General features: G+C 35.8%; 2 protein-coding genes and 1 long non-coding RNA gene across 3 annotated transcripts; 2 read left to right on the top strand and 1 right to left on the bottom strand.

Annotated features, from left to right (window-relative positions):
* Window positions 1-2823: 2823 nt before the first annotated feature.
* Window positions 2824-22359, bottom strand: LOC129259569 (uncharacterized). Its single transcript, XM_064098361.1, has 5 exons — window positions 22090-22359; window positions 19416-19488; window positions 16477-16533; window positions 11997-12143; window positions 2824-6751 (listed from the first exon to the last, which is right to left on the bottom strand). The coding sequence occupies exons 1-5, from the start codon at window positions 22116-22118 to the stop codon at window positions 5612-5614; spliced, it is 1446 nt and encodes a 481-aa protein (XP_063954431.1). The 5' UTR covers window positions 22119-22359; the 3' UTR covers window positions 2824-5611.
* A 6576-nt stretch (window positions 22360-28935) lies between these two features.
* Window positions 28936-34864, top strand: LOC129258457 (uncharacterized). Its single transcript, XR_008584285.2, has 4 exons — window positions 28936-29026; window positions 29316-29446; window positions 32662-32745; window positions 34151-34864. It is a non-coding gene; the product is annotated as an uncharacterized LOC129258457 (long non-coding RNA).
* A 16143-nt stretch (window positions 34865-51007) lies between these two features.
* LOC135153972 (moesin-like) lies at window positions 51008-54951 on the top strand. The gene is made up of 4 exons (XM_064098965.1): window positions 51008-51037; window positions 52723-52827; window positions 54234-54400; window positions 54855-54951. The coding sequence occupies exons 1-4, from the start codon at window positions 51008-51010 to the stop codon at window positions 54940-54942; spliced, it is 390 nt and encodes a 129-aa protein (XP_063955035.1). The 3' UTR covers window positions 54943-54951.
* Window positions 54952-60948: the final 5997 nt, after the last annotated feature.

Here is a 60948-nt window from a genome sequence, read left to right as displayed (position 1 = left end):
ACATAATGTATATTGTCCATGCAGAAGTGGGTGCATTCACATTCTAAGAGTATGTTTGCTTTTAGTCTTGAACAATAGGAAATAAAATAAAAACATCAGAAAGAGATGAAATACCCATCAGCAAACTGACCAGGGCAACATTCATATTGAAAGAAAATAATGACTGATGTTGACATTTAACAATAATATTGTGGAGTTTGCCAAGATGGATCAACTTTGTACAAGCAAAAGTGGGTGTGTTCATATTCAAAGACCTGTTTGCGTAAAGCTGAACTGGGCTCCGTAACACAAAGGTTTGCGATGAATTGCAAATATAAAAGAACCGCACTGATTGGTTCCCGGTCAGTATTTTAAACAAAGTATGCATGCAACGATGATCTTGATTGGTCACTGGTATTTAGCATTGGTTGCAAACGTTTGTGTTACGGAGCCGTGGTCCCTGTGACAAAAACCTATAAAGAGTTTGATCTTGGGCCTGGTTTCTGTGATTGATTTTATTGATTACTGTGTAAGATTGATTGTAAAAACCAGTCCCACAATCAATTGCTAAGTTTTATGACCCAGGGTGTGCATTCATTCTCAAAAGAAAAGTTATTGCTGTAATTAGAAATTGTAGAGTTTCTTATTATTGATGGCCCATCTACAAACTGAAGAGAATGGGCAATTCCAAGCAAAAGTGGACATTTTCCAAAAATTTATATTGGCTCTATGTCAAATCTGGATCAATTTTTTCTATCAAAACTCATATTGAATTCTATTGCTTGTTTTGTAAAATTTTCTTTTGGATAATCTGAAGGTCATCATTTTACATCATATCAAATGAAAATTTTAAAATATAAGTTAATTTTACATTGCCTGTGTGTGGATATTTCTGATGTCACTCTGTAACCGTCACTCAGTAACCGGGTATGGGTTTACATTTTAAGTCATAATTAATGAAATAATACACCAATTTTTTAATGTAATGCAGCATATTAAAGCTAGAAAAACATAGAATCCAATCAATAAATCAAAGTTGTGATAGCAATTTAAAGTTAACAGAGTTTAAGCAATATGTTTTCTCCTCAAATATGCATGTCCATTTTGCGTCACTCCGTAACCATGTTTATGAATATTCATATCTCATTAATTCAGTGGATCAAAATAACAAATGTTATTTTTTTGAAAAGTTGGTTTCAGCAACTACTGTCAGGTACCATTTATTTGCAAGTAACTATTCAAATATGGGTGATATCTTTGTTGAATGAAAAAAATTGTTTCTAAATGTCACTCCGTTATCTTGGAACTGCCCGAATGTATTCATATTCAAATAGAATGTGATTGATCAGATATTCCTCCAATGGTACAAGCACATTTGAATTCTGATATTCACATTTGTATGTTAAGCCATAACAAACTTATGTTATTTGAATTTTCCCAATCTTTAATTTTGATTTTTGTTTATATTCTACTTTTATAACATGATAATTGTTCATATTTAAAGTGGGTCCCCTATTAAACTTCATTGAAAGTTTAGAACTGTAGTGGAATAAGTGCAATATTTTCTTTGGAATATATTTACCAACAAAACTTTGTTTATATCATTTTGAAAAAATGCACCCAGATGACAAGGTAATTCTGGACAAGGAGATTATAAAAAATGATTGAAATTTACAAACAGCTGTATGAAACACCACCCATGATTTTTAATCAATTTATTTTCTGGTTTTCTACTGACAAATAATCTCACTCAGTGGACTGGGCTTTTTATCTTAAATAATTAACATTAGTTAGATTTTTTTTCAGATTTATATTATGATCTTTAGATTTAAAAATGTGCATAACACTTGCTTGTTTAAGCACAAATGTAGGTTTAAACACTCGGGTAGTCATTTGTTGAAGTCTGTTCAAAGTTAATTGGTGAAGGTAAACACAAATGGAATTCATGTCTATTTAAGTTTTCTTATATTGGTGTAAATAATGTTAACCAATTTTCCCTCACAATTATTATGAGGTTTGCAAAGCTCAAATATGAAAATGAAACTAAAAGTTCATGTTGGCCTTGGGATACTATGAGACTCAGTTTATATTGTTGTAAGCATGATATATACATTTTAATCTCAATAAGCCAAATAACCAGATTTAAAGTGCAAGCAATTTTTTTTCAGACCAGGGCCTGGACCATCACTCAAAATTTAGCGATTAGTTGTTGAACCAGTTTTCACAAATGATTGCATCAACCACAATATAAAATCAATTGTACGATCAGTTATTTAGCTTTGTGGCCAGAACATGCAAAGTATGTATTCTGAAGTAGTCTTCCAAGTCAAATTTTCATCTAACTCGAAAAGGTTTCTATGATCTCCAAAGAGATTGGATTTAAATACCGATAGACAGATTCACATGTTTGTTCTTTGAATACATAAGGGAGTTCTTGCAACTGCAAAGGAGATGGACTTAAGAGCACAGTAACTGTATTGAAAATGGCCGTCAAATGACAAAGAACAGCTGGGAGGTCTTTGTTGAAAATTGGTGAACCGGAACAGCAATTTCGTCCTAAGTTTCGTTTGTCCAGAGTCCAGGATGAAACTGCCGTTTTGATTCACCAATTTTTATGACAAGAATTCTAGGTTGTTGTTCTTTATCATGAAGGGCATTTGACAATACATTTTCTATGTTCTTGAATCCGCTGTCCGTCGCGGAAGCGAAAACTCTCAAGTTTCATGTGCATCAGAAATAGTGATATGATTACGAGTGAGCGGAGATGGTATGCTTTACTCCTGATTTCTCCCTTTTCAATCTTGGTATGAAACTATTAAACAACCTTGAAGATAAAACAATGAATCCAGAGTACAAATGTTCAATTTTATTGAGTTAAGTTTTCCATTTGATCTTTTCATAATACTCTGTGTATACATAAATTCTAGCTTATGATGCCAATAGATCTATTTAATAACATTCAAATGTTATATACTTTCATAAACAAGTTCTTCTTGACAACCTGAAAGCTTGACTTGGCTTGCGTTACACAGCACCAAGTAATATACGCAAATTGGATTCCAAGTACATGTATTATCCTGTATTTATTACGACATGTTATATGATGGCCTTGTTACAAGGTACCTCGGCATAGAATAATCCTTGAATTTAATTCAAGTTATAACAGGTCTTTTAATAAGTTATTAAATATGATATACAAAATAAATATACAGACATGTAAATTGCCCTTGCTTGCAGTGTACAATATTAAAAATCTAACATCAAAGCACAGTGGAAATTGTAATTACTGTGTCATTCACACACATAAAAATGTTAGTAACAGCGGAAGAAGTACATGAAGATTATTTTCATTTTTTTCAGTTAAAATCATGAATATAGATTTTTGGTGGGTTCTTCAGTCATAGCACTTTTGATTAGGCAACTGGATTTCTTGGATCAGATAAGAAACTTGATAAAGACAACTGAAGTTAATGATAAGGATATTTTGTTTCTATTTGCAATTACAATGACATACATGTAGATGAGCTTATAGCATAAATTTTAAAAAATGGTACAAAAATAAGTATGTCTTAACTATTAAACAGATTATATAAATTACTGGCCCTGGTGTTCTAGTTTAAGATAGATAAGATATTTCCATGTCTGGTACGTAATTTTTGAGCAGTACTCCTAGACTTATAACTTGAGATGAAGTTTTGGCACTTCTTTAGGCCTAGCCATCGTACCAAGAACTCTTGGATGTTGTCAATGTACAAAATTGATGTCTTCTCTTTAAGTTTCACTTATTCATATTGTATACACTTATCTCGATTTTTCAATCCTACATATAATATGGATATATCTGCTTTACAAACATGATATTGCTCTTGGTTACTTTAATTTTTCTATTTGATTAATTTGCACAAAGTGCAAAACAAATTGATATAAAAATATAAAACAAATTGCATAAACATAAAGTGGTATAAAGAGAACCCATAACTTAAAAAGGAAACAAGTAATATTGCCATTCATAAGGACCAACATTTCTATATTTCGATGCATTTTATCATACATAACTAATAAAGCAGTCATCGATAAATAGAAACATTACTGATATGGTTAGCATACTGTTTGATTCATGTAATATCGATTGCCAGACATGTCTTATGAATGGTGGTCCCCATCAATACGGTGGTCATTGGGAATGATAAGGCTGTATCAAAAATAGTTCCCTACAAAATTCTTCTCACATATAATGTGATGTGTCAGTGTTAGATCAAAGAAGTACAAACAATTCCCTGGTTAGATGAACTGTTACATATATATACCATCTGAGAATTATAAATATATTCTTAGTATCATTTATTCACATTAAGACTTTATACAACAACATTGTCATTTAAAAAGGCAACATTTTAAGAATTTTATAAAGTTCTAGTAAAACTTCGCATGTGATAGAAATTAATTCACCCCTCCTGTTATTATATTTTTTTATTTTCTGGGGATATATTTATAAAATTCCAGACTGAGTTTGTTATTATATTGAATCTGCCGTTTTCAGATTCATCATAAATCCTTGCCTCATACTACCACTGTACAATAATGTATGAAAGATGAGTGCATACATTATATTGACATTTTAGGTTCGCACTTCTGGGATCCATTTCATAAAACATGTTGTAGTAACACATATACAAGTACAGTTTAAAGCTACTGATTTCTTTCAGTTGATTGGCTTAAAGTGAACTTGTTATAGAAATTGACCATTTTTCATTATAGCAAGTCTTAATGAAATGGGATCCAGTCACTCAGTTGTGTTATTGATGTATCAAACACACTCAATTCAGACCACTCTAAGAATGTTGTAAAAACCTTCAAATGATTTGAAAACCTTTTTGAATGTTCTGAAATTATTTACTATTTGCTGAGTTACAGAATAACTTGCATGTTTTCCTGGTTTATTTTACTTCCTCATATCAGAGCACACAAAACTTAAAAAGGTGGGCTTCAGACACAAATAAAAAAATATATTACACATATAAAATGATAATTGCACCTTTGTTATAGTACACAGCTGGTGACATTAATCAAGTTAATTTTCTGAACAAAATACAGTCAAGCTATTAAATAAACATGAATAAAAATCTAACATAGGATATTTTGCCAATGGTATATTGGACATGTACTCGGACTCAAGATTCAAAATATTCCTAGGGTCTAGAAAAATCTGTTTGGAATTTTTTAATTAGCCACATTATTACTTTTTCATAGTTTGGATTGAAAAAATAATATATGGATAATAATACAAGTCAAATTAAGAGACAAAGCCACAGGGGCAGGGGGGTGACCCCCTCCCCACCTTCCCCATTATTTTTAAAGAGAAAAATGGAGGAAAAAGGGGGGAGAAGAAGAAGAGTATAAATGAAGCAAACTCATGTGCAACTCTTTGCAAAACGTAATAAAGTACCCCCCTGGTTACTAATAATACTTTTGTGTGGAAAGAAGCAATCAAAGGTTCATGCCTCGATAAATGACACTACTTAAGCCGCTGCAAGATTTGAACCATGGACCTCATCAACATTGCAGGAACGCAACCACTAGACATTCATGAAGATGTATACAGTACTGAGATGATTTGTTAATTTCATGATTATTATAGGTCAACCTCATCAGGACCACTTGAAGTATCTGAATCACAAGCTTTCCCTAAATGGTCCGAGATTTCTTGATCTTTTTCGCTTTTTACGGACTGATCATCCTCTGAGCTGTCTTGACAATCTATGCTCTGGACGTCCAAAGAAGAATGTCCTTGGTTAATCTCATTGGGACCAGGAACGGTATCTGAAACTAATGAGTTCCCTTGTTGGTTCAAGTTATCTTTGTCAGTGTCTACATCTGCTGAGTAGCCTTGATCTTCAATGCTTTGTTTATCCACTAATGAAGGTTCAAGGTTGGTCAATTTGGGATCATCCAAAGTATCTGATGCAGGTGAGTTCCGAAGGTGGTCCGAGTTATCTTGGTCCTGGTTAGTGTGTTCATCAACTGAGTTGTCTTCCTCTTTGTTGTGGACATCCACCGAACAATGTCCAAGGTTTATCTCATCAAGAACATTCACAGTATCTGACTCTGGAGGTGTTTCTTGGTGCATGTGGTTCAAGGTGTCTTTGTCATCACTCTGTTCGTTGACCGAGCTTTCTTGGTCTTCTTTGCAGTGTACATCAGCAAAAGAACACTCAATAGTGTCATCGGAACATTCTATAGTATCCAAACTGGGAGAGTTTCCTTGATTGCCTTGAGCCCCTTTGCAGTGGACGTCCAATTCAATCTCCTCAACGAAACCTTCACTGTCATGGATGCTGCCCTCATCCATATCATAGAAGTATCCATTGTTGTCCAATCCTACGTCGCATCCACTGTCCTTACTGATCAACGACTTCTTGCTGATCCTCTTCAGTTGATACTCTTTACCTTGGGTCTTGTCAATGTCCTGTGTGCCCTCTGGTTTTCCCCCATCCTTTTGCTGACAGATGCCTTTGGACTTTGCCTGACCCTTCTTCATGTACATGTCCCTTCGTCTCCTCCGTGCTGCTTGCTTCAGGTCTTCCTTCTGGCGTCTTCGATTGAAAGGGGATGGGGTGTAGTTGCCCTCCCTAAGGTAATCTCCAAAGTTTTCCCGGATGTAGATCTCGTCGTCGTCGTGATCGCATGTCTGTGGTGTGCACGTGTTGCAGCAGTGGTGGCAACAGTAGCAGAAGCAACAGCAAGTGGCTGTAAAGCAGAATGTCCATAGACCCTGCAGGAATTTAAAAAAAAATGTTTGGGCGATCATTAATCCTTGAGGATTGTCGACTTAAATTAATCTATTTCACTATTCCAGGAGTACTGAATTTATCTATATAGTCATTGTATGTCATTCTTGTTGAGCTGTTTTAGTGGCATTACAGAATTTAAGATCATAGTTTCGACGATCAAGATGAAAAGGCTGTTATTGACTTATTCACATTTGCATAAAAAGAAAATAACCTTGTGACAGAATTACCCACGTGATCAGTGGTTAGATCAGATGGGCAAATGCAATAATCAAAGAAATGAGAACAAAAGTAATTTCATATCGCGTGAGAATATGTTTTCACAATGATATTTTCACAACAATAGATGAGAATACTTTTGATAAATCATTTGAATGGACACACATAAAGTTGAAGTCAAAACTTGGCATGCCGACACAAACAATTCATTGGCTAAAATAGTAAATCCATACCTTTAAAAATATTTGTCATTATCATAATAATTTTGGCATCAAACGTAAGAATTTATCATGTTCTTTTGCCTGAAGTATGTACATCTCAATTTTATTTTCTCCATTTTGAATTTTTATTTCAGCAAATTTGTATATCAAACCCTTGGTCCCAGCTTGCCAAAATATCGTTAATCGCAATGCACATTTTCTCTCCAACCCATGTTACAATTTAATTTTTGGATGTAAATTTAGATCATAGATCAATGACTAATAAGATGGTGACACTTTTTTTTTCCAAGGGACAATTAATCAGCAAAAAATGAGCAAAAATTAGAGAAAATGGTGATTACTTTCTACAACAAGAATGGCATATTTAATGCTGTTATTCTCCCCCCCCCCAAAAAAAAATGTTTTGAACAAAACTCATATTTCAATAAATTCAATGATTATTGCATGCCAGTTGATGTTAAGCGCGGGATAATTTTTTTATACGATACTAAAATTGTAATGGAAGCACAAATATATCCGAAGATCATAGATTTTGTGAGCTTTGTTCAAGAGTGGACTCTTTCTTTTTTCTTTTATTAGGGTTTATGAAAAAAATTTATCCCAAAGAATGTTTTGAGTATCTGTGCTATTCATCAAAATATACAGCACTGGCATACAGATGGATGGGAGGGGGCTTGGGTCGCCCCCCCCCCCCGAAGTTTCCATATACCGCAAACAAAAGAAAGGAATGCCGGATATATAAACTAGTATGAATGAGAGTTCGAGAAGGGGTTTTCCCCTAATGAAGTGGAGTCGGGGACATTATGCAACTATAACCGTTGATGCGCTTGAAACACTATTGATCAATTCGAACTGAGGTTATTCATATGTCACATTTAACATTACATTAATAAATCTATCACCCAAACGTGAAAACGTAATTATAACGTCATACTTTAGATAAAATATTTTAACAACGATTCGCGGTAAATAGGAGAGAGAGAGAGATAGACTGCAACAACCAAAAAAATAAAAGAGATAAAATGTTAGCAGAAAGTTGGCTGATGAAAAATGAAAACCAAAAGTGCGTTTGCTGAAAACGAAATAACTATAAAGCCAAAAGGAGATACTGGCGAGAGAGAGGGAGCGTGGACCTATCATGGAGGGGGAGAGGGGTACGTGCAGGCCTGGGTACGTGGAGGGTTGAGAGAGAGAAAGAGAGAGAGATTATGGAAGAATGAGGAGGGGGAATTCCCATTCGTTCCTTTCCAGACAATGAAAAGTTTGTTTAACACATAATAGGCGGAATTAGATTGCATCTATAATAACGGTTTGAAATTACCAAACAGTGAATCATTTCTTGCTATATGACACGTATGGCACGCGTGATACGGGATTCGTTTTATAGATCAATCAACATACCATTGTCCCATTGCTGTTTAGTCCAGAAATGCATGAGTGAATCTCAAATAGCGGAATTAGAAGTAAAGGGGAAAAGATTCCTCAATAGGAAATGGATTACACAATAATGAATAATCAATTATCATTCGCTTCTCTTGCATTTCTGCATGCAGACATGATTATTGTGAAACGCAAAGCGATTCTGTGAAGTATGTCATTGACATTCATGACTTGTGTTTGAATTTTCGATATTCATTTGTTCATCGCTTACTCAATCTATTTATTAGGGCATGCGTTCATGCAAACTTTCACATTGCAATTGGAAACGAATACAATTGTAAATTGATCAAGATTTCTTTCTTCTCAATCATTTTCCACACGTAATCCTATATAAACTTGGAAGGGAAGTTGTCCTTAGCGTCGAATATGTTTATTAAAAAACGGAAATTTCAAATACAAATATCATAAATTAGTGCAGTGATGGATCTATTCATGGTATTCGTATACTCGGCACAACCTGATATTTATTTATTTCTACTGAGTATAATCAGTCAATCGTACTGTTCTGAGGCAATGACCTCAATAAATATGCATAACTCGTAGTTATTGTATCATGAAGTCAAAGAAATATTGCCCTTGAATTTCGATCTGTTAATTCTCACTCATTTTCAAACCAACTAGTTCACTTAGAATAAAAGAACATATAATAAGGGAGGTATAGCATGGCCCAAACTGGAAAGGAATGCAAGCTTCTTATGCGTATGTTGAAATACACGCTAAGAGAAATCATAGAAAAGTTTTAAGAGGCTATATGAGGAATTGCTTGAATAGATATAGGCATACAGAGAAAGGGGTCAGTCAACTCGCATAAGAATGGGATCGAATAAAAATGGACAGAGAAGAAATAATGCAAACAGACAGTGAAAAGTCAATAAAGAGAAGACAAGAAGGCAGTGGCGTAACAGGCGGGGGGGCAGGGGGGGCAAGTTGCCCCCCCTGGCGGATTTCACCGGGAAAATAAAAGAAAAACGGGAAAAGGAAAAAAAAGAGGGAGAAAGAAAGGGAAAGGAAAGGGGAAAAGGAAAGGAGGAAAGGGAAAAGAAAACGAAGAGTTTTATTTTTTATTGAAAAGGAAGGAAAACGGGAAAATGTACGAAAGAAGAACATTTGAGAAAGAACAAATCCGGCACTCCGAAATAGGCCTATGTAATGAAATAGCACGGTGGGAATTAAATTAAAAGATGACAAAATGGCAAATAATAGCGGGGAACGAAGGTAGAATGTAATTAGTCAAAAGCTAAATTGGAAAACAAAGAAAAGGAACAAGAAAAATAACAATAACACGACCGGGCTGCCGATGATTGGAATTAAAGAGCGGGAAAAAAGATGGATTGCATACAACATTGTGCTATATTGTATAAGCTTGCTAAATTTTATGCAAATAAGCTACCGGGGCTTTGCCCCAGACCCCACGCAGTCGGGGCTTTTCATTTATAACCTTCAAATGGCTCTATAAGCCCCGTTCATTCACGTTCAATCACTGGCATACATACAGGCGCGGAGGGGGTCTTGGTCCCACACCCATGCAAAAAAAGGTCAAAATTTTTGCTCGCTCGCTTCGCTCGCTCGTAACTTTTTTTTAAAAGATAAATTCTGCCCGATACACAATATCTGGCCTTCTCAAAATAGTCGCCTCATTACACCATTATACGCTTGTTCATAGTACCATGATATGACCGGGAAATTTTTGGCTCTTGCCCCCCCTGGCCACCGACCCCTGTTACGCCGCTGCAAGAAGGAAAGTGGTCAACAACTCCGGTGAAGAAAAGGAATATAGGCCTATACAGTGCGTACACTGTAAAAGCTGTGGTGTTAAAACTGCACCAGTTGGTGTTAAAAGAGGACCACACCATGAGGTGTAAAAATTGAACCCTTTAGATTGAACATAACACCAAAGAGTGCAAATATAACAACCAAAGGTATTGTATAACACCTATAGGTGTTAAGCTAACACTGTCAATTTAACTCCGGTGTAAATAACTGGTGTAGTCCTCTATGAACACCAGTTTTTGCTGTGTATTAATATCAAATTTGAAAAGTCAAGGGAATTGAAAAAATATATCTTATGGGGATATTTTTTTCACATAATATTCTTGGGTTTGGGTCTCATCTATCATTATAAAAGTAAACAATATGACAGAATGTTACACTTGAGTGAGCACTGTCCATTTTTGTAAAGCTCGCAGAACTCGGTTTGCGCAGAGATGACCGAGCGGAACATTTCTTATGTATTTCAGCCACTTAAAATGATACATTAAAACATTTTTGTAACAACTTTGCCACCAAAATTTTGTGCCAAATGGATATGAGGACATAACTGAATGGAAACAAAACTTTATTTCAGATATCTCCAGCATTTTTTCACTAAGTTTTTATCATGTAAAGGAAGTTTACATTTCACATTTCATTTAATATTTGTTTCTCTACACCTTTCGAAGATTGACAATGATTAACGTAACGAAAATCAAGCCGGAGCCATTTCATGTAAATCAGCACGATGGCCGTGGTGCGTGGGGAGAGGGGGGGGGGGCAATGACACTCTATGATTTTTTTTAGCAAGAAAACAAGTTAAAAGGTTAACAATCCTCAAATCAATATTCCTATATCTAAAGTCCATATTTTTTTCATGATGAACGTCTACTTTTATCCATTTATCAATTTCCAAGTTCTGCTCAGATCATTTTTCACGAACTTTTCAATAGTAAGTGGTGCTTTCTCAAGCGGAAAGATTTTTCGACAGTCTTATCTTCATTCGCTTAAAGAGATCTGTACCAATGTTTGAATGTGCATGGAAAAAGCTTCAAGATATTAAAAAATATATAATTTTACAGGATTATTTCTAAGTGTTAACTGTTTTTGATACGCACTGTATAGGTAGGATAGGAATCGGGGATGACGAGTTTATTGTGTATATGACGGGAATCAAAGCGAAAAGGGGGTAGATCAAGAGGAGATATGGAAGAAGAACAAGAAGATGAAGGAGGAGAAGGGGAGGAGAATAATAAGAAGAAGGAATAGAAAAGAAGAAGAACAAGTCAAGAAGAACAAGAAGAAGATCAAGAAGAAAAGGAAGGAGAAGAAGAAGGGGAAAAAAGGAGAACGGAATTTTAAACATCGAAACAACACCAGTTTGGAATCGAACCGATGCTGTTTTAGTGTTTTAATACTAATTGGTGTTGTATAAACACCTATCCGGTGTTTGACCAAAACCAACTGGTGTTGTTTAACACTTCTCTGGGTGTGGACATATAATGCATATATTCCGGGCTGGTGGTAAATCAACACCGGAGTTTTTGTAGTGTAACAAAAAAAAAATGACATTGAACTAATAACGATTGACATTACTTACTTTTACGGCTGAGCTACGTTTATCGAGAGATTCTGGGGAAAATGAATGCCGAATCTTTGCCCACCATTTCACCGTTCCATGTTTGTCGTAAATCGCTCGCTTCGACGGATCGCCCAGAATGCAATAAGCCTTCTCAATCTCCTTCAACTATAACAATAATATTTTTAAAAAATACAAAAGAAAAGATAAATAATATCAAACTGATAATACAGTTTAATTTTCATAGGTTGCATTGAGCAGATAATACAATAATTGAGTTTCTGCCGATGTAGGATTATGTTGACAACTGCAGATGAGCAGATAAATGTTTCCCATAAAAAAATATGTAGTAGGTCAATTGATATGGACAGTGTCAAGGTATAATAGGTGAGAGAGGGACAGAGGGGAAGGGGCCAGGCAACCTAAAAAAATCACTGAATTAGAGGGATTATTATAGAAATTATAGACTCTTGTTGGAATGCTCCCCAGTGAGTGGAGAAGGTCCATGCATTGTATGCGGGCATGCAAGGATCCGATGACCGGGGTAATTATGTCTGTAAATTAATCGTTCCAATGTTTTAAGCGCTATATAAATGCGGAATATTATCATTATTATAGAGTTACACGACATAAGTACCTCCCTTTCTTCTCTTCCCCTTTTCCCCCATTTCTTTTAATTTTCTTATTTTTTTCACATACTTAAAAAATAATAGGTGGCACCCCTTTTGCCCCCCCCCCCCTCTCTCTCTCTCTAGTAGTGCCCTACCTGAGCTTCGGTACTTTGGTAACACGATAGGAGATGCTAATTATATCTCTTTGGATTTGTGTTTTCACATTTACAGGTAGTTTGGAAGGAATGGCTAATATACGGACCTGGGAATGATTTTTGAAGAGGGGTTGCTGGTTTTGAAAAAGAAAGTTAAAAAAAGGCTTTCACTCCAAAATGAAGGTGATTTTGGTCTAAACTTTTACATTTCAGCATACCAACATGATTTCCAGTGGTGCTTCCTATGTTATGCGCAGCACCCCAGAAAAATCTTGAGGCCATTGCTTCAGTGCATCAATATCCCATCAATATAATTATGAATGCATTTAATAGATACATGAAATTGGCATTGATTACTTATCATCCAATTCTTTATTCATACAATTTCCCGCCTACCCCCCCCCCCTATTCTGTTATATTTCAAATCCTCCCCTACAGTTTGATGTGAATTAAAAGAAAAAAAAAGCCAAACATCAAATATAAAGTAAAAACTTGAGCCACAACGTTATAGCTTGCTACATTAACATTGCACAATATACAGAAGAGCGAGTCAATGACATCACACACTTATTATTTTTTGTAGTTTATTACTTTCAATATGAAATATGCTCCTAAATATGTGAAATATGTCACCTTTTAATGTAAGCAGTCGTGAAAAAATTAAAGTAAGAGCTTTATTCATTATAAGATATACGAATATTTAGGATTAATTCAATATGATAAAATACAAAAGAAAGTGTATGTCGTCATCGACTCTCATTTTCAAATCACGTATGTACTTAAAGGACAAGTCCACCCCAACAAAAAGTTGATTTGAATAAAAAGAGAAAAATCCAACAAGCATAACACTGAAAATTTCATCAAAATCGGATGTAAAATAAGAAAGTTATGACATTTTAAAGTTTCGCTTAATTGCACAAAACGGTTATATGCACATCCTGTTTGGTATGCAAATGAAGAGACTGATGACATCACTCACTCACTATTTTTTTTTATTATATGAAATATGAAATATTCTAATTTTCTCCTCATCGTCAAGTGAAACAATGATTAATTCCTCCCTGAACATGTAGAACTAACATTGTTTAATACTATATGGTTCAGTCAAGTTGGTCCTTATTGTCAAATCTGTAAAAAATGAAATTTTGTATGATTAAAACAATAAAAAACAAAAAAAATAGTGAGTGATGGACATCATCGACTGTCTCATTTGCATGTCACTGAGTTGTACATATCACTATTTTGTGAAAAATAAGCGAAACTTTAAAATGTCATAACTTTCTTATTTTACATCCGATTTTGATGAAATTTTCAGCGTTATGCTAGTTTGATTTCTCTCTATTTATTCAAATCAACAGTTTTCCAGGGTGGACTTGACCTTTAAACGTTATAACTTTCTGATTTTATATCCAACTTATTGATGAAGTTTACCCGATTTACTTATCAGATTTTTCGCGGTATGAACTATCTATAGGGGTGGATATGAACCATCGTACTTGCGATATCCGGTGTTACATCGTGTACATACACTCTACATAGAGCCCATAGGTCAAGCTATTGACAGTGTAGGAAATTGGAAGGTCAATTTTTCGAATCCGCGTAGATTTTTATTATTTCTCTATTTCATTTTTTTAATTTCGTAAGGCTTATTTTTTTTCTTTATATTAAAAACATCGAGGTCTTCCTCTGTCCAACGGCGTAATGGATTAAAATAATGAGAAAGTTGGCAAATTTTCACTCTGCTTGACGTGTGGAATTGAGAGAAGGCGAAGCGCACGAGAAAATAATTGGATATTTTGAAAGAGGTTGTTAATTCTTTCATAGATTCGGCATTATATCATTTGATTTTAATGTATATACCAATACTTTTCCCAAAGAAAAAAAAAGTACGGTTGTCCCTCAACCAACCGAGTAACAAAATATAATGAACTCCAATAGGCAAAGGGAAACTCCATGCATTAATGATGAATAGTATAGGTTATTAAGCAGAAATCATGACTCCCCCCCTCGGCCCACCAAAAAATACGCGAATACATCTCTTGGAACAATTAAGAATTGTAATAGTTTTTTTCTTGCGAGAAATAGACCGTCACCTTGCAATATAACTTTCCCATCAAAGACACGTCACAATTCTTGTACTTTTTCAAAAACCAGCTAAAGTTGGTCAAGTGCAAATCAGACGCAGATTATTTCCGGTAATCCGGTTCGAACATTCTCATTTCCTACAATCATCTGACCAGGATCTTTCAATCGTTATAAAATCTGTCAAAAATGTGGCCAGGTATAAAGAAGGGGACTGAATTCTTTATTCGATTGGTTTTGATTAATGATATCATCCCAAATCCTGGTCCTGGATTCTGACTGAATTCAGAGGCGGTGCAAGAGGCGTCCACATCTCCCCCCCCTTCCCCTTTTGTTTGTTCCCAAGTGATTACGAAGATCGAAGAGGGGTTAGGTGGCCTAAAAAAGAAGAGTTAAAAATAGTTTGCTATATCGCGAAACTAAACTATTATGACACACCTATATTTTATACTCCGAGAAATTTGAGCTCAAATTCTTCCCCCCCCCCATACACATTGGCGCCATGCACCCCTGATTAAAACAATGAATCTTGGCTAAAGTTACCGTGGTAAGCCTCTCTCTTCCCAGGCCCCTGGAAAGGCGAAGTGGGGGGGGGGCTATTCTGCGCTTATAAGAGCAACCACGCCCCCATCCCCCACAACGCATTTATATTTAAAAAAATCCCTTTGAGTGTTTTTGTAAATGTTATCCCTATACAAGAATTTAAAGTATAATCCAGTGAATGATTACAGAGAGAAATAATAAAAAATACGAAAGAAAGAAAGGAAGAAAGAAGGGAGGGAGGGAGGGAGGGAAAGAAAGAAAGAAAGAAAGAGTAGATAGCGAAACAGAGTAAAATATGTTGAAAAATAATGACTGTGTAAAACATAATACACGCCGATGAATCAACCAATATTTCCATTATTATTTCGTAATATTAAAAAGTTAATTTGTGCTTCAAAGTAAAGAAAAATGAAAGAAAATAAATTTCGACTAGACACTCATTCTGATGATTATTGCCGGAGGCTTTTCTCTGTCTGAGAGGATATATTTCTTCAGCTTCGTTGTGTCTTGCCATTGTATTGCATTCATTCGAAAGAAATTAAACGATTAGGGGGTCCGGAAATAATTTTGGAGATACAATAGCGCCAAGCAAAGGGGAATTCCACCCAAATGGCCAATGAACGTTCTATGACGTAGGAACTATTAAAAGACAGTTTGTAATAAATGACTACGCTTTGCAAATAATTCAGAAGTTAGACACCCCCCCCCCCCAAAAAAAAAAAAGAGAGATGATTTTCTTTAAAAATGTAGATTTATTTATATAGCATATATGTATGTACTCTCACGTAAAAAGGAGTTAGAATTATTCGACATCACCTCTCCACCCCACCCCAAGGTGGTACAAATAGGCCGAGTTATTCGAATGCAGCTCTCACCCTTTACCCCTCCCCCCCCCCCCAATATCTCTCTCATTCCGTCTCTCCTATAACTATCTGTGGTTCTAAAATATATTTTTTACAACTTCTTATTCCCACGAAAGATTGCAAAATAACGATCTATTTCACAAAATAATGATCTATTTCACAAAATAATGATCTCTTTGCGTGATCAAAGAGGGTTTGTGATCAGAATTTAAAAAAAAACACGAATTCGTAGAAAACCAGAACATACCTTTCCTTTAGATCCTGCCTTTCCTTCATTTACATCCTGTTTGTATTTCTTGTGAAGCTGAGAAGAAAATAAAGGGAATTATTAAGTATATAAGAGCATCTATTTTTTAAAGATATAAAACATTTATAAAGTCATTATCAGCAAGTAGGTCATAAAATAATGTCCTCATAAAAAGATAATTTTGTCCAACATTTGTATGCCATGTGTTGTTTCTTTTGCTATTCAGCACTGATGTCGCTTATAATTTATTAATGGAATAGTATTATCATATCCGGTTTGCCAAGTTCGTTTAATATGATTGTCATTCATCAAACCTAAAGCAAGAAAATAAAGGAATCTCTTAAGTATATAAAAACATAGAATTCTATTTTTGTAAGGCATAATGCATTTATACAGTCATTATCAGCAAGTAGGTCATAATTATGTCCTAATAGAAAGATAATTTTGTCCAACATTTGTATGCCATTTGTTGCTTTCTATTGCTATTCAGCACGGATGTCGCTTATAATTTATAAGTGGAAAAGTATTATCATATTCGGTTTGCCAAATTCGTTTAACATGATTGTCATTCATCAAACCTGAAGCATACAAAATAAAAATATCCTTAATGTATTAATGTATTAATATAATTAATGTATTAATATATTTAAATATCACATTCATTTTCGATACATGATTTAAATATATCAGTATTTTCGACCTGCTAATATTTCTTTGTATACATTTCGTTGTATTCAGTTTGCCCAGTTAATGCACTTTTGCATAACCGCAGTGGCGTAATGAGCCAAAAATAATGAAGTGGCCAGATATGCCGTATCGGGCAAAATTTATAAAACGCTGCGAGAAACGAAGCGAGCGAGCAAAATTTGACACTTTTTAATACAATAATCCAATTTCGTGACAGATTTTGATATACAATATTCAGAAAATAACATCATTTTTCGCCCCTCCCTCTTTACCCCTTTCTATTATTTTCTCTTCTATTTGTTCTTGGTCTGGCGTATTTTTTTTTTTGGGGGGGGAGGGGGAACAAGCGCCCCAGCCCCCCCCCCCCCCATCTGTACGCCACTGTATAACTGACTTGAGAGTTGCTACCTCCATTGTATTGTTAAATTTTTGAAATTGTATTAATGCTTTTATCTTTGGAAATAAAATAATGTTGAATTGAAATTGATTTATATAGCTATTGGGCAATGCCTATACTGTGTTTGTGTTGTTACACACGGGTTACGCAAAATATCATGATTGATTAACCACGTACAATATTCACACCTGTTTGTCTTTATTTTGTTTGAGAATAAAAGAAAAATAAAGAAAACAACCATATATTATACCAGTGATGAAATAAAAAAGAAGTCCAAATCAAATTACTCATTCATTGGAGTAAGTCAATAAAATCTTCTTTTTACAAAACCGAATACATTCCGGAAAGAATTTCCTTTCGGCCTAATTCATTTCTGAAAACCGCACGAATCCTTAATCTAAGCATTAAAAATCCAATTGTTTCCTTCAATGCGATTTTGTGGCTTCTTGTTATCCTTGTTCAAATCCTACAGGGAGACCTTTCTCAACGTATTCCGCCAGAAATAAAGGAAAATGCGCGGGGAATTAATGAGATCATATATTTTTTTTATTTGCGAGTATTCATTCATCAGTGACGTCATAATAGTAAGTGAGAACGTGCACGTATCAGAGATTTATCATGATCAGTGATCACGCCAATGGATAATAATGGAAAACAAGGACATATATTTTCTTGAATGAATTGAATTATATATAGTGAATGCTTGAAACATGTTGATCTGGTTCGATAATTTGAAGGGGTATTATACTCCAGACTGGACTTATGATAAATTGGTACAATAATATTTAACTCGGCGTGCAACACTTAAAAACAAATTAAGACAATTTCAGTTTTCATACATACTTATGCAACAAATAAGTTAAATGACATTTTATTCATTAACTATCGAGTCGGTCTTGTATATATTCTTGGATAGAAAACATGACCAATGATTGTAATTTCGTGTCATTAAACAAAATAAAATTAATTCGCTTTTCACACTGCATTTTCTTAACCTCGTATGATCCCAGAGTATCCTTAACACAATACCAACTCCTTATTTTCAGACTGTCTTTCTCAGTGGCGGATTCAGGGGGGGGGGGCACAGTCGGCCCGTGCCCTCGCCCCCTTTGAGAGGCACAATTAAAACTTGTAATGTAAAAATTCCGTTAAAACAGAAGCGTGCCCCAATTTGACAAGCAAAATAAATAAAGAAAAGGGTCTTCACTTCCCTGGTCTTTCTTAACCTGGGTTGATGATCGCGTTCCACACTGTACCCTGGACTATCGCAAATCTCTTGAATATTTATGACTTTACCAATTATTTTCCCCGATACATTCATGACCTCTGTTTAACTGCATTAATTTTCATAGCCTGATTGACGAAAATATGGCTGATGATAAGTAACACATGTGTGAATTATAACTTCCATAATTATGTTTTCAATTTTTAACAATTCATTTCTTTATCTTACTGATTTTTTAATAATCACCTTTGCGTCGCAAAATTCCCTGCTTTTTACCAGGGCCACCGTACTATTTACCGTGCTGGCCCACCTTGGTGAAGCCGAAGTGGGCTGAATGAAATTGGTGGGGCTAAGACCCACCCCCCCCCCCTTAACCCCATTTCAGTGTGAAAAAAGGTATATTGCGTCTTATCGTCTAAACCTTACGGTGACACACTCGGAAAATAAAATCATGTGAACTTTGCCAAAACTTCTTCATTTTCAGCTGATTTTGAGGAAGAAATAAAATATTATTTTCAAGTAAACCAAAAAAAAAAGTCAGAATCGGTAGAATGACTGACAGTGGAGGGTAAATACAATAAAAAATGTTTAATCCAAATAAATTATTGATATTGAAGTCAAGCAACTTACCAATATGTATGCCCTTTCTATGTCATCTTGGCTTGCATTTTGTGTTACGCCTAGCGGCACGTACAAAGATACACTTGGAAAAAAATAGAAATGAATATAATTATATTCATAACAATTCGGGAAAAGAAACAACTAGAGCCGATGAAATTCATTCAATATCAGTGTTATTATGGTTAAACTATGTGATAAACTTCCATTCTACATACATTATGAACATGGATAAATTGCGATTTTATTCGTTATATAGTTTTAAATGTGCTGCATGTACTCTATTTTCCCCCCAGGCATGGGGAATCTAGCAACAATTCGATGTCAGATGGGGTATTTTGAGATTGTTGGAAACTAGTGATTATTTATAATTATAAGTAATTAAACTTGGAATGACATACACTATGATTCCTCATTCGGGTTGGTGTTGGTAGGCAAGAATTGACAATAATACAAGCAAGAGAGTGAAGCAGTCGAACTGTTATATTACGCAATTATTGCATGCTAGAAAATTGAAAGAACTTACGCATATACTTTGGTGGTGCATTTTTATTTTCATTCACACATATAAATTTTACGTTTCTGTGGTGCGCCCTCGCCCCCCCCCCCCGTTTCCTCTCCAACAGGGAAATTCACCCTCACAAAATTTTTATTGTAATAGCAGAAAAAAAAACTAAAAAGTAAATTAATAGTTCAAAAGATTATTAAAGGTTTGAGAGAGAATTTAGAATTTAATTAGAATCGTGGAATTTAAAAAAAATCAATGAAATGTCATTTTCTTAAAAAAAATATGTATCAACAGGCAAATTATTTAGCACCCGCTCTTGAAACGAGAAAGTTATTAATCATCTTCAACCACTAATAAATTGAAATTTACATAATTACATAGCATGTGGGGCAGCTGCTCGTATAATTCATGACGTCACAAAAATACAAAAAGAAATTATAATAACTTTCTTAATCTTTAATGGATTTTCCTAACACGTAAATTCACCGTTATTTTTTTCTTGTTTTACAACAAACCTTTTGTCGCGGTGAACTTACACTTTAATAAGCCCCAATGCGGGTAAAATATACTCTCTTACATAGGCGGCGGAAGCGGGGGGCGGGGGCCATGTCCCCTCCCCCCTAAATTTGAGGTGGGGGACGGACCCCTCTAAAATTATTTTGGTCGATAACCTTTTTTTTTTTTTTTTTTGCTTGTCCAATTTTATACCTGTGTCCATCCCAAAATTTCAGGTGGACGGTCGACCCCCCCCCCCCCAATTTTTCTTTGGCTTCCGCCGCCAATGCTCTCTTATCTTATCCAAACGACTTTCACTTTTCAAGTCGGAAATGCTGGTGAAGGAAGTTGTTTAGTGTGATCGATTTATTTAAACTGAACAGAAGCCCTAACAAGCAATCAACTCCCATGGCTCCCAACCTGGATCCAATAGTGATAATCGTGGTAATAATTGAACCAAGATGAGTTTTACACCTTTCCAGCCTTGGTCAAGGACAAGCTGTTTATCTGTGTATCAACAAGCATCTGTATAATGATTTTCATCCATGCGTAACATGCACTTCTTATAACAATGAAATACTTGTTTGTTGTTAAGAGTGTTTTCCGATACATTATTTTGATGTACCCGTTATTAAAACGATAAGCTTTTTATAGCTTTATTTATACAAATCATGTTATTAGAACTACCTGATAAAACACACTCTGGTAAAAAAAAAATAATGAAATAGCTCGTTAAAAATGTTTAATGAAGAATGACTAGGTTCCTTATATAGAGGTAAAGTAATTCAATGTCCCGTTACCATACATTATTAATGTTCATTCGCCTTAACAAGCATGTTAAATTAGACCAACAAAAGTTGAGAATGGATGTATCATTTTAAAAAGTTATGTATTTTGAAGTTTCACTTTATATTTTCACAAAATGTATTTCTCATTTTGCTCTACGAACAAATATATATCAAATTAAAAAATAAGGAAATAAATAGAGAAAAGAAAAAATTGTATATTTACGTAAACCAAAAATTATTTGGAGCACGAATTCGAAATTCTCCCGATAATCAAGTACACCCATGCATGCATGCATAACGAAATAAAATGATTTCTTTATTAATACTTTATCAAACATGATGAAAATATACATAAAATTATGGAGAATTTTTCATTTGCATTCTTACACAATGCTAAAAAAAAATATTAAAAAAACTTGGATTTTAAGAACTCGTTCTTTGTAATTCAGGAAAGGAATGAATCCAAATTATGTTAGCTTTAGTAGTAGTATAGAAGTAGTAGTAGTAGTAGTAGTAGTAGTAGTAGTAGTAGTAGTAGTAGTAGTAGTAGTAGCAGCAGTAGTAGTAGTAGCAGCAGTAGCAGCAGCAGTAGTAGTAGTAGTAGTAGTAGTAGTAGTATAGTAGTAGTAGTAGTAGTAGTATAGTAGTAGTAGTAGTAGTAGTAGTACAGTAGTTGTAGAAATAGTAGCAGTGGTATATATACCTTATTGTGGTATAGTACCCGGGATAGTACCATCTTCGTCATGTTCGTCGTCTTAATAGGCCTATATAATTTGACACGAAATAAACTCAAAACGAAATATAAGCGGTAGCATATACTTGTAGTTCAATTTTATCACTTTACCATTGTATAAAACAATAAAAAAGAATACAGGTTTTCAAATCGAACAATTACCTTGCCTTTGACGATCGAGGTCGGAACATATCTGTCACTTCAGTACTTTAAGACACCCACTGGTTTCTAAGTGCTATCACTCGATTGATGTACAGCGGATACTCGTATCCCCCAGCGCGCGCCTGATCGAACTCAATGAGCATTATCTTTTGAATAAGTCTTTTTCACAAAAGGATGCACGTCTATTGTATTCGATTTCTTTTGGAAGGTACAAGCGTGCGCGTTCGTGAATCCTCTCGACATACCTTATATATCCCGATTACTGAGGTTATCGTGTCGATACGCAGTACGGGCGCTGGTGTACAAAATAAAGGCCCGTTTTCATTGATGAAAAGACAGTATAGGGCCAACCAAATAGGCTATTTAAATCAATGATCCGTAACTTGGATTTCGTCCTGTTTTCTTCGTGTTTATTGTTTTCATTCGGGCTGGACAGTAGTTGACGTATACGATTGCAGGACCAAGGGGGAGGGGGCACGTATCCCATTTTCACTGGCGGATCCAGGGGGGGGGGGGGCACATCCGGCCCGTGCCCCCCCCCCTTCCGCCCCCCTTGAGAACCAAAATTATAATGTTTAATGTAAAAATGTCATGAAAACAGAGGTGTGCCCCCTCTTTTGAAAGTGAAGAACTTTTTTTTTGCTTGTCAAATTTTCCCTCCGAAAAAAATGTCCCCCCCCCCCCGAGTTTGGAAAATCCTGGATCCGCCCCTGCCCATTTTTCACCTCATCGAAAAAGAGAAAAAGGTAGAGGTTTGGGTCATCAATCTACTATATCATATTATATGTGTTTTCTGTGAGATAAATGACGTCAGCTTATGACCGCGAAGTCTTATTGCGACGCCCTTGCAAGACACCTGTAAATCATAATTCAGCCGACTAAATTGACAGAAATAGTGTATTTGTATCTATATTGCATGAATTGAATTTATATTACCGGTCGACATTTTGATGTGTACACGTTTATTTATTTTGTTTTTGTTTGTTTAAGTGCTTCATTGTAATGTTTCTTCACTGTTTAGTGGATCTGTTCTTCGATTGTTGTTTGTTTGTTTGTATACGTTCCTTGATTCATATTATTTCATATTTCATATTTCATATTTGTTTCATTTTATTTTAATTATGTGGGGGGGGGGGGGGGGTTCCTGCCTATATATTTGTTCAAAGTACAATCATGAATAAACATATATAACCCATAACCGGTAATTTTCACGCTGTACGTGTCAATTAAAAAAAGGCCAAACAACTGACCGTCCGGTATATACGCGTGCGGTATATTTCTCATACTTGTTTTTTTTTTTGCATTTTTAGCAAATTGAAATGAAACAGATACATTTCAACCAGGGGCGGATCCAGGATTTTCCAAAGGGGGGGGGGGGCACATTTTCACGAGGAAAATCTTGACTAGCAAAAAAAAGAAAAGGTTTTCAACCCAAAATTTGGTACATATTTCGTCCACGAAAAAATTTGACAAGCAAAAAAAAAAAAATTGTTTTAAAGGCAGTTTTACATTACAAATTTTAATTGTGCCTCTCAAAAGGAGGGGGGCACGAGCCAGTGATTATTTCATTTTCCGGATTAACGAACCTTATTTCATTTTCGGATTAACGAGCCTTCAGAATAACGAACCTTACTTCGTTTTCGGAATAACGATCCCTATTTTGTTTTCGGATTAACAGTCCTTTGGAATAACGATCCTTTGAAGGTATAGGTCCTATACCCATGAAGACTTACTAATCTTTACTAATCAAAATAATGCGAGCATGAAGCGTGAGATGAACATTTTATTTAGATTTTCAACACTGTTTTGTAATCATGAATTTCCTTTATGCATGACTCTCTGCTTTATACATTGTTTGAGAAAATTGGCATATCTACTTCCGTTTTATGCCGAAATTTCGTTTGAATAATTCAGAACAAACGGCGCGAAAAAAATCAACAACAAAAAAAAATCATTCACAAAACAACAACCACCTCTTCATAAACCCATCTAAGTGTAAAGAACTTATTTTTGATTTCAGAATTGCTCCCCCACAACCAGATTCAATTGTATTAGACGGTGTTACCATTGAAGTAGTAGATAGTTTTAAGTATCTAGGGACAACCATTGACACTAAACTTAACTGGATACCCCAAGCCAAGATCACACTTTCAAAAGCTCGAAGTAGAATGTTTTTCCTTCGAAAGCTTAGGACCGCGCATGTTCAAGAGAGGATATTGCAGGTCTTTTATAAAGCAATGGTGGAAAGTGCACATCTTTTTAATTCAATTGTTTGGATACATGCAAGTAGGAAAGAGGACATACAGAAACTAGAAAGAGTTGAAAAGCAAGCCTCTAAAATAACAAAAGAAAAAGGGTGCTTTGTAGACGAGAATGAAGGTAGAGTCCTTGAAAAAGGCAAAGAGATCCTGACCAATGAGAACCATGCCCTTCATAAATATTATAATTTGATGAGGTCAGGCAAACGTCTGAGATCCCTTCCCGGCAGAACCTCACGCTTCGTAAATTCTTTTGTTCCAGTTTCAATTCGTGCATTTAATAGCCATACTTGAAATTATGTTACCCCACTGCCTTTATCTTACTTTCTCTTATCTTTTCTTGTTGATTTGTATAATGTTTAATATATGTATCGTGTAATCTTCTGTGTGTATCATGTAATATTTCTAAATTATTTTGTGCGAACAAATTGAATTTCCATTTGTACTTGATTGCAATTGGACAATAAAAATATCTGAATCTGAATCTGAATCTGAAAAAAAACTAACAGTGACGGAAGATGAATATTTGACTTGCTTATTACCGCAGAGGACGCTATTCGATATAATTATCTTTTGTTTGATTGATTTATGAGAACACGGCATTTTTGAAAATGATTATTTAATATATGAAAAATTTGAGCCGCTAATACTTTGATTGAAAATCTTCCATACATTGTTCTCAATGCATTGCTTTGAAAAAAGAAGGAGAAGAAGGAGAAGAAGAAGAAGAAGAAGGAGGGGGAGAAGAAGAAGAAGAATGAGAAGAAGAGGAGGAGGTAGAGGAGGAGGAAGTAGAAGAAGAAGAAAAAGAAAAAGAAGAAGAAGAGGAGGAGGAGGAGGAAGTATAGAAGAAGAAGGAGAAGAAGAATAAGAAGAAGGAGAAGAAGAAGAGGAGGAGGTAGAAGAGGAGGAATTAGAAGAAGAAGAAAAAGAAGAAGAAGAAGAAGAAGAGGAGGAAGTATAGAAGAAGAAGAGGAAGAAGAAGAAGGTGGAGGAGGAGGAGAAAAAGAAGAAGGGGGAGGAGGAGAAGAAGAAGAAGAAGAAGAAGAAGAAACCTAAACGGGACATTGTAACTTTTTAAATTATAAACACGATGCATATCTAATTAAACAATTATTGCCTTTGCAAAGTGATGAAAATATTTAATATAGACCGAATGACCTAAAGAGGAAACATTTATAAAATAAAGGAATGTTTGTTAGAATTCATGAAGAGAACAGGCTAATCAAATTAATAATGCGAAGTGCGTAGCGCGAGCAGAGAGTTTTTGATATTTGACCATTTTTTAATTACAAACAGGATGCGTATCTCGTTGAAACAAATTAATTTTCAAAACTCGAATCGCGAACAGAATATTTTTTCTTTATCAAATCATATTTATTTCAAAATATCTTTCGACCAATATAAAACATAACATTACATAAAAATACTATAATCATTAATAATAATACAACAATGTATGGATTAATACAGCATAATCAAAACAATATTACATCTACAGCAAAATTACATTCCTCCATCAACTATCACGAATTTATTATTTTTAACATAAATACAATGTTCAACAGAACGGTAGTAGATTTGAAAGCATTTAATGAAAGTGTTTTTCTGGATTTGTTTTGGAAGATATAATATTTGGCGTACGAAATAATGAAATCAAATTGAACTCATATATTTCCTTAAGATCCAAATAAAGAATCATTTTTACTTAAAGTACATCAATTTTGGGCAATCCCAAAATTAATGTTCTATGGTTTCGGCATGGTTTTGGGGCATGTTGGCTCAGTGGTAGAGCGTCCGCCTCATGAACGGGAGGTCGTGGGTTCGATCCCCGGCCGAGTCATATAAAAATGGGACCTTCTGCCATATTGCTTGGCGCTCAGAATTTAGACTGGAGAAGGGTAATAATAACATATTATGTTATGCAGGGCCCGCTGGAAGAGCAGTCTCATGATTGAAGTGGCTACCCTGGGTAAATAAAACGTTATTCTTATTTATTGCATAATGAACATAAATCAGATCATAAATCTATTCGGTATTTTGAGATACTTTTTTTGTCTTGTTGACCCCAAGTATACCGAACAGAATAATTTGTGCATCACATTGAAAATAGGATACTATAAGCCCCATGTTTTTGTATTCTCTCGAGCAAATTACTATCTCACTCAAGCCAGTGCGAGCGCGAAGCGCGAACTTAATTTTTGTTTTCAATGACCTGAATTTTTTAAATTCATATTATTCCCCTTTCCTAATTTCATTATTTTTTCCCTTTTTCCTTTCCTTTTTTCCTTCTTTCTTTTTTTCTTTCCCTTTTTTCACTTTTTTGCGTCCCCAATAAGGGGGGGGGGGGGGGTGAGGTCCAACGAACTGAGAGCCGAAAATAAGATCGTCTTGCCTCGAGTGGCCCACCCATTTTTTTTTTATGAAGATCAACTCAATAACATAAACGCATGTGCTTACAAAATTATTAAACTTATAATGAGCCCGGGTGTCACTATGATAAGAAGGTGGACGTGATATTAAAGGAGAATGAAACTCTTGGAGCAAGTTAGCTTTTGTGAAAGCAGAAAAATCAAAGAATAAGATCAACAAAAGTTTGAGTAAAGTAGGACTAGCAATAGAAGAGTTATGAGCATTTGAATGTCGAGATCACTAATGCTATGGAGATCCTACCATTGGCAATGCGACCAAGATCTATGATGTCACAACTCTCCCCTTTTGGACACTGAAAATATACCCCAAAACATCTCTTTTTGCTCATTCTAATCATATGACAAACGATTCATCAATGATATAATGTTGTGAAACCTCTGTACTTGTCCTCTCATAAAGAGAACACCTCACCTTGTGATATAAAAGTGAGAATATAAGTGACATAAGTACTAAAGTAATGAGGGAGTTGTACGTGTGTGACATCACAGATCTTGGTCGCATTGCCAATTGGAGAAACTATACATGGCATTAGTGATCTCAATATTCAAATGCTCATAACTTTCTTATTATTCCTTCAATCTTCCTCAAACTTTTAACAATATGTTTCTTTGATTTTTCTCTTTGATATGGATTCAGCTGGTTTCAAGGCTTTCATTCTTTAAATTCAAAGGTTTTTTTTCTTCATTTTTTTTTCATTTTCTGGTACTCCGGGCTGAAAATAATTGTATATAAATGAATTAGATTAAAAGTCATCAAACAAAACGCTGAAAGTTTCATTAAAATCTGATATACTAACGAAGTGATTGCAATTTTGTGAAAATGGTCATGTCCCAAGTCCTATATCATGTATATGGCTTTTGTTATTTCATTTTTTAAAATCTGAAATCACAATTCTTTCCTGTTACGTGCGTATATGTCTCCCTATTATTGTAACAAAATAAGATGCAGCAATGATTATCTTACACAGTCAGTTTAAATCGAACTTTTTATTCATTCCTGGTGGATAAAATTTGAATAAATATAATTTCATACTGTATAATATACGAAACGGGGATAAGACATGATAAGCTTGCTCATTGCATATTAATGAAGATGCATAGTTTATGCATATAACTTTTTCACCGGAATAATGAAAATTGATGTTAAAACTTTGCTATTACTTGTCCGATTTAATTTGATCATTGTCTGATTTTACTTTATCTATTCAAATCATATTATTTTCAGCCTGGAGTAGCCTACCTATATATACATGTACTACCTATTGCCTCAAATATTTTTGCATGAAAGGGACAGAAGGCCCGGACAGATGGATTGAAAAGCGTACCTTCTCTGCCTTTTATTTTTTTATTTTCACCATGGTCCAACATACTGGGTCAGGTATGATCCTGATGAGATGACAAGATCTCGGATCTTGTCATCTCATCATCTCTCCCACAGGATGTAGACATGACGAGATTAAGATCTTGTCATCTGATCATCTCTCCCACGGGATCGAGATCCGAGATTTCGTTATCTCAAGTTTTCCCTAAGAGCTGTAGACATGGCGAGATGATTATATGAACATCTGGGTGGCACTTTTAAGCTTCCATAAATGTACTTTTATGGACTTTTATACTTCATGATCTCATAAAATTACTACTGAAAATAATGGTCAAGTTTTAAATCGCAGGTACGAGTCATTGTCGTAACCCCCAATTGAGCGATATCTCCGCGAGGGGGTACGAGTATTGAAGAATTTGATTGACAGATAACGTCACCACACCCATTGACTGCCATTTTGAATGAAGTGGCAATACAAATCCCGAAATATTTTACGGCCAGCTTCCGCACAGCTGAATGAATTAACCGGTGTAGCTTGTCAACGGTAAGTACCTGTTGCATCTGTTCTTAAGATTAAAATTATTCATCTTCGGAATAGTGGCGTTTCAATGGAAAATGAAATGATATGAAAACTTCGTTATTCTTTTGATGGACTGACATATTATAGCTGCCGCAAGCTAAAACACGTTTTCTAACTCGAGTACCGCCCACCTCTCGGGCGGGTTTAGCATTGGTGGCCGATGTATGCGAGGCTAGCAGCGTCGCGGCGATATGCCTACGCACTCCACGCAAGCTTGCGCTTCTCGAGCTCGGGGACGAGAGAGTGTGTGTGTTCGTACGTAATTTGCGAAGCCATAGAATTTAAATTGGTTCCGCATCCGTTCGTGAGAGCTCGATTGCAAGAATGAGATTGGATCAGCTTGCAGGTGGGTGTGTACATGTGTGTTTGGATGAATCATACTGTATGGCATTCCTCATTTGACTCCACCTAACTTGAATTAGGGTTTTGTAAAAACTAAATTTATCTTAGTTTGAGATAGATTGCAGAACAAAAAATAATCAAACTCTCGGCAGATTGGATTAGCTAGGCCCCTAACAATTATTTAAAAACTCCTGAGTCCTACTAGTACTAGTACTAGTAATTAGTATAAGATGAAGTTACCTAATTGAAAGAGTTCATGCTTGAATTTGTTGAAATTACACTTGTCTTTGCAGGAGGGAAGAAGATTTGATTGAGCTGCTGACAATTGGAATAAAACACCTTAACTGAGGAGGAGAGTGAAAGCGGAGATAGTCAAACTTATTCTCATAGTTGTCAGACAGAAGACACCAAAATGCCTCGTGGGGTGAGTATGATGATTTCAGCTGGTTTATTTTTTATTTTGTTACTCTTTTATGATAGAGCTGAGCAGTGTCATGAGTGTAGGAAATACATGACATGAGGACGACAGGCAATTTAACCCTCACGACAGCCCAAATCGCCCCTAAAATTCCCCACCCAAATGCATGCTTTGGGGCGACTATTCTTTCTGGAGTGGCCCCAAGATTTGTTCCAAACAATATTCAAGATTATTTAGAAAATCAATATTTTAACTGGCAATAATATTTGCTTTTACTGCACAATTACTTTTTACAAGTAACCCTTCAAATGAACAAAATAGCCCCCAAAATTAGGGACAGTGATTTTCCGGTCCTAAAAATGGCCTTTTCCGTTTGAATAAATCTTAAATTCCGTTGATGTCAGAAAACGGAAATTCCGTTTCCCCATAGACTTTGTGCACAAGAAAAAGTGACAATTCCGTTTGCATAAGGTCAATAGAAATTACCTGGCGGTATAGCGATACAATACTCAACGCTTGGCAAACACAGCAAGAAGACAGGAGACGAGTACAATTGAACAGAAAACGGAATAGTCCAGATAAGATGAAAGTTACAAGGCAAGAAATAGAAATTTTAACCAAGTAGCAACATATGAATTCAGAAAAATTAATTCAAACCATAGAAAATGCATCATCTGGCACTAAACCAGTATTTAACATGACCCATTTGAATCTAGCCATGATCAAATTTATTGTGTACGTATCAGTAAAGTAGATTTTTTATAATTATACCATCAAGTAGATTAATTTTTTTACTCGTCTATGGACTTATTAAAGGTGTGATCTCCATGCTATGCAAAGTGAATAGTCCAGATTAGATGAAAGTTACAAGGCAATTGTGCACATTATGTTTTCATTTTTAAGAACGTAAAAGTCATCTTTCTTGCGAAAATCTATTGCTTAAAGGTAAATTCTAGTTTTGGTAACGATATCAAAATGAGTTCGTACAGAATCCAATGAAATGACCACCAAAGTGTCTGTTTGTATAAATAAAACGCATGTGCCAAAGGATTCTGGAAGAAATTGTGTAATTGCTGAGAAATCAGCAAATAAGCACAGGATTCGGGTAGAGCGTCGGGCCCGACGCTCAAAGCAATAATTATACACTGTCCCACGTGCGCTTATCTGTGTTGGGGAAGTTCAGTCTGAACATTTTTCGGCGTAGATTTCAAGATTTCACAAAGTTCAGTTTATGTAACTGTACCAGATCTAGATCCTCGATGATATACTGACAATTAAGCCTGGTTTTACAGACTTTCTCATGAAATCAGTGTTTACTGCAACTACTGGAATTTCTCTTTAAATTTGCTTTTGGTACAATTATATAGCCTCTTCCATGCTTTTTTGTGGAGCAAGCCACCTCTTGAATCTCTTTGGTAGTTCAATTACTGTTCATTGTAATTCCATCAGTTACACTAATATATTTCTTGGTAATTCCAAGGCTAGGACAAGGATGTTATAGGGATCTGTGGAGTGTGGAGGACTTCCATGTTTTGAGCATCTCACTGCTGAGTGAAGTCTCTAATGAATGGACTAATTGTAGCCCTATTATTTCAAGCACAAGAAGTTCTAATTTCAGTGTGTACATGTACATGAAGGATTTTTTCCAAATTCATAGAGACCTGAGATCTGCTCTGTGATTTCTCTCTTCAATCTCGACCATTGCATTAATGCTGAAATCACAATTATTGTTTATTAATTGTTTTAATATGCTGTTAATGATTATGAATCCCTTTTGAATTCTTTATATTAATCATCTTATAAGTCCTGTAAGTTACCATATTTGAAATATTTACGTGTTATGAACATTGCTAAATTAGAAAAGGACACTTAGCTTGCACGATCTAGAATGCATCCGGGTATATTGCTCTTTAAAGCTTAATTAGTAATATTAATCAGTAGTTAAGTTTAATTACACTTTTGAATTACTAATTAGTTACAATTAATCTAAACTATCATCATGATGAATTGTCAATAAAAGTCAACAATAGCATGATGGATGGTGTGTGTAGTCCATCAGTGTGCTACTAGGAGAATTTGCTCCTGATCATCCTCCACCCTCACATGTTGCTAAAGGACAAGTCCACCCCAACAAAAAGTTGATTTGAATAAAAAGAGAAAAATCCAAAAAGCGTAACACTGAAAATTTCGTTGAAATCGGATGTAAAATAAGAAAGTTATGACTTATTAAAGTTTCGCTTAATTTCACTAAACAGTTCTATTCACATCCTGGTCGGTATGCAAATGAGGAGACTTAGTTATGACGTCATCCACTCACTATTTCTTTTGTACTTTATTATGTTAAATATGAAATATTCTAATTTTCTCCTCATTGTCAAGTGAAACAACGATTAATTCCTCCTGAACATGTGTAGTTTATAGCATTGTTTAATACTATATGTGTCAGTCAAGTTGGTCCTGATTGTCAAATCTGTAAAAAATGAAAAATTGTATAATTCAAACAATAAAAAACAAGAAAAAGTGAGTGGTGGACATCATCGACTGACTCATTTGCATGTCACCGAGTTGTGCATATCACTGTTTTGTGAAAAATAAGCGAAACTTTGAAATTCCATAACTGTCTTATTTTATATCCGATTTTGATTAAATTTTCAGCGTTATGCTAGTTTGATTTTTCTCTACTTATTCAAATCAACATTTTTCTGGGGTGGACTTGACCTCTAACCACTAGTTTGAAGGGGAAACAACATTTTTTTAAATCTCTTTGATATGACTGTTATGCTCTCATCACACAACATCATATATTATATCAGCAGAGAAAATTAAAGGAATATACCCAAAATTGTTGTGCAGCTATGTCACAACTCCATCTATTTACTGGCCCAGTTCAAAACACGTGGCCATCTTTCAGTTTATTATGTCGGCCTACATAGAGTCATAGTCATTAAAGATTGCAAGCATCTGAACAGGGTTTTTTTCTGCATGAAAGTGAAAATGCCTACATGTAGATAATACACTCTACAATTTAAATTATGAATAAACTTGACACCTACGTGTACAGTAGTTAGCTCTGTCCCAGTACAAGCCTTATTTCAGATTTGCTATATAGGCCAGGGGCTGGTGTTTTTCTTTTAAAGTCCACATTAAAAGCTCATTTCAACACCAAACTACTAGATTTTGCTCATTGGATTATGTCACTTACATTCTATTTTCCATGACAGGTTGCAGTGCGTGTGACTACTATGGATGCAGAACTGGAGTTTGCCATCCAGCCCAACACGACAGGCAAACAACTTTTCGATCAAGTAAGAAACAGTTGACAGGGTTAATTAAACCTTGTCCTTTTCTGTAAAAAAAATAATTCCAAGATTGTCGAATATACAGGGCCTACTTATAGCCCCCCCCCCCCTCAGTTTATTTCCCCTCATCCCTCACCTACATAATGTACCAAGTGTAGCCCATCTCATGAATGATTAATGCAAGTGTTATTTAGGGAGTATACTGAAATGTCCCCCTCCCCTAGAAATAATGAAAATATGAAATGAAAATAAATGAATGAAAAATAATAATAATGATATTTATACGAATACATGTAGTGAAAATCCGCGGATTGTATGTTTTTCTTTAGTGAATTCCGCACTCCCACCTCCCTTTCCAAATTTGATTAGGAGTAGAAAGCAGCTTTTTGCCATATGTACGGTAATGCTCCCCTCACTCTTTAAACCTATCATTACAGCACCCCATCTTCTGCCCTTTTGAATGCAAGTTTTGTGAGGGAGTGTCCCAAACTGAACTTTGTATGCAATGTTTGGGTGTATCCCGTATAGATAGGTCAGCCGTGTACAATTACCTGTGGTTGTGACTCATTAGATATTGTTGGCTGTGGGGGAGGTGGTGTGTTGATAGAAACAAATGATAACAAAACCTGTGCTCCCCTGCATAGTCTTTTACTTTAAAAAAAACCTGTCAAAGTGAAACACACTTTATAGCCATTCCGAGATTGTCTCTGTGGATTAATACTTTTATATAAGATAGTTGATGTACTTTCAGATGTGTACAGTTAGACATTCAAAGTTTCAAACCTTTATAAACATGAATCTTTTATCTTGACAACTTTGTGACAATATGGTACTTCGTTCTTGGCTATATCTGTAGATCTACAAATATGTAAAATTAGAGTAATAAGAGTAATAAAATTGTAAATTAATTTATTTCTGTACATCTAACATGTGATTTAAAAAATGTGCATTTTGTAGCATTAACTTTTGGAAAAAACAAATTTCCACAAATTTCTGTAATTCTTGATTAATCTCATATTTGTTTTAAACCAATATAATTTTGCAGCTGGAAAAAAAAGAAAAGAGAAAATGACAGTACTCATGAAACTATTTGTTTTTATATTTCATTTAATTGATGAATTGACCCCCCCCCCTCACAGCACTCCCATTCTTGACCAGCTAGAAACTTGTTGAAAATCAAAAAGATTTTTTTAAAATCAAATGCAAGGTACCGTATTGTTACAGAGATAAGTGAGATATCACATGTCATAGTGTGAATTGGCACTTTTTTGCAATACCTTTACTCTTTGAAACATCCCCATCCAACCCCCCCCCCCTTTCTTGTAAATATTTCTGGTTTGTTTTATATTGAAGTGTGTATCGTTCAAATATTTTTATTTGATGATTACATTGATATTTCTTATCATGATAGGTTGTGAAAACAATAGGTCTGAGGGAGATCTGGTTCTTTGGTTTGCAGTACATTGATTCAAAAGGACTTGTAACATGGCTAAAACTCAACAAAAAGGTAGGCATCGTAATGTTTAACTCTTTGCACGCTGAATTAATTTTGGGGGGTACTAATGTTATTTTCTTTAATACAAGATTTCCATATTACACCATTGCTACTTCTTATTATTATATACATGTAGATGTTATTCAAGAACTAAATTGCTTTTCATTAGCTTGTCTAATTTGAAGTTAGGGGAGAAAACTAATTATGATTGGTGAATTTTATTGTACGAATGTGCAAGATTGCAACTTCAGCGCGCAAAGGGTTAATAATGCAACTACCCTGCACTTACATGTATGCACATGCTGAATATTTTCTGAGTTTTAATAGGAGACTCAAAGGTATGTCCTGGGATGTCAATTACAAAGACATTCTGTAGGAGACTGCAAAATTCTACTATTCTACAACACTTCAAATGTATTCACAAAGATGAGGATGGCATGCAATATGCTGTACTCTCATTTAACATAAAGAAGTTTGACCTTTAACCCATGTTGTATTGCAGTATTTGCTAGATACACAAAGATGCCCACAGTTTTCACACAGTTATTTTGTACTGTTTTAAAGTTCTGTAGGTTTCATGAAGAATACTCCCATTCTAAAAGAATACTCATTCCAACAAGGCCCTCCCTCAAAAAGAAAAAGAAGAAAAGTTCATCAGACACATTTTCTTGATATTGCATAAAAACAGGAAAACTTTTACTATTCAAAAAAGCTTTTTTTCCCATCCTTCTAAATACTGCAATTTTATTCTTGAGATTTGCATTCCTGAATATACAATGCATGTACATGTATGTTAATTCTAAACATGAGAACCCTCTCACTCTAAAAACGTTCTTCCTGTTATCAAAGGTAATCGGATACTTATTAAAGGTCAATGGTAACAGAATTAACATACAATTTAGCCATTTTCACCAAATAAAAGTTAGCAATTTTCACTTAATAAAAATGACTTCTAAATCTTAAATTACAATCCCTATTGGTAGTACCCCGGTATAAGCTCTGGTCAATCCAAGGATTTGGGTATTTGTTTCTTGTATGAATTGGAGAACTACATTATAATTGTTGTGTTTTCTCTGGAATTGTCCATGCCCAGTAATTAGTTTTAAGAAAAACAACTCCCTTGACACAGACAAAGTTCTATAGTGTTCTCGCTATAATTGTGAACTTGTTCGACCTATTCAGGTTTGAATGTGTTGAGACATTTGTGTGATACTTTTACATGAAGAGCTACATGTAAAACAGGACAAAAGTTTTATTCCAGTGAAATTTGACTAACTTTGCAATATAATTTTGATTTCAAGACACTATCTCTAAACAATATGAATTCAGTGACATATATGTGTGTTTGAGAGTGGGTGTGGGGATGTCTTCTGTCTTTACATGTACATTTAGACTGTAGCTACATGTACAGTACTGTACATACATGTACATGCAGTTAAAACTACTGTACATGTATGTTTCATCAACATGAAGCTTTTTTTGTACAAATGGAGTTAATTAAATCCAGTTTCATGAGTGGTTGGTTCTCTCTGATTGTCCTGCCGAATCATGTTTCTCTTGATCTGATGATAGTCACATGATCATAAAGGCAGTAAAAATTTAGCTCTTTTTTAGAATTCCATCTGATTCAATGGAATAATGATCATGTAGCTTTCCTGCAAGTACAAGAACAAAAGTTCAAAATTTTCTTGTGAACTTTTAATATATGGATTCGGATAGGTTCGGTCTTAGTGGATGCTTGCCTTTTTTGAGCTTTTTTTTATAGTTAATGTACAAATGACTTTGTGAATGACTGGTGACCCTTAAGCTAAGCTAAACGTGACTTCCCAATGCAAATGAATTGCACCAAAGAATTTGTTCTTATCATGCAATACATGTAAAGTCATGCTTTTACCTTTATGAACAGCTACATGTAGGCACTAGGGTTCAATTCTAGGAACTTGATAAGGAAATCTGGTCCAGGCTTTTTATCAAAACTGTCTGGTACTCACATGCTATCAATATCATCATGTAGTAAGCTACTACATGTCGCTATTCATGTGTTGATATATGCAATTATGTGTGCATGTTTGATGGCTTATCAAACCAACCTTATCCAAGATCAGCTTCTACTCTATTTACCGACTGGACTATAGCACAAAGGTTTCAAACCCCTCCCATTGGGCTCATTTACATTGGGCAACAGTTAACATTTGAAGCTGGTTTTATAAAGGTTCTTTGATACTGCATTATTTAAAAGGTAAAGGTCACCCCCAACAGTATTAAGTGGATTTGAAAAAATAGAGATAATTACATCAGAGTCAGATGTAAAACGTTCACAAAACTTTAAATTTACACTTAATTTCACTTTAGTACTTGTGTATACTTGTAATGTACATGTATGTGTGCACACATCTACATGTAGGCCAGAGTAAAGCAGATGAGTGAGTCCATGGTGTATGTACACTCACTGTTTTGCATTTTAGTGTGTGAAGAAGTATATGATTTTTATATAGATTTTGTGATAAGGAAGTATGTGATTGATTATCAATATCTTTGTACAGCAATTGCAATTCTGTTTTCACAGAGAAATCCTACCGGGTGTTTCATAAATCGGTTCGTACATTACGAATGACTTTAGCACGATTGGCGACCCTTTCTTGTGCTACATTTTACATGTAAATGTCCGAGTAATGACAGATCCCTCTAAAAAAATTGTTATGTTGCCCCATCTGACCTATGGTAACTGTAAAAAAAAAAAAAAAACAGTATTGCTCGACTGGCTATTTTTTTTTCTTTGCAGATTTCTTTTCCAGTTATTTCATTATTCTCATCAGATCTTTTGATCTTTCATCTTGCAACTTAAACTTTTCAATAAAAATGTTACCTTCCAATAACATTTTTATTCTGTGCAGTGTGAATGCCACTGGTATCCTTTTGAACCCATTATGTACATGTACATAAAGTGAGCTTTATATACTTGCAGATTTTACTATTCAATTTGGCATTCAGCCTAGAGTAAACTCATTAATAACCCTATTAAACCAGACCGGGCTTTTTTTTTTAGTTAAAAAACCAGGTGGGGGGGGGGTGAATCAGCCCCGCCTTGAGATCTTGGCCGCTGATTGCGCGAACGGTGTGAAAATTGGCATGATAATAGTGTGGGATGTAATCTACAAGGCTGTTTGGTTAATTTTTTTCTCTGGCGCATCGTTTAAAAGAAAATGTTTATAGTTTTAAGTCGCCCACATTGAAAGTATCTCGCATGTAGTTGCCCGCAGTAGCAGACGCAAGTCTGATTTGCACTCAGAAACGTTTTGAACATGCTCAAAACTTTGTTGCGGGTGAATTGTGGGCAATCACCCACAACTCACCCGCAAGTCTTGTACGGAACGATGTGACGGCCTTTATTATACATGTATGTACATTGTACATGTACACAAGACTTACATTTGCATGTACAGTAGTGCTGTTGTCAGGAACAAAATTTCATGTTGACATGTCACTTAAAAATTAATCCCGACATCGACAATGTCAACATGGAAAAGGGACCGTAATTTAGGCTTCCTATTAAACATTTTTTTACTATCGTGGCACACTCTCTCAATCAAATGCATTCACCTTGAAACAAGTGATATCCTTACACTAGCTAGATCTAGATCTATACAGACTCAGCTCAGGAAAACATTTCGAGTAAGCTAGAGTGAACTCACTTCCAAAATCGCTGATTTAATCCACATTTATTCTGGAGAATCAAGTTTTTGTACCACGATCCGGTCTTGAAGGCATTGTTCAATCAGACTCGGAGCCAATTTGAGAATCACCAATTACAACAGTGATCATTGCGTATTATTCGCTGGTGCACATGTACTGCAAACGCAAGCTCTTCAAATTGACAATAAAAAATGATAAAAATCAATCGATAATTTCAGTACCACTTCTGCGGCGATCCGTGCAATGATCTCCAAACGAAGGAAGGCAAGTTTTCTGTGACTTCGTGAAATGAAGTAAACGCTCAATTACAGCGGTCACAACTTTGACGAAAACACTTGTTCGTTGCTGCTCACGTCTATGTGAAAAGTAATACATTGAGGGCAGCGTATTATCAAACGCATATTGCATGGGTGCGGTGAACGTGAATGCTGCTCCCTAGTGCGCTGCACAGATCTACATGTAGATCAGATGATCATCGGGCTAGGGCCCCGCGCCGCACTGACGTATTTCTGCTGCAGCGCAGCTTGGAGGTATTCTTTATTGGTTTAATGCGCTGCTATTCTGAATAAACCTTTCAATTGCACCAATTACTGTGGATAAATGCTTGTAACTTTTCAGGTAAGCTTTACACTCGTGACTTGGGCTAGACCCCTTTTTAATTTATTTAATGTTTAGGGCAATTCCAAGCAAAAGTGGACATTTTCCAAAAATTCATATTGGCTCTATTTCAAATCTGGATCAAATCTTTCTATCAAAACTCATATGGGATTTCATAAATACAAAAGGGGAACATAATTAGCCACAAATTTGTTTTCTTACGTATCTCCTTATAGGAGAATCCAAACCATACAAAAAAAATTATACATGGGGCTACATATATTGTTTTTTACTTAATTTCAATTTAACAGAAAACTATTGCTTGTTTTGTAAAATTTTCTTTTGGATAATCTGAAAGTCATCATTTTACATCATATCAAAAGAAAATTGTAAAATATAAGTTCATTTTACGTTGCCTGTGTGTGAATATTTCAGATGTCACTCCGTAACCGGATATGGGTTTATGTTTTAAGTTATAATTAATGAAAAATACACCAATTTTTTAATATAATGCAGCATATTAAAGCTAGAACAACATAGAATCCAATCAATAACTCAACATTGTGATAGCCATTTAAAGTTCACAGAGTTAGAGCATTATGTTTTCTCCTCAAATATGCATGTCCATTTTACGTCACTCCGTAACCATGTTTATGAATATTCATATCTCATTAATTCAATGGATCAAAATAAATGTTATTATTTTGAAAAGTGGGTTTCAGCAACTACTGTCAGGTACCATTTCTTTGCAAATAACTATTTAAATGTGCAGGGCTCCACACTAACCCTTTTTTTCTACTGGTCCAACCTATTCATGTCGGACCAGTAGATACCCAGTTTTTCCATTTTTTACTGGTCCGAACCTAAAATCTACTGGTCCCCAAAATAAAGAAAACATTAAAAAAAGGCGTGAGTTTATTTTGCTGTCCTTTCTTGTTACCCCCCCCCCCAAAAAAAAAAAAATGAAGGAATGAAAGACACAAAGAAAGCAAGACAAAAAGAAACAAAGGAAGAAATAATAAAAGAAAGGAAGGAAGAACAAATAAAAGGTAAAGAAAGGATAGATGTGAAGGAAGGAAAAAAGAAAGAAAGAAAGAAAGAACAAAAGAAAAAAAGGAAAGAAAGAAAAAACAAAAGACAGAAAGTAATGAAAAAAGGAAAGAAGCAATAAAATAAGAAAGAAAGGGTATAAGGAAAGATGGAAAGAAGGAAAAAAGATAGAAAGAAAGAAAGAAAGAAAGGAAGAAAAGGGGTAAAGAAAGGATAAATGTGAAGGAAGGAAAAAAAGAAAGAACTGAAGAGGGAAAGGAAGGAAGGAAAGAAAGAACAAAAATAAGAGAGAAAGAACAAAAGAAAAAGAAGAAATAAAGGAATGAAGGAAAGAAAGAAAGAAGGAAAGAAATGAAGCAAGCAATATAGAAAGAAAGAACAAAAGACAGAAAGAAGGAAAGAAGCAATAAAAAAAGAAAGAAAGGGTAAAAGGAGAGATGGAAAGAAGGAAAAAAGAAAGAAAGTATTGAAAGAAGGAAGAAATAAAGAAAGGTAAAATGATAGATAGAAGGAAAGAAGGAAGGAAGCAAGCAAGCAATAGAAAAAAGAAAGAAAATGTAAAATAGATGAAAGTAAGAAAAAAAAGAAAGACCGAAAGACAAAGAAAGGAAGGAATGAGGGAAAAAAAGAACGAAAGAAGAAAGGAAAGGAAGCAAGCAGTAAAAAAAAAAAAAAAAAAGGTAAAAGGATAGATGGAATGAAGGAAAAAAAGAAAGAACAGAAAGGAAGGAATGAATGAAAGAAAGAGAGAAAGGGCTGAAAGAAGGAAGAAATAAAAAACAAGAAATGGTAAAGAAAGGATGGATGGAATGAAGAAAGAATCAAAGAATGAAGGAAAGAAAGGGTAAAAAGAAGGAAAGGAAGAAAGAAAGAAGAGATAAATATAGGATGGATGGACTCAAGAATAAAAGAAAGAAAGAAATCAAAAAAGAAAGAGAAAAAGAAATAGAGAAAAATGTTAAAAGGACAGAAAGAATGAAAGAACGAAAGACAAAGAATAATTAAAAAAGAAAGACAGTAACAAAAAAAATTAAAGAAGAGAGGGAAGAAACAAAGAAAGATTGAAAAGAAAGAAGGAAAGAAAGATAGAAAGAAAACAGAGGAAGAAAGCTAAAACTATCATAAATAAATTATCAGTTTCTTTTTGGCTCAATTAAGATATAGCTACGAAAGAAACCAAGTGTATCAACACACACACAAATGCATATGTGGGGCTATCATGTATTCAGACGATATCACTCGAAACCCGATCTCTTTGAACTAAAACAGAAGTGAAAATTTCTCCTTTTACTGCTTACAAATGACAGTTACCCCAATTTTTTGGAAATATGGACATTATAAGAGCTTTTCATTAGTGTGAAATGTGAATTTTGACCGTTCTGTGAGAGATTTCTGCCAGAGGTTTGCCAAGCTTCGCCAAGCTTCGTTCGTGCAGCCAGTAGAAAATTCACCATGTGGGCTGTACTGTGTGGCTGGCTAGCCATATGTACACTGTATGTTACCCTAGTAAAAATTGCATGCGATTCATTCTGTGTGTATTCTGTGTGTGAATGACCAAATTTAACGGGAGGAATTTGAGTCATGGAATATTTTTTATGTTTATGTTGGACTATGTTGGACTAGTGAATTTGACCATTTCTGGAAAAGTTACTGGCCCAACAATGGTTTTTATTACTGTTTATGTCGGACCCATAAATCTTGCTATTTTTGGAAAAATTACCGGCCCGACAATGATATTTTCTTACTGGTCTTGTCGGACCAGTAAATCTTGCTATTTCTGAAAATCTACCGGCCCGACAGTGATTTTTACCGGTCTGGGACCGTCGGACCGGCGCTAGTGTCGAGCCCTGAAATGTGTGATATCTTTGTTTGAATGCTAAAAACCTGTTTCTGAATGTCACTCTGTAACCGTGGAACTGCCCTATAGACCTACATGTCGATGTGGGTGTGTGCGTGTCGACATGTCGGAAACATTGAAAATCCTTCGTATGTCGACATCAATGTCGATATGAAGCCTATCGACAACAGCACTAATGTACAGTACATGTATAATGTGCAAACGATCACCTATCAGGTGTGCATATTTTCTGCCTTAAGTTGATAGATGGCCAATTTACGTAATTAAGGTCATCCATTCTATGCACATTTTTTTTTCACCCTGATAATCTTTACCTTTCTGCTATGTGTTCAGTATTAAGTCTGGACAAAAACACTGACTCTGTGATCAGGTTCAAGAAGTAAATGACAGTGAATGTGTTCAATGGCAGCATATGAACGGGCAGGCCTCCATGTACTGTACAGTACCTTGTTGAGTCAATTCTTTGCAAAGTTGCTACAAAAATATATGTATCAAAGGGTGTTTACAGAGCACCTCTACATGTATGTGGACCCTGGGGGGGCCACTTACATTGACGAGTGGATACCATGCGCGACCAAAAAAACACGTAAAAAGGATGTCTTTTTCTAGATAGGGCACGTTACGTACATAACGTGATAAGGGTGTCAAAAACACTAAAATAATGAAAAAAAGGGTATCTACATGTATTTTGCTAGGAAAGCTACGTGTTTAGGGTCATAATTTGCTGGGATGATAAAACAAAATTAGAATGTACGTGTTTAGAGTGGTGTGTAAATGTAAAACCGACGACCGACGGACCCTTGACATAACAATAAAATATCGCTGTGTACTTGTATAGGGGTTCATTACAGGGAATTCTTGCCAAGAGTATCGTTTTGTTTCCAATACTTGTTAAGGATAGGGTTTCACACGCCAATACTTGTTAAGGGGTGCATTTTCAGAATATGGAAAATACGTGTTTAGGGTGCTTTTTGAGACACCATGGTATCCACTCGTCAATGAAAGTGGCCCCCCCCCCCCCCCCCGGGATATGGACAGACGTAGGAAGTTCTAAGATCCACTGAAGGGGATTTTTTTATTTTACTATTTACTCCCAAGAGTTAAAGACTGTGGGTGTGATGAACTATTTCACTGTAGGCCTTATATACATTGATGTAGGCCTATATTTATCTTATTTACATACCTTCACAACGCAAAGTTTTTCCCATTTAAAGGAGGTTATGGAACTCGCTTGTATTAAAGGTCATAATAACCACGCCTTGATGTGGAGGTTACAAAGGTTATGTCATCAGCATTAATCTAATCTGATTTAGATTCCTTATCACTTTTGAATATTTCCACGTCATAAAATCTTTATTACCAGCCAAGCTGGCAAGTTCAGTATGGTACATGTAGGCAGCATTTAAATATTAAAGCTTCCAAAAGATGTTATCCAATTTTAAATGAAATTATTTGTCTCTGAATTATCAATTATATCTATTTGGACCGATAAAAGATGACTTAAAGAAATTAAGTGATCATGTTCATATGTGAACAGTACTCTGAATCTTTATGGAAAGCTGAAATTTATGAAGAATAGGTATCGGTCTGGATACATGTATCCTGAGTATTTGCTGCTGTTTCTACTTTTTTATTGAAATTTGGGCAGCAACTTTCAGATAAGGGCAAGTCCATCCCAAACAAGCACAACAGTGACAACACCAGTCAGACTGCAGGTCCGAAGAAAGTGGCTTCTTTCATCCAAGTGATATTCATGACTTGAGATGTTTTGCATATTTAATGAGCTTGATGCGGACCAAAACACCTCTTTTCATTCGGTCATTGCTGCTCTAATTGCGCATCGAATTTCATGAATTTGGTACCATTGTAAAGAGGAAGAATCATTATTTCAGGTCATGTGTTTTGATTTATTCAAAGATTTTGTAATATAGGTTAAAATTTTGATCTAAAATATGCTACAAAATAAATATTTTCACCTGACAAAAGCTGCTATTTTCACACTTTATTTTTGTTTGAGCCCAAATGATTTTTATATCATGATAAAGCTGAATATATATGCTTTGAAATGATATAGGTTTTAAAATAAGAATTGGTTTAATCGGGTCAAGATCACACTTTTCATTTGCCAAGTACATAAAGCAGTTTGAAAACAAGAATACTGCACTCTGATTGGTCAAAGAGACCACACAATGGCAAATTCCAACGGTCCCAGTGCCTGGGTTCGTGGGAAGGTCGCACTTCCCATGTGGTAATCTCCTCAAATACCCCGCGCCTGCAGTTCTGTGATCCTTATCCAGCCAATCAGAACTTTGGATTTCATGCAAGTACAAAATTTCAGAAATCTCGTCTTGTACCTTGGTGGGAAAAGTGTGATCTTGATCGATTAAAAGGTGCCGCATATCAAGAGTGGCATTGTGAGAAAGTACAGAAATTCAGCTTTATGGTGATAGAGATATTATTGAGGCTCAAAATAAAAAGTTTTGCACAATTTGCAAAAGAAAACAGGGGAATAAAATTCAGTTTTGAGGCACATTTTCAGGCCAGAAATTTACTTATTTAACAAAATATTGTATACAAAATAAATGACCAATATGAAAGAGTAACTTTTACTCTATCTGATAGTGCAATAATATTTCATTTAACTTGAGATTAAAACAGGTAAATTCTTAGAGAAAGACAATCTCACCTCACGAGATTTTGCAAGGAGGAGGATTCAGCCACGAGATGATTTGGATGAATCTGGCCTTTTTGCTCATTAGCATAGGGACCTGCGGTCTGACTGACACTGAAAATTTCATCTACGGTAAATCAGATACGTAAAACAAAATAGTTATATTATGACATTGATGAATTTTTAAAGAACTAGTCGTATGCGAACGAGCAAGTCAATGATGTTACTCTCTATTTCTCATTTGACTTAATACATACAATTGTTCACTTTTTTCAGATGAGACAATAAGTTGACTCTTTATGAATCACTATATATTTGGATTAAAGTCAACATGTGAAGAGAGGAATCAAACTTCATTCCATATCATAAATACATGTAGGAGAAAATTGGAATATTTCATATGTGATGTAATGACAATGAAGTACAGGGGGATCAATGCCATCAGGTTCCTCTTTTCAAAATCAACCAGGATGTGCATTTTACTTTATTGTTGTGAAATCATAAAGCAAAACTTTAAAATAAAATAACTTGTAACCTATTTTGCATCCAGTTTTGATGGATTTTTTTTTAAAATAGTGTTATTGCTTGTTTGTTTGATTATCTTTTTACTCAAATAAAAAGTAAATTCAAAACTGGAAAGAACTACATGTGTACGTATACATTGTATGTACACTGTAGGTCTACGAGGGCTTTCATTTGTAATTACGTGTATACCTGTATTAGATTTTTCTTTCACATGAAACCATTTAAAACCACAATCCACAAGCACTTTGAAGTGAGGGTACAAGATCAATTGAAACTACATTAACACGTTCAAGGAAAACACTGCCAGTACTTCTATAAAATACAAATTGCAATGTAGATGTAGTGTGTAATAGGCCTGCATCTGAGAGATACGTGTACTTTCCATTGGGTCCAGCATGGAGAAAATTGTTTGTCAGTCAAGATTTATGTGCTGTACTCCTCATAACGGCTGCTTTATTGGTCTAGGGCTGGTTGCATAAAAATTTCCATTATGGTAAATTTGCCATCCAATGGTAACTTGCGTGGAATCCTTGATTCTGATTGGTTGATGACTGATTAGCATCGTTACCATGGTATACTTACCATTGATTGGCAATGTTACTTTTGCTACAGGGTGTGTACATGTACTAGTAATAGCCAGTGAGTCTATCGAATGACTTCTGTCCAAATTTGATTTTTCAACCTAAAACGAAAGTCAGAAAAACATTTTGAAAGTGAATGCCATACATGTACATGTACTTCATGTTACGTATATCAGCCACACTTGTTCTATTCTTGTGAAAATGTATATTTTTCATTTCAAATTCGATGTTCTGTTGCTCCAGCCTGGTTTAATACATAGTATGTTTTTGCTTGTGTGATTACAAGTATTCCAGATGGCATCATTTGTTATTCCTTTCGCCCTATCTTGTATTCTTGGGACAAAGGATCCAGTCATACATGTAGGACCTTCGCCAGACTGGAATTCTTGTAATAAACCAGGGGAGCATTTCACCAAAGTGTACTATTAGTCATTGATTTTCACTGGAGACTGTTAGAAGTTACCGAAATCCTTGCATTTGATTGGCTTAGAACAAATTTGTCAGTGAAAATCAGTCACTGTTCAATGCTTCTGGAAGCACCTCCAGTAGTGTTCATTTCAAGATTCCTGGGCCCTGTCTTACAAAGAGTTGCGATTGATCCAATCAATCGCAACTATGGACGGCCAGCAACGTCAACATCTATTATTATTCATGTTTGTTCAAAAATTTCAACTGTGATGTACATGTATATTCATGCATTCATTGTTTTCTTGAAAATTCACTGTGCTTCTCTTTGTGCCTGTAGAAAAAAAGGACATTGTGCCTATAGAAAAAATTATGACACTGATAGATTTCCATAGAGTTACGATTGATTTGAACAATCGTAGCTCTTTGTAAGACGGGGCCCAGAAGTGTAACTTCAGAAGTGCCATGTAGCCATGTGTACTTCATACTCCAGCAGTGATCAAATGGATCAGTGAAATATATAGATCAGTGTACTTGTAGGCAGTGGATATGTATATCAAAGAATTTGATGAATGTACATTTGACCTCAACAAAATTTTCCCTAACAACCTTTTTTTGTTGTTATTAATCGCTTATGGCTGATTTTGTTTCCTGTTCAGTTTGATGCATGTATACAAGTATCCTTTGTTTTCCTTATTTGTTTTGTGGGCTTTTTGTGTACATATTTTTGGAATTACATATTTTTTCATTGACAATGTATCAAGATTTGCTGTTCAAACTGAATGGGGAATGCAGAGGTCACAACTGTTCGGAATTGTGAGGAAAGAATCTGAATTTCTTTTCCTTTCAGAGCTCTTTGTCTTGAAGGATTTTCCATTAAAAAAATTATTTTAAAAAAATGGATTACGGGAAATGCAATATTTCCCCTAGTTTTGAGCAAATTCATCCCTAGTTTTCAATTAGAAAAATGTCTTGGAGGAAAGATACATTCAATAAAAATTTTGAAATTCACAATTTGTCTAAGGTTTATGAAAATAATGAAATTAAATCATAATATTCCTATTTCATGTAGCGCTTCATACATCAGAATAAAGCGCTTTTATACAGATACATGTACAAGTATATTGTGGTCATTGGATGTTTGCTTGCCTGCACACAATGCATGCATTTTCTCCTTTCCCTGGGGAGCATTCAAGAACTTTTTTATTGGATTCTCTTTTAGTTTTTGTTACATTTCAATGGAATGTAATGGGGCAGATTATCTCACTACGTTTTGAACACTTTGAAAAAAAAAATTGCTGCTCGATTATTCTACAGTATGAAATGAACAATGCTAAACCAGGAAGCTGTTCGAAATGGGCATGAATGTTATTTTGGTTCAATACACAACTGAACAGTACAATACTACATGTACAGTGTACTTTTAAAGGAGAATGAAACCCAAAATGTAATACCACATAATATAATTGATAAGTAAATGATAATCAAAATGAATCCACTTATACCCAAATCCGATTTTCCAGAGTGGAGTACCACCTCTTCAAAGTTAGGCTTCTTCACGTTCAAAGTCTCTGAATGGAGATCACCATTGTTGCGAGGTTCGTTCAAAATTGTGACGTCAGCGACGTACAACTGCTCTCAGTACTAACTTCCATGTGCAGCTAGTCACAGGCTGAAACCAACCCCGAGTTTGCATAATATAGATAATTTTTTTACAAGAAATAAATATAATATACACATAAAACACTTGAATAATATTATCAAAAAGCTATTCAAATTATTTTATGGTTTAAAACACAAATTGATGAGTTTTGATGAAAATGTTTACACATTTATTTACGATATCCAAATTGGCAAATTTGACAAACCTAAATTTGTACGTACGTAGACAGTAGGCCTACAGCCGTCCCCGGCCGCCCACTCATCACACGTATTGCGAGGGCACTGGATTTCTATCTAGTGGGTCGCGCGTTCTGGGATCTTCCTTCTGGTGTCCACAACATACGACTTCTGTGGCTTGATTTTTCTGTGCGTGGCAGCATGTAATGAACCCTTGAGAGCCGACCGCCGGCCCCTGAACTGAGTGATCGTGTTAACTGTTATGTTGGAACTTTGGTTGTCTATCCCGTTTGAATATCGTTAAATTGTTACTTGTGCTATTTTTCAATATATCTAACGTTGTTTATTATTTGTTACCGTCGATTTTAAGTAAAACAAAACTTATCGGACGTTTGTATTGAAATAGAACTTAGTTAGAAGCCCCGAGAGCCTACGATTTCGAGTCCCAATACTCGGCCGAAGAAATCGGTAAAATGCTCGCTACGAACAACATTCCTCGTGAATTTGGAAGAATTGTTGTATTTCTCCATCTTTAGTGCAGCCACTCATTTTTTAAAGAGATTTCTGGCCTCTTCTGCGGATCAGGAATTTGGCAAAAGCTGCATTTTGTGCCCCTTTCTGACCACTCTGGCCCATGTATTTTATGCTAGCAATCAAAGGCGAGTGCCGAGGTCGGACACCGAGTTGTACGTCGCTGGCGTCATAACCCCCCACGGAGATATAGGGAGTATGAGCAAAATGGCGATCTCCACGGGTCTTTCAAATATCAAAATATTGATAACTTTGACTTGGCATATTATGGGAAATCGGACACCGTTCTGCCTCATTTTAATTTTATATTAATCAGTGAGATGTAATTAGTTTATGACCAGATAATAAATCTATCCTTTCATTTTCCTTTAAACATCGCACAGGATGTTACCCCAGGCTGGGGAAGGTTTCATAAGGCATTACCTATTATGTCTCAAATCTACTCTCTGCAAATCCAAAACCTGGATTTCAGTAGCTTGTTATAGAGACATACTGTAGACCTAGTACATACAAACATTTTTCAGGTAGACCACTGACTTATTGCCAAGTTACAGTGTACATGTTTTCTGGTGAATTTAAAACCTTGTGGATCAGTTATGAATACCCAATAAAAAAAAATCAAATTTTAAAAAAGTGGTGAATTTAAATCCATCCCAATTCAATTCTCAAGACAGATTCCATGGAGCAGATAATTCTGTTCAGAAGTGGGAGAAATAGTGACCTCTGACCTCTAGCTTTAACCAGCCAGTGGGGTGCCTGCATTCTTCGCAAATTGGGCAGTCACTGGGTGCATTATTGAACAATATCACACTGTGTAATATACAGAAATGGGGGGGGGGGCAAAGCTTGGTCAACCCTACAGTAGGTCTAAATGCAGTAGCAGACTTGCAGTGAGCAATTGACTTTTATTTCAATATCAAGAGTCTTTCAAATCAAAGTTAATATTTATCATGTGATCACAATACATGTAAATATACATACATTATGAATTATTTATGTAAGCAAGGCAAATACTAGAATAATGAAAACTACATACATGTAGGAATATGAGAGGTGCAGCTTGCAATTACATTAGGCCTACTGTACATGGCAAATAAACTGTAACCATCAATATGAAGTCTGTGGAATGCTTAAAAAAATTTCAAGCACCCTTCTCAAAGCAGTAGGCCAATAGAACAAGTTACAAATCAAATTGAATCATTGTTATTGTTTGGAAATGCGTTCATAAAGTCAAAATCTGGTCCCGAAGACTCCCGATGCCGCTATTATGCGGATAATTGCAGCATTGAAATAATGCGGATAACTCTGGTCCCGCTCCGATTTTACGACCAAATTATGCAGATATTCGCCATTGCATTAGGCCTACATGGCAAATAAACTAACCATCAATATGAAGTATGTGGAATGCTTATCAAAATTCAAGCATCCTTCTCAAAGCAGTAGGCCAATAGAACAAGTGACAAATCCCATTGAATCATTGTTATCGATTTCAGCAAAATTTCTCTTGTCGGATGATGCCAATCAATATGTTTAAAAAATAAATGTAATTGGAATAATTTCATTAAAAAAGACAGAAAGGTTTCAATGTTCACGAAATACACTTGGCAGAAGCTAAAGGTGATCTAGCCTCAACAGTTCCTGAAAAAATTCCCCGATGCTACCATTTTGGAAATGAGATCATTTTTGAAGACCTGGGGGAGGGGTGTTACACAAAGAGAAATATGACTTCATCTCAGAGTCGCACTTAAATTTGTTACAGCGCGATAAGAGATAGGATTTTCCTGCATGTGTATAAAGTGTAAGTGTGTGCGTGGGTGTGTGTGTGTGTTTGTGTGAGTATATACATGATTATGTTTAATTGTAAATTATTTACTTAGTGATTTTTTTGCTGTATTACATTGAAATGTATAATTTTATATGTTTTATGTGTACGGTACTTGTTGTTTTGTAAGGGGATAACCTAGATAAGTAATTTTACTTTTGTTATCTCCTCCACTGCATTATAAAATGCTTACTATGTACACTTTTATTTCGATTGTGGAAATTCAATAAATTCAATTCAATAAATGAAGACGTGTACACAATATTAAAACATGCGATCTTATATGCAGTACTAGTGCGTGTCCTCCACCCCCCCCCCCCCCCCCCCCCCCCCCGCCGCCCCAGAAAGCAAAGAAAATATCCTCCAACTATATGTACAGATTAAGGGAGGAAGCCTCTTTGGCAGCAGCTTTCTAGCATTCCCATTGTGTTATCTACCGGTATGATGATAGGTGAGGTTCAGCAATCAACTGATGCTTGCGGGATTCTTGAAGAAAAGACGCAACTGACTTTTGGTAAAGCGCCAATACCGTATGGACATCAAATGGATGTTTTGCATCGAGTCCTTCAGTTATAACATTTACATGTCAATAAAGCAGGAGCAGACTGCCATTTTATGGGCTGCTTTAAATTATACTATTTTATGATCATGGAGCAAAGTCGTGTCTTCATGTTGACATGTCAACAACTTTATTGAAGGGGTGGATGGCTGTAGAGTCTGGACAAGCAACAGAAATGTCCATGTGCAGGGGACTTCACAACACCATAGAGAATACTGTGCAAAACTGCAAGGCAAATCTGCAAAAAAAAAAAATTAAAAATGCTAACTTAGTTTAACCAGGGTTGTTTTTGTTGCTTTTATTGTTGCTATTAGTATTATTATTATTTATCATTATTATCATTATTTTCATTATTCTTTATACATGTACCGGTACCTCCGCCAAACAAAGTTTAAAGGGGGCGTATAAGAATCGGCGTACCATCGGGCAGTTGGTCCGTTGCAAATCTTGCGCATTGAACTACTTCTTCGGTTTTTAACCGATTTTCATGAAACTTGGAACACATTGGTGTTGGGGTGAAGATGTGCAAGACACACTTTTCGCATGTGTCAGAAATTGTGTTTCCATGGTAATGGTATATTTTGGCAAAAATAAGGTACAAATCTTGCAATTCAACTATTTCCTCACTTTTTACCAATTCTCATGAAATTTGGTTCACGCATTGGTCTTGAGGTAAAAATGTACAGGACATAATTTTTTATATTTTGCTCACACATACATGTACATGTAGGTCTTGGGGTAAAGGTGGTCAAGACATTTTTTATTTCCATGTGTTGGAAACTGCTGCCATGGTAATGGCATAGGGCGAGGGTACTTGTACATGTATTGATCATCTTCAGTGATACACGTAGTTCTAGATTATTACTGTTATTAAATTGTTATCATTATTGTCATTATAAAATTATTAAACATTTTTTAATTATATTTTGTATTTTTATTAAGATGTTAATTTTGTTTTTTATTGTATTTATTCTTGATTATTTAGAAAATTGAAACTGAAATGAAAATTTATTATTACTTTAAAATATTAGGTCAAATTTTGTAGGTGTTTGAAAACAGACATAATCCATTTGGCTAAATTACATTGTATTGCACCATACAAATCATCATCAGTATTATTATTGTCTCAGTATACAGTAAACATGAATCTGATTATTAAAGAGTTTAGATAGTTTTGAAAGAGTTTCCGCCTTTCACTTGAAATCTACACGTAGGTTGACTCCCCTTGTAGAGTAAGTCCATCGAAGCATGCCACTATTTATTCACCATTCCTCAATACAATAGGTAGAAGGTTGTACATGCTCTTGGACTTTGAGCTTTGAGTATAAGTTTGCATAGTACAGTACTGCTTGTATATTCTACCATAATATTACATGCGCGATAATAGAGGACAATTCTAATTCTGGCACTGTAACATTGCAAAGAGTTTATTGCCCCATATCTTGGGTAATATCATGTGTAGATTTCTCAGTATGATTATATTGAAAAAGAGCAATGGATTTTGAAATTCTTTTCAAAGTCAAGTTTAGGGCTGAATGCACACTCTTTCTTGAGAGATGGTCATAAGTTCAAATTAAAGTAAAATGTACTATCAATGTGCTGTTCATTCATCTTCTATACATGAAGATTTATGAGCTCCCACCTGTCTGCCCATCCATCTCTTTTTTTTTTGTTCTCACAATTATGAAAGGAAGTTTGATGCATCAACTTCAAACTTAGTCCACATGCTCAATTGCTCATGAATATCGGGATTATGATTTTCTGATTTTGTTTTGGGGGTATCAAGCTTGTACTTGCAATAAAATCCAAGAGCTGTTCAAGAGACCAACTTCAAATTTGGCTAAGTACTGTGTACATGTATGTACATACGCATGTATGTGATAATGACCTGATTTGGGATCATGAGGTCAAATGTCGCAGAGGACCTTACTCATTAGGCCCGACATGTACATTTTAGATTATTTCTTTCTGGCATGAACCAAAGAATTTTGTTAGGGATCATCAAGTTTAAACTTGGCTCATACTGCATGATGCCATGTCCTTTATCTGATTATTTTTTAGTATAGCAAAGTCCCTCAAGAAACTACTTCACTTCTCCTCTTTCTTCTTCTTCTTCCCGTACTTTCTTACTGCTCCATGGTCCTTCCTTATTCCTTTTCTTTTAACCACTTTTTCTTTCATTATCTACCTTCCCCTCCCCCTCCTTTCTGCCCTCCCCCCCCCACCCCTTTCCCCATTGCCCTTTCTCACATTTTTCTAATCTCTTTCTCCTCTTTACCCCAAAAGTTTTCTGATACTAAACATATTTTACTACTGGTAAATAACACTTTATGATATTTTTTCCTCTCTCTCACTAGGTGGTTGCACAAGACCTGAGAAAAGACAACCCCCTTCAGTTCAAATTCAGAGTCAAATTCTACCCAGAAGAAGTAACAGAGGAGCTCATTCAAGAGATTACACAGGTATAAATCTATAGCTTCCACATACACATACACACGCTATCACAGAAAAAAATTACAGGGGGCTCTTGGCAATCTTGTCCAAGAAATGCTTTGAAGATCCCTGTAAAATGCCCTTTCACAGCAATGTTAAAGCGTATGCAGTGCTACAGATTTTAGGTAGCCAGTTGTAAAAATCGTGTCCATATGAGTTCATTCCTATATTGTTATAATGTGAGTGAATACACAGTGTTTTAATATCCAGTAAAGGGCAATCCAAATCTGAGGAGTTTATAAAAACTCATCGGCCTGAAGGAGGGTCACAAGACAATGGACCAGCTGATTTTCTGAACATACTGTGAGAAAAGTCCACTACATGTAATAAATGCCCAAAGTGCAGTTATAGATAAACCATGGTTTTATACACCATCCTAGTTTAAACCAGAGGTTCTGTACAATTGAATGTCTAATTTAGCTTTATTTGGTGAGGGTGTACATGTATAGGGGTCTGTCAGTCACTCTGTCTGGCCATATAACTGCAAATTATGCAGGAAGAGCAACTCCCACAATTTCGACCCAGTGCACATTAGATGCTAGCACATGTATATGTGATGATGATGATGATGCACAGCATTTGTATAGCGCCATGTATCTGTCAAAGACATTAAAGGCACATTGGAGGAGCCAGCCAATCTGGGTCGCCAAGAAGGGCGCGCACACAGAACTGTGACCCGCAGGTCTCTCCTCCCGATAACTGTGGGAATGCAGGTGGACCACTACACCAGGGTCTCCCCCTACTCTTATTCGAATAGTGCAGTGGGTTCTTAAGGTGCAAAGGTGGTGATTCTCCTCTACACAGGGCCTCCATTTAACGTCCTATCCGAGGGACGGAGTGTTTTCCACTGTAACATAGCCTGCATCTATGAAACGGGAGAGACGTTTACACACAGCGCCATTGGCTTCAGTCATCTGCCTGGGATGGACTCGAACCCACGATCTTTGGTTCGACGGGCAGACGCTTTACCGACTGAGCCAACTTCGCTCTCTATATGTCTGTGAATAATTAGACATTCAAGACACATTTTTAAAATGTGTCAGGTAATACATCGCCATGGTAAGAAGATGTGGTAATAAATAAGGGATAAATCTTGCAGAGCAAACTGCTTCCTTAGTTTTGCCCAGTGTTCATAGGATCAGGTACATTGAGGAGTACATGTACACACATTAGTCATGGAGCGAAGAGTACAAGACATATTCTTCAAGTGTGTCAGAAACTATTATCATGGTAATGGCTTTAATATTAATGTGTTGTCATTCTATGATCCAGGGTATCTTTGATATTATTTAGTTTTAATCTGTTGAATTTGAGTAAGCCTTTATGTCCAGCTACATGGAATATGTATCTTTTTCTTCAACTTTCCTGTCATTAGCGGTTGTTCTTCCTGCAAATCAAAGAAGGTATCTTGAGTGATGAGGTCTACTGCCCACCAGAAACCTCAGTGTTGCTAGCATCATACGCAGCACAGGCTAAATATGGACCTCATAGTGCTTCAACAAAGGCTAAGCTTACAGAGGACACCAACATCCTACCTAAAAGGTAAAGGGAATTCATGTAACATGTCAAGTGCCATGTAAGAGAAAGAGTCATGTCTTGCAAAGTTCTTGCCAGTTTCTGGAAACCTGTTCTTACGTTTCAAGCTTGATCTTAAATGGTAATCCTGTTTTGTCATAGAATTGTACACAGCAAAGACATAGATCCTGTTTAAAAATGTAAGTTCAATGAACATTAATGAACCAAAACAGATTTTTTGTTTTGATTTACAGGTTAACAGGTAAACCACTGCCCTACATATAAATGACGACATGCAAAGGCCTGTTTAACCAAAATAATACATCATCATCATTTCATGTTGATTTGGTGTAATCGTTTTCAATGCTTATCTCTGATACTTTGATTTTTAAAAGAAAAATACTAATGTTGCCTATTTGATGAATGAAACGGAGTAGAAAGAGCTTCTAATAATTCTGTGCATTGTACGTTTGTCTTTCAGAGTGATAGAACAGCACAAGATGACTAAGGAGCAGTGGTACGAACGTGTCTCAAATTGGCACCAAGAGCATCTGTCATTATCGAAGTAAGTCCTTGTTCTTTTAGGGATCGCAAACTTATTATTTTTGTCGTCCCGACGCGGCGGGTCGACGTGTTGCGGGAGGGACGATCCGGTTTTTTTCCTGTTCAAAAGTTGACGAGGAAAAAATTAATGTCGCGTCCCGCCGCGGTTGGGGCGATTGACGGCCCGCCGCGGTTGGGACGATACTCGCGAGCTGGCGCTGGCCGGTCCCTCGTGTGATTTGAGCTCACATGAAAGCAATGCCATACCACGCTCAGTCTCGCCACTGCCCCTGTGTAAAAGATGGTATCAGAAAAATTATTGTTCGATCTCTAATATTGATCGAACAACACCCTGACCTACAAAAATCCGCAGACTATCAAATTAAAATACGATAACGTCGCTTTACCTTTGAAATTGAGGTTAGAATCGCCCGATATTTTCCACTTGAAATACGTCTTGAAACCTGCCTGATAGTACGGTGCGCGCTGTCATTTTGAATTGTTGAAGCGAAGAAACTTCAACACTGTATATACTGTCTGATCTGTACGTGTGTACGTACGCTCGGCCGAGCAGTTCGCCCCTTTACAAATTCAGACTCAAGTTTTCGACTTCGACCACGAAAAAACTATCGGATGGTATAATACCACATGGTCTACTTATCACTTCGTCCAACTTTACATAGATCTAGTCTAAACCCATTTCGTCTACAACCAGTTCCTCTGAAGTAATATCCAATTCGTCTAATTCTCACTTGGTCTAATAACCAATTCGTCTAATTTCCACTTGGGCTAATCAAATTCATCTAATGAGCATTTGACTGAAAGCCATTTAGTCTCATTTTCAGTTGGTCTAATTTCCACTTCAACTAATGTTCACTTGGTCTAATTGTCATATATGGTATTATGACCGTTTGGTCTAATTTCCACTTGGTCTAATTTTCAATTGGTCTAATGACCACAATAGCCAATTGGTCTAATGAACACTTGGTCTAATAGTCAGTCTAATGACCACTTGGTCTAATGCCCATTTGGGCAAATGTTGTCACTTGGTCTTTTTTTCATTTGGTCTAATTGCCATTTCGTCTCATGTATTTAATTGTCATTTGGTCTAATTGCATTTGGTCTAATACCAGTTTGTCTAAATAGTCGGTTGGTCTAATACTAGTTGTTCTAATCCTCACTTGGTCCATTATTTATTTGTCTATATTGCAGTTGTTCTAATGTGCAGTTGGTCTAATCCTCACTTGTATATCAACAAGTAGGTGTAGCCCGAATGTTGCTAGCCCATCTGATGATTAGACCACTAGCGTACCTATACATGCCATCCACCCCTTACCAGCCGCCAATGGCCCCTCTGAAGTTTAATTTTTTTTTTCTGGTGCGAAATGTCCTTTATATCCTGTTGAGGACCTTTCATATATTTTTTTGATTTATTTTTTTTCAATTTTTTTTTTGGCTTGTCTATTTTTTTCCTGGTACGAAATCTTTATTTGTGGTTGAAGACTTTTTTTTCCTCTTAAAATTTTTTGGCGGACGATTTTGCCCCCCCCCCCCCTGTGGAAAATCCTAGGTACGCTACTGGATTAGACCAAGTGATATTCGACCAACCGTCAGTAAACCCTCTTACATGGGTTCGCTTTGGTTTTATAAAGTGCTAATTTGGATTGTTGGATTACTTTCGCTCCTAAATTATGTCTCAGAATTTATTTAATTTTGTCTTTATTGTGAGATCATGATTCGTTGAGGGTTTTTTTAATTGTGAATGGTTGATATTGGAATGAATATACAATTTTGTATATGTTGACCCTGTAGGCCTATACCACCACCCCCAAGAAAAAAAACCTCCATACAGCCGACGTTAAGGGGACTTGAAATTTGTTCATTCTGGTAATTTAAGGGTCAAGCAAGAGGAATGCGAAGAGAGTAAGAATAAATGTGGCTTTACTTTTGGTAGAGAGGAATGGATATTGCTTCCCAATTCTACAGTTTGCATGTCACGTTTGCGACATCCCCATCCTGATCTGACTTGCCCTCATTGCGAGCCCGCCCATTTTTTGGTGGGGGGGGGGGGGGTTCCTGTCCATGCTAACACACCCATCCTGATCTGACTGGCCCTCACCCGCTTTGGAGGGTCCCATTTTAAATAGTCAAACCAGTTGGGACGGATCGAATAAAGTCTGTTCATACGAAACAGTCTGTACATCATTTAGATTTTAGTCATGCTCAAGGTTATTGTAACGAATCTATGTGAATTAGGCCTACAAAATGACTTTTCTGTCTTTTTGGTTTTCTCTGTATTGTTTTCAAATACGTACCGATTGTATCTCCATGATTGCTCTTTATACTCAATTTCCTACCACTCTTTGTTTTATGTAGAAAATACGGGATCAGCCTAGACTGGTCTTTGGCCCTTGTTTTCTCACATCCACTGCATTAATTCTGTGTGTTCATTTATCATTAATAGGACCATTATGTTTCAGTATGTGCACTTTATACATTTGGACACTTTTGCCTCTTTTACTGCATGTGAAGAAAATTGATTTTGAGTTTGAATTTGAATTGATCGTTTATTAAATCAGGAATGTTGCATGAACATCAGCCATCTGCATTTTAAAAACGGATGTAAAATAAGAAAGTTGTCATTTTAAACTTTTGCTTATTTATCACAAAATATATGCACAACTCAGTGAGTCATGCGAATGAGACGGTGTTATATTGTTTAAATAATACACTATTTCATTTTTTTTACAAATAGGGATAAAAAATATTGACTGAACCATACAGTATTATCAATGTTCAGGGAGAAATTCATTGTTGTTTCACTTGATAATGAGGAGAAAATTAAACATTTCATATTTCATATAATAAAATATAAAAGAAATATTGATGTCATCAGTCTCCTCAATTTGCATACCGATCAGGATGTGGATATAACGGTTTTGTGCAAATCAAGCAAACTTATAAATGTCATGACTTTCTTATTGATTTTTATGAAATTTTCAGTGTTATGCTTGTTGGATTTTTCTCTTTTTATTCAAATCGATGTTTTTGTTGGGGTAGACTGTCTTGTCCTTTGTCACTCCTATACTTCCTATACGTCAATGATGGTTACATGTAGTTGTCATTTTGATGGAACCTTTAAGGACAACCCATATAATAATAGATGGAGGCATCATTGGTCTGAAAAAGTCTGAACATTTTTATCTGTTCTATTATTCCATTAGTATTTACTTACCTTAACCTGTTTCTTGCTCGTATTGATTTTACTTTATTTTCGATTTTTGTGAGTTTTCATTTCATACCATTTTCAGTGTTGCATGCATTTTTGTTATTATGCACGATTTCATCATTGGTCTTCACTAAGACCCTACGATGGATCATCGGTCTGCACTCAGACCCTACGATGGATCTTTGGCCTCAACTATTGACCCGTCGATCGAACATAGGCTTATATATCCCGCAGTAACATTTCTCTTACGGCGGCCGTAAGGCGAGTCTAAAAGCAGTCGTTTTAACATTTTGAACCAGATTCTAGATATCATGGTTTGAATAAAAATAAATAAACCTGCATGCTGTTGTCGACTCGCATTACGGCGCCATAGGGGGAATGTGACTGCGGCATGAGGCCAGACGAAGGATCAGATTTGCCTTGATAAGGTAAGGTATCCGATGACCGGGGTGTCAGATACATAATGAGACTTCAATTTCAAAGGGGAGCAGACCCCCCCCCCCCCCTCCCCGGCAGCATACATAATTATTATGGCATTAAGGGCAATATCTACAAAAAGCTTTGAGCGTGCGATAATCACGGTCATCGCCCCTCCTCATCATGATCATATTTTATTGTGATTCATCATAAATAGGCCTAATATTACGACCGACCTTAAATTATTGGGTGGATATAACACAGACCACCCCCACATAAGATTGGAGGGTCGCCAGTCATGAGATGGTCGCTATACGCGAGTCATTTAATATTATGTAGACATGTATTAAGCTGAGGGTCGCTATAAAGTAGCAAAGGATTGTAAATATATATAGACCTAGTCATAATAGAGAAAGAGGATCGCTATTCATAATCAAAGAGGGTCGCTAGCATGGTCAGTCCAAATATGTGGAAAAGCGTAGGGTTCAATATTCAGAAGGGTCGTCAGTAGTTGAAGAGGGTCGTTATTTATAATGAGAAGAGGCTATACTCATGACGGTTGCTCGTCAGGGTCGCTTGTCATAATAGCAGAAAAGTCGCTAATCATAAAAAATAGCAGATGGTCACAAAAGCAGAGGAGGGTCACAAGTCATATTCTGAGGGGGGGGGGGGGTGACGGAAAATATATTTATCCACATTTCCCCCAACAAGATATCTTTAAGTCTAATTTGATAATGCAAAGTCGAAGCTTGAGTTAAAATTTTTGATAACATTTTCATGTATTTAAATCTGAAAATGTGAATATTCCAATTCTAATCCATACTGTTTTTTTCAATGTATCTTACCTATTAATGCAAGGCGCGAGCTGCAAATTCTTATTCTCCCACATAAAAACTGATATTCTTTTGTAATCGTGAAGAGAATAAGGACAAGTCCACCCCAATGAAAAATTGATTAGAATAAAAGGAGAAAAATCCATTGAGGATATAACACTGAAAATTTCATCAAAATAGGATGTAAAATAAAAAAGGTATGACATTTTAAAGTTTTTTCTTTTCTCAAAACAGTTATAATTATGCACATCCCAGTCGGTATGCAAATGAGGAGAACGATGATATCATCCACTATTTATTATATGAAATATTCTAATTTTCTCATCGAGTGAAACAAAATTTAATTCCTCCCTGAACATGTGGAATTAGCAGTATATGGTTCAGTAAGGTTGGCCCTTATTGTCAAATCTGTAAAATATGAAATATTGTATGATTCAAACGATAATATACAAAAGAAATAGTGAGGGACATCATACTGTCTCATTTGCCATTTGCAAGTTACTGAGTTGTGCATAACTGTTTTGTGAAAAATAGGCAAAACTTTAGAATGTCAACTTTCCAATTTTACATCCGATTTTGATGACATTTTTATAGCATTGTGGTAGTTTGATTTTTTTTCTCTCTATTTATTCAAATCAATTTTTTTCTGGGGTGGACTCGACCTTTAATAATGAGCGCGAAGAATAATTAGAAGAATTAATTGCTCTTGATATTGCAACTTTCAAATCAGCATATTATTATTTTTTTTTGGGGGGGGGTGTTATAGTATGTTGTTTACTTAAAAATCTCAGTTTGTCATATATCACAGAAAATACAAAAATCGGCTTGATCATTTACTTCGCACCTGCACAACAAGGGCCTTTTCATCATTGCAAAATAATGTGCATAGAATTCCCTGTTTCGGGGTCTAAATCTTAGAGAAAGGGCTCCCGCTTCGCGCTCGTATTAATTAGATGCATGCCGTTCAGCATGTTCAGAATGTCCGGTTCTGTCAAGACATTAAATATGAAAAAACGAATAATTTCATGCTTCATTGCAATATTGTTTGATCGATCAGATACCCATCCTGTTCACAAAAAGGAATTAGTGTCCAGTTTTCAAATGGGGAAAATAAAATATATCCGCTCGCATCACTGTGAAGATAGGCATACTTTACCTCCCTATTGGAAAAATTGGATCCGCCCATAGCGACCCTCTTCTTATAAGGTCATAATATAGGCCTACGTACCCTTATATTATGAATATAACGATATGACAAGCAGACCCCCCCCCCCCCCGTATTAATAGCAGCTCTCTTTGTTGATTATTACTGGCAGGTCTTTTTTCACGATTGATGGCTATTGCCAATTGCGGTCGATGATATTGTGACTTTTGGTGCCGACTCGTGACCCCCTTTCCCTTTTATGACTAACGAACGTTTGCAACTTAGTGGTCCCTTTGACTAGCGGTCCTTGTGACTAGTGGACCCCGTAATAGAGAGTTGAAAGTATAACCTTATGTGCACTCAGTGTACCCCCCCCCCCCTCCGGTCAGGATGAAACGAGTGTTATTGG

The sequence above is a fragment of the Lytechinus pictus genome, chromosome 4 (assembly GCF_037042905.1).
Source record: "Lytechinus pictus isolate F3 Inbred chromosome 4, Lp3.0, whole genome shotgun sequence".
NCBI classification, from domain to species: Eukaryota; Metazoa; Echinodermata; class Echinoidea; order Temnopleuroida; family Toxopneustidae; genus Lytechinus; species Lytechinus pictus.
Note: the sequence above shows the minus strand (reverse complement) of the source record. Positions and strands in the feature narration are given on the sequence as shown.

Excerpts from the sequence above, each read along its gene's own strand:
- LOC135153972 (XM_064098965.1), top strand. The coding sequence starts at position 51,008 with ATGAAATTTGGTTCACGCATTGGTCTTGAG. Across the intron at positions 51,038-52,722 it reads GTTCACGCATTGGTCTTGAG|GTGGTTGCACAAGACCTGAG; the intron begins GTAAAAATGTAC and ends CTCTCTCACTAG. Across the intron at positions 52,828-54,233 it reads TCATTCAAGAGATTACACAG|CGGTTGTTCTTCCTGCAAAT; the intron begins GTATAAATCTAT and ends TCCTGTCATTAG.
- LOC129259569 (XM_064098361.1), bottom strand. The coding sequence starts at position 22,118 with ATGTTCCGACCTCGATCGTCAAAGGCAAG. Across the intron at positions 16,534-19,415 it reads TAGAAAGGGCATACATATTG|CTTCACAAGAAATACAAACA; the intron begins GTAAGTTGCTTG and ends TTTTCTTCTCAG. Across the intron at positions 6,752-11,996 it reads AACGTAGCTCAGCCGTAAAA|GGTCTATGGACATTCTGCTT; the intron begins GTAAGTAATGTC and ends AAATTCCTGCAG.